General features: G+C 35.4%; 2 protein-coding genes across 2 annotated transcripts; one reads left to right on the forward strand and one right to left on the reverse strand.

Annotated features, from left to right (window-relative positions):
- The first annotated feature begins 10,974 nt into the window (after nt 1–10,974).
- On the forward strand, nt 10,975–17,462 carry LOC145778005 (insulin-like growth factor-binding protein 5). The gene is made up of 4 exons (XM_082589389.1): nt 10,975–11,464; nt 12,270–12,391; nt 12,920–13,027; nt 16,976–17,462. Exons 1-4 carry the CDS (start codon nt 11,023–11,025, stop codon nt 17,108–17,110), a joined length of 807 nt encoding a protein of 268 aa, XP_082445515.1. The 5' UTR covers nt 10,975–11,022; the 3' UTR covers nt 17,111–17,462.
- Nucleotides 17,463–26,020: 8,558 nt separating this feature from the next.
- Nucleotides 26,021–33,368, reverse strand: LOC145782036 (uncharacterized). The gene is made up of 9 exons (XM_082593770.1): nt 33,270–33,368; nt 32,367–32,441; nt 31,147–31,188; nt 30,306–30,447; nt 29,586–29,817; nt 28,874–28,970; nt 27,619–27,757; nt 26,994–27,148; nt 26,021–26,229 (listed from the first exon to the last, which is right to left on the reverse strand). The coding sequence occupies exons 1-9, from the start codon at nt 33,331–33,333 to the stop codon at nt 26,021–26,023; spliced, it is 1,155 nt and encodes a 384-aa protein (XP_082449896.1). The 5' UTR covers nt 33,334–33,368.
- Between the last annotated feature and the right edge of the window lie 24,188 nt (nt 33,369–57,556).

The raw sequence follows: 57,556 nt of genomic DNA on the forward strand, positions 1-57,556 counted from the left end.
AAAGTGCGATAATTAATTTTTGTTTAAAGTACCGTAATAAATTGCATTCAATGTTTAAACTTTCACAGAGAGGTTCGATTTTATATTTTAATCTTATCACATTGCCTGTTAATCTAACTATTACAGTTTTGACTTATCCTATATTAGATATGTGAATCACATATCTAATAATTCAATTCAAAAGTACGGTGACATACACAAAGCCCACGAGAGTTTATACTTCACCAACAAAAAGTCTCCGCTACCTTAAACCTTGGTCAGACTGTTGTATAAGGTATAGCATTAGGCTATTCTTGATAAAAAAATGTCAAATTATATCGAACACTCTACTCTCCTAGCAACAAAATCCTGCGTACGCCACTGAACGCACTTTTAATACGCGTGGTTCATTGGGTGGAGTAAGCTCACTACGTCGTCTACATAAAACATTATATGCGACGTCAAGAGTGTTATATCACTCTTTCTTGTTTTCAATACAAAATCTATCCAACTGAGTTAACTAGTTGCTGCAAATTAAAAAAGTCATCGTCAACGCAAGCTGAGTATGGTTGGCTAATCTTACACAATATGACTTATGTTTCTCGGCAGCCGATTTGTAGCAAGAATTGACAGCGATAGACACCGTGTTTCGCCCATGAGGCTGGGCTAGCCCTTTGCACGGTGTCTACGGTGTCTAACACGGTGTCTATCGCTGTCAATTCTTGCTACAAATCGGCTGCCGAGAAACATATTGTTGATTGGATGGTCTGAATGGCTAGCGTGGAAGCTACACCGTTATGGTTAGCGAATCGCAACTGCTCGCTGTACTAGTGAGTGCTCAGCCTTGTGCTGATAGCCGGGAAGAACGCCCCTTTCTTCACAATATGACTTACTGAGTATTATTGGCAAATAGGTGTTTTTTTTCAATTTTTTTCATTTCGATTGGAAAAAAAATTGAATTTCCTTGAGAAATCCTACGTACACCACTATACACATTGCTCATGCACAAAAAACCAACGTCAGAAATGCTACAACAGTTCAAGCAAAACAATTTTTAGTTACCATTTCCCAGTCAGTAAAACTGCCTTTCTACTGTATAATTATAACTTCAACGTCTAGCAACCCTGCAACAATTTTAATACAGTAGATTGCGTTTCTTTATAACATGAGATGCAATGGCGACACCACAAAAGCTTCACAGACTTTTATAATTTTATTCCTGAGATAAAACCTCCTTCTGATATAGGGTATACAGAAAAGCTTAATGTTGACTATGACGTAATGCTTCAGCTCCTTTTGCTTCTAATTTTATAAAACTATTTGGTGTGAAAAGAGATTTTCAAAATAGAATTTGAAAAAAAAAAATTTTCAAGAAGACACTTTTAGCTGGAAAGTCTAAAAATGATGAAGCATTTCAGGTATGCCATGAGGTGTATGAAGTAATGACATGACGTAATCGCAGAAGCAAAGTAGGTTACGGCGAAGTCAACGTCACGCCACTGAGCAGTGACAGAGCTCCCATTCCCGTTCCTGTGTAGAGTTGTTTCAAAGCGATTGCGACACAGTGAAAATGTAAAACAGGCACCCAGGTTTCTTGCTGTGCGTTTGCATTAAAAGTTTCATATTCTTTTACATTGAAGGCATATGCTGTTCAATCATCCAGACGACAAATCAGCTTTAAAAAACGACTTATTTGTCGTTTGGGCAAGAGCAAGCGAATTGTGGGAAATTACGTAACCAAAAAATAAACTAACTTGACATTGAGTGGTAACCCAGACAAGAAAATCCACACAAAAATATATGGATTTAACGTCTGCAGACGTTGAATCAATGTAAAACGTACAAATTGTGTTGTCTGGGAATCTAACCTGGAAATATTGGCTGGATATGGGAATTATCTCAAAGGGATTTTTAAAAAAAAATATATTAGCGATTGTAATGTGTTGATAACTTTCCACCATCGATCTGTTTGCTTAATAACTACATTTCCGCTTTTAATGCTTAGGTTGCATAAACTAAATATGGTCATTTACGTCACCGGTAAAAAAACAATATGTCAACTAACATTAATTCCTTTAAAAAAAGTCCGCATATTAAATTTCCAAACATTTGTACTTGTGTGAATACTTAAATAATCACAAATTCTGTGGAATACCTTTCTCCTTTGGGAAATACGGACTATTCAAAATGCTGTTGCTGTTAATCATCCTTTCATTGACGAGAAGGATTGCATATGACGATGTTAAATGCAAAGTAACCTTATTCCAGCTGAAAATGATTCAACGTTTTCAAACGTTGAATCAATCATAAAAGAAGACTGATTTGCCAGCTGTGACGAAACTTTTCTGAAATTCAACCGACTTTTTTACGTTTGAACTGAAAGCACCTTTAATAACAAGAGTAATACTTGACGTGAATAAGCGTTGTGTGGCACAAGAGGAAATATTAAGAATGTAACCTAAGACCGAAACTCCCTGGCAATGATGTATACTCATCAGCGACTCTTAAAGGAAAGTAAACAGTATTGAAAATATTCACAGTGATATTCTTTGAATGACAGATTACCATTAAAACCGATAAACAAGTCAAGTTGGTTTATGTTAGCAAGTTTTATATAAAACTGTTATGTCATTGAACTCTTCTTTACGGGTGATCACATCCTATGATGTGTTTAAAATACTGCGTGTCTTTGTAGCCACAAAATAAATTTATAATTTACTGGAGTGATAGTTCAAGCTCAAAAGTTACTTTTAAACGTGTAGACTGTAGATAAAGGGATTTCCTGAATTACTCATCATCTTTTTAATTAATCGTAAACTCATGCAATGATTAATCTTATATTTAAATTTTTATAAAGCAATGAAACAATACCATGCAGATTGCTTATATATGCAATAAATACTTAAAATCTTTTTGAAGACAGTGATAAAATATGTAGACAATTGCGGTTGAACAATTTGTACGTGGCAGAATTGTCAAGAAGTAGATGTTTTTATAACCAAATTTTGTAATTAAGGAATGCAAAGCTGAGATTTATCATCGTGTGATTTGGGAATTCATACCTTGTCCATAAAATGCTTTTGTCCGGGTATGAGTTGAGGGTCTTTGATTTTAACCAGCTCTTAACAATAGACCTTAACTAGACGATAAAGTAGGCCACATTGCTTTCAAGTAAAAATAGGTGCATAGGAAAAGTGACTTTTTCTTGAAGCCTTTATGAACCAGCAGCCCGTAGAAAAACAATGGTTGCATGGTCAACCGAGAGATAAACATTTAGCTGGGTGGGACACATGCTCTTTCTCAAAAATCGTTTACGAATTCGACTAGAAATGAAACAGTATTTTCCCCCGAATAACACTGAAATCCTCGATGCTTCTTCGGGTAAGGCGAAGACCGACGAGCGAGACGTCGTTAGTGAGCATAGCGAGTCAAATTAAACTTTCCAGATGACAAGCCAGCTCTCAAAACGAGTTATCTTTTACATCTGTTCAAGGTGTAGGCTACTGTTATTGAAGAATTGCGAAACAACTTATTCCGTAACTTGTGATATTCAAGCCAAGCCCCTTCCTGAGATCGTGTAACTGATTATGACCAGCCGTACTATATCTTGTTTTGGGTATTTTTCGTATGAAGAAATTTCTTCCAATCTGCTAATATGACAACATATAGCTGCATATATAACAACGATATCTTAAGACATTGTTTGTGTATTTGGGCTAAGGGGTGATGTTATAATGCGTCAGAGCCGAAAATGACAAGTTACATGGAGCCAACACCCAAGGCGTTCCTTTTTACCACACAAGTAATCTTTTTTTTTTTTAATTAAACAATTTTTAACAGCATTCTTTGCCTTTCAACGTTAAAATGCGCAAACTTACAGTAGAGGGCAGGAGTTTTTCATAATCCTTACCTGGTTGTAACATTTAAAATCGATAAGTAAATCCATCTAAATCGCATTTTAGCTTAGACCTAATTAGCAACATTTATCCAAATTATCTATCTCCAAACAGATGCAGGAGAAAATCAAAAGTAATTCGAATTGATGTCAAAACTACTTTAGCGTTGATTAAACGTCAAATTGTGCTGAATCATCGTCCAATAACAAATGCATATACGCGTCATGTTAGCAAGTTTGGATACGCAACGAAATCAATTATATCGCCATGCTTTGGGTGACTTAGTAGTCGGCACGTATCCTTGAAAATAACTATTGTTATAGTTAGACACACACTTAAATGATAATTTTTGAGCTGATAAATCGCTAAATAATAGCATAAACAAACAAGCAATTAGAAGGGAAAGTAATTTTACTAAAAGCGACGGGTGTCTGAAAACTACTAACAATAGACAAAGGATTGTTCAGAGCATGAGCGAAGGGGTGGTCTTATAGGAAGTGAATTTCCATCATTTGCGACTACGCTGTCACTCAAAAAATGAGAATTACCTATTTCGAAATTTTAAATTGTAAAGCAGCAAAACAGAACATAGGTCAACCTTAGGGACCAGTTAAATCTTAGTCTTACTGTCAACTTTACGATTGACTAATGCAATTACTTACAAGTTCTTTTGATAAAAAAATACACACCGAATTTTTCGGTCATATTGGAAGAGGTGTGGAGTTTGACAATATGATTCAGTCTTTTAATGTTCTGCAACCCTAACCCAGCTTGCAAATCTTTCATTTTTACATTGAGACTTGTTTGCAAAGAAAGACTTATTTGCTAGCTGGATAAAATCCGGTAACCTGGCGGTCTTAACGTGTAATCTTAGCATACTCATTTCTTCTTGCAATGTTGATGATGAGAAGAAAGCATTTAACAAGGTAAAAAGGTGACTCCCTGTGTTGCATCCTACTTCGTGTTTGGTAGTGCGAAAACGAAAATACGCTATGGCATATTTCAAAGTCAACAAAAGAGATAAAATCTCATCTACTAAAAGTGTTTCCATTTATAAATCTACAACATACCAATTTGAATATTTTCTACATTATTCTCCGGACGATGGCATGATAAGTCACTCAATTAGCTGACTAGTGATTGTTGAAAATAGACTGTTGAGAGCCAGTTGTCAGTATTTCGCCACAAGCAATGGAATAAAATATGATCAGTAAGAAATATTTTTTACTTATCCAGGTTTGTTTAATATTTGTTAAAACTGAGTGCGTCATGATTTTCGAAAGATGAAGGCATTCGGTCGATAAAATAGGTTGCTTTCGATGGGCTACTGAAACACGTTAGCGGTTGATTTGCTGACTGGAAATTAACAGAAATTACGCGAAGATTAACTCCGCAAAAATGGGTGTCGTTTTTTTTTCGTTTATGAAAACTGACAGTCTCGTTTTTGTTTAAGTTGAGTCAACCCAAGACGACATAAATCAACAAAAAACGGCCATAATGTTAAAATGAAATTGAATCATGTTTGCAAAAGTGACATCTTAGTCAATTGGCCTTCGTCGTTGCGTCATAGAGAGGAATTTGACTTGACTAGAATCATGTTCAGGAATTTGAATTGTCAAGCTGTGCTTCCAACTGTGAAAATTTCATCCCACTCGGAAACCCATCAAACTATTCACTGCTTTGTTTGAATAAACTCTTTGAAGAGCCTCTTCTTATGTAAACGGTTGTTTCCGAGATTACTAGCTTGCCATTGTGTTGGCTAGGCCTAAAACAACTCAGCTGACAGATGATGAAGTTGGAGAGAAACGATGGTTTTTATCTATGGAATGTAAACAATGTTTGTATACTTTTTGATAAACGCCCCATGGACTGATGGGTTTTACAATAAACAAGTCGAAATATAATAACAATCAAAGTTTACTTTGAAGTTAAAGTATTGAAAACTGCGACGTACAAAGCAAAGTATCTGATAAGAATTATTCATTTTTGAAGAAAGATCCACCTTGTCAAGCAACCAATACAAAATGCAGCAAATTGCTTAAAATTTAAATGATAAAATATGAAAACACCCACAAAATGCTTTGCTGGGAGGTCTTCTTTGCTGTACCATAAAACAACAGCCTCATAGACCTGGGACGTGGCCACGATGGGTTTGGGGAGCAATTGCCCCCTGAAAATTGTATTTTGCCCTCCTTTCCCAAAAAAGGTTTTTAACATTGTTACACGTTTCAATCTTCTCTCGTACAGGACATATTGTAATATATGTTGAATAACGTTTCATAATTGTTTGGCTGCATTCAGTAGCTATATTTGAAACAAACTCTTTATGTCAAATGTTAGAATATTTGCATCCATAACAGCTTCTTTTTTCTTACCAAGATTTTCTTACTGGCTACAGCACTGTCATAAACCTTGGCAAGATGAACCTGGATTTCGTGCCTTGAAGAGAGTTCATGTGAACTGAGCTTGCATTCGTTTGTTGCAGAAGATGCAAAGAAAAAAGATTTATTCTTCTTGCGGTTATCAAAGCTTGTAAGAGTGACGAAATAATCAAAAAGAAAGTTACTCACTTACCGAAAGGGTGAAATCGACAAACTGCAAACAATAAATTGCACAAAAGCATTGAGCTTATTGTATCAAGTTTCAAAGGCTGGCTTTCGCTTTTGTTTGTGGTTAGTTTACTTTGTGCCTTGCAGTTCGGCACGATCTGTATTGAAATTGCCTCGTTAGCATACGATAAAGCGGACATGTTAACAGAGGGCACTTCCCGGTACATTCTTTGTATTTCAAGCGTTTTATTGCAATCACGTTTTCACCAATTTAGAAAACCCTTGTGAACTCTTTGCGTGAGAGTTTTTGTAAAATTGCAATTTCAAACAGTCCTCGAGTCTTTAAGTTCTGTGAATTTCAAGAATTTGGTTTTATGGAACATGAAATGCATAAGAAAGAAAACAAACTCAAACTAGAAATTTAAGGGTGGCTAAACATGAATACCCTAAAGTTTTATTTTCTGGATTGCAATCCCAATTTACTTTGAATCTTCCATTCCTTACTCAGTCACTAGCCTAATATGTCGTTTTCACACGCATAAAAAGCTACTTTCACCAATACGCTTACTTCTTTCTAATATGAAACATTCTTGTTCAACCTATTTCCACAAAGGTGTTCTCTTTATTGAACACTTTAATAAAAGAGTGTGTTGTGAAACTGGATGCATTATTTGCTGCACGCTATATTGCAGAACATCCACTGGTTACTGGTGGAAGAGATGCTCGCCGTCCAACATTTCGCTCAATGAAGCCTGTGGATGTGATTCAACAGCGTGGGTGTGATTTGTTTAGTTGTACGCGGCAATTGACACGTACGTTCGTCACAAGCGAATGTGATGAAAAAATTTCTTTATTTTCTCATAAACTGCGAAAGTCAAACATACTTAATCTTTCAGATTTTTTTCAGCAGTAGGCCTGTTCCAAACGATTTTTTATTTTTGTATGAAACAAACCACAAATCTTCACGACAAAACAATCCGAAATTATACCAAAAGGCAAAATACGTTGAAAGAAAACAAAAAGTTCGATTTATTTAGATTTTTAACATATGCAAGTCTGAATTAATGCAGATTCTTATAAGAACAAATCGACCGGGCAATCGGTTATTTTAAGTGCATTTTGGGTTCAAAGAATCTCCTGTATCTCGTTTTGCGACGACCTGATGACAAAATAAGAAACTTAGCCATTTGCAACGAAACCAAGACAAAGATTTTTTTCGGCGGAATAAAATATTTTTGTATTAGTTTCATGTTGAACAAACCTTCGACAACCAGATTGCAAAAACCTAAAAACTTTTGGACCGGTCTTTTTGTAAAAAAATCCTGTGTTGACGTCACGGTTTATCATTCAAAAAAACACATGTTCAGAATGAACGGGACAATCTCTAAAACATGGTCGTTTACCTTCCGCTGACCAAAACTTTATTTTTATCACAATTGAATGAGTAATTGCTTTTCCCGCCAGCAAAATCAGTCCTTTTTACATTGACTTAACGTTTGCAGATTTTGAATCTATATAAAGAAGGTCTGTAAGTACACTGGGTTGAAAATCAACACAGCCGACAAGAGATGCCTTTTACCTTCTTTTCGACGTCGCAAGAACTGAGGTTAGTTAATGCGCCTTCAATAACTAGCTTGTTCACCCACAAAGTATGATTATTTTCTTGATGATTAAGAATGTACGTGTCAAAATAAACACAAATATATTAAATCTGATTACGTTACTCGGCTTCGTGAGCTTATGGTCGAACAAGACAAACTCTCTGCTCAAGCTCTACAACTAAGAATAATAGGACAAAGAGTTTCAACATAATCAGAAGACGATTCTGTATATTGCAAAGCTTTGCTTCATGTCTAACTCATAAGAAAGAAAAAAAGCAAATGCTACCTTGGAAAAATACTCATAAAACATTCCACTTATTTCACTAGAAAGTCTTGCAAACTGTAAACAAGCTACAATAAATACTTTGAAACAATTGATTATTTATAAAACAAGTTTTCGCTTGGAGAATTTTTATCAGGATTTAGTTCAAAAACATATATGAGGCTTGTGATTTAAGGCCGTGTGTGGAACAAGGTTCTTTTAAAAATTACAGTTTCACGCTAATAAAGCAGCTTTTCATTTTAAGAATTCTAGCACCAGTTCTTTTTAAAATTAAAAAAGGGTGATAAAGGAATAATTGCACAACAAAGAATCACAAAAATAGTTTCTATTTTTCAACTTTCAAAAAGCAAGAATGTTTTCATAGTGATAATTTCAATTGAATTCTTATTTTCAGACTAAGTTTTCACTCTTGAAAGTAATGCATACCCAGACAACAAAATCCGTCATTTTTTCATTGGTTTAACGTCTGCAAACGTTGCATCAATGTAAAAATGACGGACTTTGCTGTTTGAGTAAATGTTAACTCCTAGAAACACTGCACATCTTATGTGAGGAGTGCAATGGAATAAATTTGTTTTTAAGGTTGGTTAGTTTCAAAGAAAATAAAGAACTCCATCTTGTCTGAGTCATTGCAGTCCTATTAATTAAGATCTAAATCTAAAAATTCATCTTTAGTCAAAACATATTTAAACCACAACTTTTTAGATAAAGTGACTGGAATTGATATGAACAAGCCATGCTACAAACAATGTCGTAGATGGAAATCAGTACCCAACGTAAGACTAAAACAGATTTAACGCACTGGAATGCTTATTTTTGTTATATTTTGTTTTTAACAGTATTATTAATGCTGTCTATTTTATTTGAAGAGTGCAGGCTACCGTTTATTTGCCATTTACTGGTTGCTGTAGCTTACAAGGAAGGTAACTGACTTTTTTGGTGATTTCATCATTGTAGGACCAGAGTCGCAATGAGCAGCATATTACTTTTTGTTACATTAACATTGTGCTGTTGCACTGGAGGACACCTACCTCATTGCAAAATATTTATGCTGCTGAATTTGTTGTGATCAAACTAATTGTGGGTTTTACTGCTGATATCATAAAAGTCTTTCTGAAAATAAAAAGCGTCTTTTTGTATAAAGCTTAAAGCCTGGTCTACACTACAAAATATTTTGAGCTGAGCGTGGCGCATTCTTTGTTTATTTAACACAAAGCTTCTCTCGGCAACAGCGCCGCCTTCGGCCTGAAAATGTCTGGTCATCGCGAGCTTTTTTTACGCTCTGGAGAGATTCGCTTGACCAAGGTTCTGGCGCAGAATTTAGTTTGAGCTCAGGTCTTGGCATGTTGTGGGACTTTGGTGGAAAGACAGTTTCAGTTTTCTAGAAAGATGGTACTCTGTTTCAGTTAATAGGTAATTAGTTGGTGTGTGTAGATAAAAATTAAAAGGTTAGGTTTAAAAAAGTCTTACATAGGCCTACTTAGCTGTTAGTTTGGTTAAGGTGGCACTTCACTTGGCTTTTGGTATGATTAAAGTTGACCTTCCAGCTAGTATGGTGGTCCTACCTCTTAAACGGATTCAAACTATTTTTAGCTGTTGGTCAGGTTCAAGTAGCACTTCACCAGGATTTTGGTCAAACTTGGGTTGGCCTACCTGCTAGCCTTGCATTGATTGCAGTGTTCAACTCTACAAGTTATAGGATAGCTCTAGGTCTACAATACTATTCTAGATTATTTTCAGTTGTCCTATTACACTGTGTCAGTACAATGATGGATGCGTTTGATTGATAAGTTTGAATCAATTGAAGGTGAATTTCCAGCCAGTTGACGTAACCAAGCAGAAAGTGAAGTTGTTAGCGCTTGAATGCACACGGTCGCAAGATCAAATTTGCCAGTGTAGACAGTTTTTAGTCAGTCGAGGCTGGACAAGGCAGGCGTTTGCGCTTTTCGGGCTTGTAGTGTAGACCAGGCTTAAGACTGGGACAATAGTTTAGGTGAACTGTGAACTGATCAAACATTTTTTTCCACTTCTTCCGCAAAGAAGATAAGAGCTTTGAGAAAAAAAGAAACTTTAATTCACTGAAAAATTTCCCTTTTTTGTTTTTATCGGCGACGTTGATATAAAACGAAGAACACTAAGTGATCACCGCAATTCCAACAAGCGTCAAAGAAGATGAGTTGATTCACGAGAAGTCAAGTTCAACTCAGCAGTTAAGCTGCGAAGCTTGGGATTTCTGCAAAACGAACAGTCTTTTTAAAAAAAGACTGTTAAAATCGCTTATGAAGGATAATTAAGAAAAGTTCAGCATCAGCTGGGAGTTAAAATTTGCTTTGAATTTCGTTTTTTTCAACAGTCTTGTAACTCTTCTTTTATATGATTAGTTTATCGAAATTGTAAGCGGGTAAATTTTTAGACATTTCTGTTTAACAAAAAGATTTGTTGAACAAGATCTTATCTGGTACGTGATTCCTCTCTTCGGTACGTTGGAGACAACATTTTTTTTAATGTTCAAAATTGAGAGATCGGAAGCGTTTTTCAGAAATTAACATGTCTTCAAGTAATTGCTAAACAAAATGTAAAACAACTATACTAGTTGAAACTGAAAGTCTATTTTTGCTACATTGCAAGAAAATTTCAAATGCATTACGTTTAATTTTTTCAGAATATTTAACTATTTATAATCAAGCTTTTAAAAAGTAAAATCTTCAATAAAAATGAATACAGTTTATTTTATATCATTTATTTGTGCTCTATCTCTCGCTCCAACTTGTATACAAGCTCTTCCTATTTCCACTTCTACTGAAAATTCTCCAGAGTCTTCAGAGTCTCCAGAGTCTTCTGAAGTGGTTGAGATCAGCCTTTCTCTTTGCTCTTCAACCGACTACGACAATTGTCCACATATCGAAGAAAATGAAGATTGTGAATTAGTACAAGAGCCACGCGAAGGCTGCTGCCAGATGTGCGCCAAACAAGAAGGAGAAAGATGCTACGCCTTTGAATGCAAGACTGGATTGACGTGTGGTCCTACTCTCCAAGACTTCAATCTCTACGGAGATTCCATGGAGCTAATAGATGCAAAATTGTACTGCGTAGACCGCAGTCAGTACTCTGACGAAGCGTATATAGAATACTTAAAGGAATTGGCCAGTGAAGCAGGTACCTTTAGCAATTTTACATTCAATTACAGAATTGTAGCATGTATTTTTTTGAAACCTTGCATCGGAATGTATTTATATGTTTTATCAGCTGTTTTACTTTATAGCTACAGCATATAATTCCTTTAAAAAATAATTTCAACATCGACAACTTTGATAACATTAGCAAAGTAGATATTATTTAAGCAGCAGAAAAAAGAACACGCAACAATATATGTATTTTATGTTCTTTGCTAAATAGGGGCGTAACATAATTTAATACAAGGACAGTTTTGTATTAAAACTGAAACTTTGATATTGTTCAACTGTGATAAGATGACAATCCTTGTCAGGTGTTATAGTAACTTTTATATTTATACCACAACCACCGCTTGCAACATTCTAAAAAAACGAACAAGCTTTTCTGTCACTTCTTTCTGCAATGTTCACAAATGTCAGTCTCATTTTTCTCGATAAAACATTCCTACCAATAAAAAGTACAGTTGTTTTATGTTGTTTATATGCGCTTAGTTTTGTGTTTAAATAAGTAAATGACTAGTTAAATGTAATCGTCGTCAGATAATGCTTTTTTTTATTAAACAATTATCTGTTTTATTTTGTTTCGCAAAGCCACAAAATTTCACAATTTTTTTCACACAGAATGATTTTGAGCAAAGGGAGAAAGTCAATGCAGTTTTCTCTGTTACCAAAACGCCATACATAAATTATCACTACGGTATTGGAATGTAGCACAATACAGCCCTACTCGTTTCTGTATAGTGGGCACTTCTCTTTTAGTATGCTCCTAACTACTGTCATGTTTATAGAATCTTCAGATCCCACAAGCGAACCAATTGTACATCCTATAATAATTCCTCTTCGCGATGATGATCCATCCAGGATTCGACGAACTTATCCTCCTGCATCTCCTGTTGCTGACCTTCTCACGGTAATTTTTTATTTAATTTTTTTGAGAGCGTCGATTGCTTTTTTTTTTATCAGTGATGTGTGGAACCGGAAATAAATTGTCCCTTTCAAGTGACGTTGTTTAACACGAGCTTGCTAAGAAATCCAAGAGTCCAAAAGGTGCTGAATAGCATTTTGACGTTGCTCAAATGCTCATGTCATAAGTTTTTTTCATAAACCTTTTTTTGTCAGGCAGAAAATCCTCCATTGGATGATCTGAAATTGAATAATACTTTCAAAAAATATTATAAAAGAAGTAGATTTAAAATCACTGTACTTGACAAAGGCTGTATTATAATAAATAGAATTTCTACCGCGCAATGGTATTGCATTATTTGATAGAGGCCCATTTGTACGTTCATTTCAAGTAATTGGCAAAATTTCAATGCTTGAAAACGAGATAAATTCACGCGCTGAATTATTACTTTTTTGTAGAATAATAATTTCTTCACCATTGGGCAGAGATGAGTTTGAATTATTACAATTAATTATTTCTATTGTCTTCATACAGCAACCATGCCAAGCACATAAGGAATATGTCAAACTAGCATACAACGTAAGCCCTTCTCGCTTCGAGTGGTTCCCAAATTGCAACGATTCTGGTTACGATGTCCTGCAGGTAAATCTTGAGCCAAAATTATTTTTAATTGAAATTAAGATTTTAGTTTTTATGATATATTTATTTCAAGTTGGAAGTCCATTTAAAAGTGCTGGGCCACTTGCGTGACCAACGCAGATGGTAATATTGGCTTTCGACATCATCTTAAGTATAATAAAAATAAGGAATTATAAACGTAACGTCAGAGAAAGAAGATGCAACATTACAAATCGTGTTAAAATATTAAGGTTAGACCGTGTGAGTCCGGCATTCTAAAACAGCAAATTTATCTCATCTGTGGTTAAAATTCCACTCGCTTCCGACCCCCCCCCCCTCTTGTTTCCAGCGTTGCTATCCACCTCTCCTGTTGAAAACAGGTTGGTTAATACTTGTTAGTAAAGATTTAATTTAGAAACTATGCACAGTTGATTCACTACCTTAGTCATGTTGTTTCAATCGTTAAATTTCTGAAACACATAAATACTGAGCAATTAAAGGGCCCTAAAGTTCATATAATGTAAAAAAATTTGAAACAAGGTATCTTAAGTAATTTTTGCACGTCAATAGATGTACGTTGTGCGCAAACTTTAGGATCATATTTCATAATTTAAAATTATTTCTCTTGAAAAACAGATTGAGGAGCTAGATAAAAAAAAATGAGAAAAATCCCAAGTTTTTTGTTACTTTAAATTGTAGATTTATTTCTATATTTTCCACGAGTAACGTTTCCGTGACAATTGCCTATAAGTCAATTTACTATTTAAATTAGATCTTAATACGTGAAGGCGCTGGCTTTCAAATTATGCAAGCCTGGCTCGACTCCCTGCTTCAGCTAGTTGTGGAAAACACCGCTCACCTCTACCTAGGGCGTAATAAATTGGGTGGCATAATTGCTGCAGGAAAGGCGGCCGAGAGAAAGAAACTGGCCACCCTACTCCTCTTAGTGCCGAAAGCTTAGTACAATGAGAACATTATCTTCTTATACTCGACATTTGAATCAAGTTCGGGACCACCTTTACCTTTTAATACGTGAAAATAAGAATATTTAAGGACACCATTTTGTTACACCATGTCTGTTATTGAAGCCTCCAAACATTTAAAACTTCCTGTAAAAAGGCCATTTAGCTTTTCTTGTAATCTCACATAAGTAGATAAACAAAATCTTGTAATCTTAAATATACAAGAAGAGATAAAGCTAAACATGCAAGATTGGCGATATTTTTGTGTTGACTTTTCAGTGGTAGCGTTCAGTAGGCTATAATATTGATATTATTATGCAAAGAAACATTTTATAAAGTTTAATTATCACAATTTTAACCCAAACAATAAAATCTGTAGGCTATCAATTTATATAAGTTAGTACTTTCCCAATCGAACTTTTTGTGTGTTATGATCGATTCTATAAAACTTACTGTAGTTTTTTTGCTTTAAAGATTTAGAAATTGCAAGCACACAACTACAAGTGAATAAAAAATAACAGTAACTTCTCAAATACGTGTAGCTCCACACAAAGTGAAATTTGTATGACTTTTGATTCTTTTTTTATTTCTTTAAAAATAATATCTAAAAAGACATTTTTAAAAGTAACTACGGACAGTGGCCAGTGTTTCGATCTTGCGATCTCTTCAGCGTATCTTCTGGGGATTCTTCTCTTGTAGCCTATCATGGGCCAATCCTATAGAATATAGATGTTTGCTGGTACGCCCCTTTATTTTCTTTGAATCTTAACACAACTACAAGCTCAACATTTTTTTAAACCCAAAATAAAATAGCCTACACTGGCAACTTAAAATAGAGACATCCATTACATTGAACCAAATTTTGTGACAGTTTTGTCTCCCGGTCATGTTGCACAGCTGTGCTTTAGCACGTACGTAGCAGATGGTATCTTGGGTCTTTTTTGTAAAGATATTAACATAAACACTAGGCTTGGCTATGTCACAGTTGTCTTCAGATTAGTAAACACTTAATTTAGATATAAAGAAGCCATTGATACAATTATGTTTGAGGACACATGGAAAATTCTTTTACCGCGAAATATACCTTTAAAAACCTGTAATTTTCTGTACAAGAAAAATCATCTAAGTATGACCTCACGGTATTGAATCATTACATCAACAAAGTCAACGTCATACAAAGAAAAGTAGTTTTCTTCCAAAACGTGAGAACGTTTGCGATTTTCTGATAATTCCGTTCTGATGATAAGATCAAGGGATCTGCTACACCTAGACCATTGTTTCCTTTGTCTCTTTGTCTTAAAGATAATTCGATGCGCAAGTAGTTAGAGTTACATGTATTTATTCGCCTTCGTAAGCCTCGGAAAAAGTTCTCTTTAAAATGGATTTGGACTTTTCTGTAACAACAAACATAATAGGTCAACAATCTACATTACTTTTTACGTCGATCAAACCTTTACTTACAGACATGTAACCTGCATGTCAGACTTGACCTCGCAGTAGGGTAAAACCCACCGGAATCTTAAACCAATAAAAAGGCGGTTTGTGTGCTATACAAAAAATGACGTAACATGTCGAAGCCACAGTTTTGATCGTGACGAGATCGTCTGAGTTTTCAATGAACCGAAACGCTGCCTAGTTTCATGTGGCACGAAAGGTCATTCGCTCAGTGATAATAATCGCTAGTTAAACTTCAGTTCAACTTTGCTGAAGATTAAAACATAAACAACTCGTTTCTAGCACTAGTTGCTACGTTCATCTGATGAAATTGAAAGTAAAATTAACAACAAACAAGATGGCTTATTGCTTCACTGACGTTTCGCGCACCATGACAATGCGCATCCTCAGAGCTTTCGCGCACCATCCTCATGGTGCGCGAAACGTCAGTGAAGCAATAAGCCATCTTGTTTGTTGTTAATTTTACTTTCAATTTCATCAGATGAACGTAGCAACTAGTGCTAGAAACGATAATTGTCCTGATGAACACCCAAACTTTTCAGTATTCAGCATAAACAACTAGCGTCTTTTAAGGCAAAACAAAAACGAAGCCACTGCCTCACGTCGCCAAGATGGTCGTGCTAAATTTTATGCTTGTGATTCTAGTTTGCTTTAGATTGGTTAAGGTCTATAATTGGAATAGCGAAGTGATTCTAAAATACTAAAGTAATGTTTTCAAAATAAAGTTAAACAATTTAAAGTTAGTCTTGCGTACAATTTTTTTCACCCGCGTCATTGACTCATTAGCAATAATTTAATGATGATGTAAAATAAGTCATCTACGGGCGGCTTGTTTCCACATCGTTATTATCATTTCTTCCTCGGGGTGTTAATCCAGACAGCCAGTTTGTCTGAGGCAGATCTTGACCGTGTCGACTGATGTCGTGTCCTTCTCAAGGTAGCCATGGTTTATATCCCATTTAAGTTTTTAGCTTTAAGAAGTTCTTATCAAGAAACTTTTTCTGTGCCACTTTTGTTGCCGCCCTCTATTAACAAAGATATCAATTTTGTGATCACCTAATTACTAACCTGACAAAAACCTTGAAGAGAAAATGATTTCATTCAAGCTATGACGCGTAGTAGCATTTTTTGGCACTTACATCATTCACGTGGTGCTTTGTGGATTGATAATAATCAATGGTTTGTGTAACTTTTGTATTTGGCGAAAAACCCTGTGCAAAAGGTAATACAATACCAGTGGCTCTGAAAAACGCAATGTCACCTAAACCCGGGCATGTAAAAGGGGTTGTTTTGAAAAACGTGGAAAAATTTGACCAGCGTTTCAATACCTACAATAATGAATGTAACTCTTTTGTGTTTTCTGTCGGTAGTGTGCCTGTGGCCTATTCAGCAAAATTGAAGAGAAAGTCTCTTGACATTAGGCAAACTCACAATATATCACAAAAACATTGTCGTACATTTTTTCAATGTGTTGCGATTCCGTTTTGCTTTTAGAGCACTGATTAAACTCAAGAAATTTATCTTGTAAATAATTGAATTATTCTTTTGATTTCAGTGCGAAACAAGCTTTGGGCAAGAGCTTGGCCGATGTTGGTGTGTCAACAACCAAGGAGAAGATATTTCTGGATTTCTTGAAGAAGCTGAACCATCCTGGACTGCTTGCTCCAGATATATTGAAACCGAAAACTAACAAATTTTGATAGCCAGACTTTAGTCATGGCAATATTTGATCTCACTACAAAAACTCTTGAGTTGAACCTCTTAGAGGATAATTATTTGCATCTGTTTTGTTTGAAGTTTACCAGGCTTTTTATTTTTGTCAACTTTGTAGTCTTTATTTATTTTTTAAGTTTTGTTTGCTTTATTTATTCATTTCGTTATTTATTTATATAAATACTAGTCGTAGAATGTTTTTGTCGTAAACCCAAATAAAGTTTTAAACAACCATGTCTTTTTTCCTCCTTTAAGAACGTTATTCTTTATAATTATACAAGAGAGCTGCTTTGGAAGCAATAACAGCAGAGACGTAGCCACGGAGAAGGGTGATTTGGGGGGCAAGTCCCCAATTTATCTTGCCCACCCAAAGAAGATGTTTTAATAACTTACTAATATAACGTTTTAATACCAATTTAATTCATGTTGAATGACGTTTGTTCTCCGACAGTCGCTTTTCCATTTTAATATTTTCTTTCTAACGTCACTGAATAAAAGAAAAACAAACTAAGGAAAGTAAAATCTGTTGGCACTTTCAATCCAAAAGTTACAGCTATCGATTCCAGGGAGTAAAAAAGTTCTGTAGATCACATCAGAAAATTTCGCTCAACAAACGTTTTTAAAAATATGCCTCAAGAAATTTATGTCCATCTCACTCCGATGGATGACTGAAAAACTATCTCAATAAAAATGTCAAACACAAGAAGTTATGAATCAAAACGAATCCAATCATGTGTCTGTGATAACACACAAACGGCCGAATTTATTCCTAAACAACAGAAGAATTAGCCTACAGAAACTTTTTTCATCTCAAAAACTGTACACCAACGTTATAATTTTGCCACTTCGTTACAGTGAAAATGGCACAAAAGCAAAACAGTGCCGTTTGTATGGCTTCAGTGATACGTGGCTATAAGCATTACTCGAGGAAACCTAGTTGGGTTCATTTGTATGACATGTTTTGTCCAGCGGAGGTGGTGATGCAGTGTGGTTTTCAGGCCAGACATTCTAGAACGAACGAGGATTGATTCGTTGGTGAGACGATCCTTTTAACGAATGCCTAGTAGCCTATTTGAAACAGTTTCCTCTGCTGGAAGTTTTCAAGACGCTTGATGTCACGGCGGTACTATATAAATAAATTATGTCCAGGTTTCACAAGCAGTGACACAATTTCACAAGCAGGTTTCACAAGCAGGTGCAGAAAACGACTGCCCGGAGGACCATAAATTTTCAGCGGATAGATATAGCATGGTTGTTGAAGATTCTAGTTTAATTAAGTTAATTTTAAATGAAAACCTTAGTCGACACAGAAGCAGAAATTAGCATTTTACCGTCTTCATAGAAAGATTGATCCCACCCATTTCTGACAGCGGCAAACGATAGCACAATCAAAACGTACGGCGCTAGAACTTTCAAATTAGCACTCCTAGAAGGAATATTAAATCTACATTTGCTCTTGATGTAAAGATAAAGCAAGTCCTCGTTATTTTAGCACAAGAACGATAGGTCGTTAATTAATGCTAGTTCTATGCTGTACATCTACAACAGCAAGAAACTGTTTATATCAAATTAAAGCCCAACTTTTTCTTAAACCACCACGCCTTGATTTTACACAAACACAACCAAAAAATGGTGTTAACAACATATTTGTACCAGAGGCTCATCAGCACATCAACTGGCTAAAAATTTTTTTTTTTAACTTGTCATAGCTGGAGGTTTAACAGGATGCTATCATCAAATCCAAGAGCTAATACTTCATATGGTTTTTGAATCGTTGGGTAATTGGAAATGGTGTGTAAAAACGCAGGGCAAACGTTTCTACTGCCTATGGAATGGACATTGTCTGTCAACACATAGATTTTTATTTGTCTTCTCAGATGAACCCTTGTTTACGAGCCATTCAAACCAACAACATTTAAAACATGCACAAGTTTCACTTAAGAACTTGAATAACCACAAACTGATCGTAAATAAAAACTTTCCAACTTAACTTTAAAAGGAAATTTTCAAAACCTAGCTCGTGTAAACAACAACTTGAGCGTGTTCTTTACGCAGTAGGCTACACCCAGCATAGCTAGGTCCCATAACTAATCCTATTTTAGATTGATTGAAGGTTTGCAGATATGTCAAAATGATTTATTAACATTAGATTAAATTTTCTTGTTCACCGCCATCGTTACCATCACTATCATCATCACGGTCATCCCCATCATCAATGGCCGCAGCAACCAACTGATGAACCATTCACTTCTTGGTCTGGATCTAGAAAAAGTTGGCCGTCTTCCAACTAGCACCAAGGGCTTGAAGAAATGGTTCATGATAGCCATGTGATCCTGTTGCTTGACAAACACGATAATAAGCACACGGTGTTTCCATTTTTTTAGTGCTAATTTTGATTGCATTGTTATGATTTATGCTTTATTTTGTTTAATTCACAATAAGAAATAAACTTGTCAATAAGGTTGACTTATATGGTGTTCTAAAAATGGCTGGGCTCTGTGAAAAAGGTGCTTGATTCTGTGTGGGATACTGTAATACGTAAAGCTTTTTATACACAATTTACTGTAAATCAATAAAGATTTTGGCACTTTTACCTTTTCATCAGCCTTCTGACATATCGTTTATTGTAATTAGTAGTTTTTTTACGTCCTGGATACGTTTGGTGACGAAAATAAAACAATATTTTAAAACACCGCCTTGTTAGCTCAGTGATTACGCGCTTGGCTCAAGATCACGCGGCGCAGGTTCGACTCTCAGGGTGTGCGCTTGAGCAACGCATTTCAGGACTGCTCTCCATTCAGAGGCACCTAGTGAATGGAATAATTCCCCAACAACAACACTTCAACAATCGGAAAGCTTCACTCTGCCAATCTCGGTGACCGGCCCTGCTTCAAGAGCCCCCACAAGTATGCGAAACTACCAGGAATAACCAATCAAGGCTTTGTCAGTCCGAGGATAAAGATTTAAAACCAACCAAACTAATGAAACGACTTCGTTTACTTTTCCCAACCCGGTCTTGATTGTTCTTTAGCGCTCACTAGTGGTTTGTATTTCTGTGGTGTTGCATGTTGAAATACTTTGCTGCTAAATGAGGTGTTTTCCATTAGCCCTTGCTCTTTCTGAAATGATGTACTTCACAATGCAGCCGATGCACCCTGAAAAAAGGTTACGGTGATACTTACTTTTGTGTCCAACTTCAAAACTCATGGGTCTGGTTACCTGTTGAAACCTGTATTCTCTAATTGAGTATACTTCTGGAAGCCGTTAAGCATACGAATGAAGATGCTTTGACCTTTGATGTAGGCCTGGCCACAGAGGTTGACATAGTGAAGTTTTTGCTTATTGCTGAAGTGTTGTTCGTTGTCATCTGTAAACATTTCGTTCACTAGGTGCCGATAAATAGAAAGCTGTCCTCAAAGAGCATTGCTCTCCTGCCCACCTTTGAAGTTGGGCATTCACTCCTTCATTTTGCTGTGTTGTAGTTCAGATAGTTGATTGAATCTTTATCCTCGGACTGGGAAAGCTTCTTGCAGAGCTTAATCCTGGCAGTTTCGCATACTTGTAGAAGCTTTTAATCACTGACGCAGGCCCAGTCACCGAGATTGACAGAGTGAAGCTTCCGATTGTTGAAGTCTTGTTGCCGGGGAACTAGTCCATCCATTAGATGCCGCTGAATGGAGAGCAATCCTTCACGTGCGTTGCTCAAGTGCACACCCTGAGAGTCGAACCAGCGGCGCTTGATCTGTTTGTTTATAAGGTTGCTTAACCGACTAACAGAGTGGACAAATGTGTTTACAATCGTGTATAAGATGTTATCATCAGCATTGAATTTTTAATTTCTTTGTAGGCAGCACCAGGTGTTTTTGCAATGAAACACCGAGGCGGAAGTTGATGCCAAAATGAAAAGCGATTGTTAATATTCGTTTCTCTTACTTTTCTCTGGAAATTTTTTTTTCTTCTAACGATACAAGATGAGTTGAAACAGACGGTACTTTAATCATCTCACAATCTACAGTTTAGCAAAACGATTAATTTTTTTTTCATTTTTAGCCAAGAGCAGTTGAATGAAAACATATTTTACCGCGCGTGGGCGCACAAGGTTCGAATAGGTTGTATGAACCTTTTCATTTCCAGCTTGGAGGCTGCATGGCATGATTAGCCAAATGCAATGCTCGCTGTACCAGAGTACTCAGCCTTGTGCTGACGCCAGGCGGGTCGCTTTTTCTACACAGAACCTTTCTATGTTGAAAATAGATGTGACAAATAATTTTAGAAACTATCTCATTGAGTAAATGTGCAGAGATTACGACTGTGAGTTAATTCTTGTGTTGTCGACACTTACCCACAGCAACGAAACAATATTTTGTTGCTTTGATTTGTAGAGCAAAGGCAAAATTCGTAGGCAACCATGTCTTTCCTGCCTTGTCTCAAATAATGTAAGTAAACTGTTCTATTTTTTGATGTAGCCTACTGTAAACGAAAAAATATTTTTGAAAATATGCGAGATAAGCTTGGTACTAAAAAATAATCGTAACTTGCAAAAGAAAAACATACTGATTGTAGTCAGAGTTGGTACAATTAATGCAATTTCAATTCAATTACAATTACACCATCAAAATTATCATTGACATTACAATTGCGTTGCGCTGATGATTTTAAATTCGAATTACTTTCAAATATGTAACTGAATACAAGTTACAACCACAAAATTAAATGTTTCAATATTCATACTTACCAGTTAGTTAATTGTTGCTTTGCGTCCAAATTCGATCAAAAATAGTCGAATTTGATTTCCTAAATAACAGATGGCGAAAAATATCTCTAGTGTATCTCTCAGTAACAGCCTATTTGCTGCTCAATCGGTAAACCCTAACTCTCATACTTTTTTGACGCATGTTTTTTCGACTTTAGCTTGAGCAAGGCTTTGATTTTGAACTGCTGTATTGTGAGAACGGTAACTGCCAGATAAAAAATCAAAACATGAAAATTGTTGCATTTTTAACAGTCTTTTAAAATACGTTTACAAATTTTGTGTATTTTTTCTCAAAAATGGCTTAAATGACTAAAGTTTTTGACAAACTACAAAAATTTTGTGCTTTTTTGATTTTTTTCTTTCCGTTTGGACATCTGAAAAAATCTTCAAACTGTGGTAATCTTCACCACTAAGCGTCAGGCAAGTATCAGGCTTTTCACACAAACGTTGCCACAGTGATGTTTATGTATTATGGGAAGAAAGAAGCGAATAAACTGCACATTGCAAAAAATTTAAAAATTCTCTGTAAATTATTGAAAATTGCAGAAACAATTCAAATACAAACCTAGTATTTTTTTTTCAACTTTTAGAATATACTTCCCTTAGATTAGAATATACTTCCCTTTCCTTAGAATATAAGTTAAGAATATACTTCCCTTAGAATATACTTCCCCTTTCTAAAAAAGTGAAGATCCACGCAGTTTGGCAAACGAAGACCGGGTTTATGGTGATTGCAAACAGTGTGTATTTTTTAGGACTTATGGGCTCTTTAAAGATCTTTTTACCCCTTGGCGACTTCATATCTCTCACTCAAAAATTGAGAGTATCCTTACGTAATGAGAGAGTAGGCCTATAGGCCCTACGTAAAGTTGAGAGTATATAAGTAATGAAAAGAGTGAACAAAGCATATGTGATGTCACAGATACCGCGCACGATACATCATAATTACAGCTTTTTTAAAAAAGCAAAAAATCACAAGCAATGAATTTTAGCCTAGGTAACTAGTAGGGGGGAAATCAAGATTTGAACATCGACTAAAAAGATCCACAGGATAAAAAGGTTGGGAACCACTGATCTAGGCTATTATCGACACAAGCGATCTACAGGCTTGAATTGCGGATCTGTTTTTCACTGATGTCTCGTCAAATTTTAGCAGGCTACAGTTCTCTCCGTTTTTTGGGACCGCTCACTTTAAATTTAACCTGACCAACTTGGCTTATCTGCAATGTGATTTGATTTTGTTAAGTTATTTTTCTGCTGAAAATTTTTTAAAACGAAACTTTTCTTTCATTTCGACAGAATTATTTTTTGGTCTTTCATGTCGAAATCGAAACAGTTTGGTTCATTATGCTCGTGAAACTAATAGGAAATGCATGAGAACTTTATAACGTAGAAAGTGTCATGAAGTTCAAACTACGGGGGTTTGCACATACAGTGCCTGACAAGATATATAAACTAGTTTCGCTTTGCGGTGTTTCAAGCAAGTTAAAGTATATTTAAAACGTTTGTTTTGTAACTATTTCTTTGCCTTTGTTTCTTTTTGAGTTGAAACTTTTCAAGGAAACAAATCCTGGTTTGAATCAAGCACTTTTAGTTGATGGTGATTTGATCACGTTTCAGCAAAAGCAATCGAAGTTTGCTTTCAACAAAATAGGCCTATTGCAAAATGCTGCATCAGTGCAGTTAAACACAATTTTCTCTCTGGCTATTTGAAGATTTGGTGAGAGCCAGTGACGAGACCGGACCTAATTCACGATGCTAAAAACCACACTTATGTAAAACTTGTTTTTTACTGTTGGCTGATGTGAAATATATTGTCAAGGCGCCATATTGACAAAGGCGCAAGCCCCAAAGTATTCCTAAGATTTTTACATGTTTTTTTTTCTTCATTGATTTATCTTTTTCTACAGTGGATAAAAATAAACAGAAGAAAAAAGACCAACTTGTGCGATATTTATGGACAGTTGACTGCATTCATAACTTATTTTACGTTGCCCTTAAATCAACATAGGCTATTTACGCAATTTTTGACCCAAAAAAGATAATTCTCGTGAAGCTTTCTCGACAATTTTGTATTTCTGATGACTAATATAATTTCATCCCTACGTTTTTATGCCCTATCACAAAGCTACTTTCATTTATGTCGTGGATTAGAATTAAGGGATCGTATAATCACAGTTTAACTTAAGATCTACCAGTTTGTTTTTACAAATGCTCTTCCCCATGAAAATTTTCTGCGTACGCTATTGGTTCCATATGTAGAAATTCATCGGAATGTTAAGTAGCGGAGAATATACAAACCTCACATTTTGCAATCAATGTAAAACAGCCCGAATGGCTGGCTGGCCATAGTAGGTTATTTTGAAATTTCGTCTCACGAACCAAAAGTGTTCATTGGATTGTTTCAATAAGCATCACTATTATTGGAATTTTAAAATTACTTTTTGACAAAAAGCTTTCCGCCTTTTTCAGTCAAATTTAATTGCTTGCCGATCCAACTAATCCCTAAACAGTAATTGCATGTTTTTAAGAACCGAAATCACAATAGGAAGCAGTGACAGCCAATTAATGTCGTAGCTCAAATTCAAACATGCGGATGTTTCAGAATTAATTGCAATTTGGTCTCTTAATTAGTAGGTTTGAAACTGCTCTACATACGAAGTCGTCATGTCTTGCCGCCCGGGAAAGATGACAAACAAATTGGTTTGTTTTGGCATTTATTTTATAACACTTACAACACAATCACGATATAACACAATCCCGATAACTCAACAAAAAAAAATTTATAAAAACCAAAAACAGGTGCACAACAAGTCAACCAAAAAAATTGAAACATTTCCACAGAATTTGTTTATTTTCTGGCTAAGTTGTAACATCTCGGCCAACAACACAGCAGAAAATAAAAAACGTATCGCTGTTGTAGTCTAAAAATAAGCCATTTTACATAACAATTAAACTACAATCATAAAACATCGGGGAGAAAATCGTCACAAAAATATCATCACAACGCAATTACCGTACACTCACTGGCAGCAATCATTTATCCAAAAAGGGCGTTTCGTGTAACCTACAGCAATATCACATTAATTGTTTTTTTAACAGAAAAATAAACTTTAAAAACTGAGCGAGGTTGTTCGCTCAGGCCAGGCATCTTATATAATCAGGATATAGCCTACATCCTGCGATGTAGCCTAGGACTATCAGTTTGTTACAAGATATTCGAGCGTTGTTTTGTTTCGGTGATTTATTCAACGTGTCTGGTAGACACCAGTAGGAAGGCAAATACTACGAGATGGGTTAACTTTGAGTTGCATCGAGTGGAAATTAGGTTAAAAGTCGAAAGTTTTTGGCTTCAACAGAAGCTACAAAAACTGCATTGTTCTTGAATTTGCCTTGAAACTCTTTGGTGAATGTTTTTGTTTCAAGGCTAGTAGCAAAAAGGTGAAAAAGGCATAGGCTGGTAAAAATGTGCTTGAAAGGTTGTAGATTACTTGCAGCAAATATTGATAAAACTGATCTCGCCATTATGAGAGCAAAGCGTAGAATACATTAAATTAGATAACTATCTGATTCTATTTTAAATAGTAGTTAAACTGTTTTTAATGCACTATAATGAGAATTGGTCAGGTATAAAATAACTGAAGACTTTTTTAGTTTAAAAACTACTTAAGTCACAAAAAATAATTTTTGAAAAAAAATAAAGTTTAAAATTGTGCACAAGCTACAGCAACCACTTGCGGTATACTCAACGATATTGTATGAATTTGGGTGACATCGACAAGGCAAGTCGTTTACAAAACTAACTTGTACATGAAAGGATACTTTTAACACATGACTACACAATCTTCACATCATAAAAATTTCGAAATCATGATTTTTAAGCAGTTTTTGAACTCCAGTCTTCGATTTTTGAAAGAAAGTGTTTGGACGATCACCGAGATCAAAATACATCAACAAGGCACAGAAGTGAATAATATAGCACTGGGCTGGATATACTTTGTGTTTAAGCTTCAAACGGCAGTCAGTTGATAAAAACTTGCTCTCACCACATCTCTGCAATTTCTCTATTTCGGTGAGAAAAGTGTGGGGCTTTCCATAATTGAAACCTCGTTTTTAAAGGCAATGACCACTGATTTATTTAACAAGTTGCTGAGCTACAACTTCCGACTTGATATTTGCAATTGCTGGAAGGATCTTTTCGTTGATCATCTCTCCAGGCTCCCCTGGAGATGCACAGGTCGAGGGGGCCTCCCTTTGGGTTGTATGTGCCTTCACATGCTTACTTAAGTGATCGCTTCTTTGAAATCGCTTATTGCAAACAGGGCAGGCAAAGCGCTTTTCCCCTGAAAGTAAAAAAAATATAAAATTGAAACAAATGTACAAAAAACATTAAATTTTAGCTGTAAAAGTGTTTTCGAAATGACATGTTTCAGTAAAAACTAGCTTCATGCCAGTTAGGCTAACCACATTTGACGGTTGCAGTAGCCTAAGTTAATTGTTGAATAAATATCCCACGCTATGCAAGGAGATATCGCGTTTTTTGTTGAAGAAATTTATTTTTTCTCCGTCAAAATGTTAAGTTTTTGATTCACAAAATATGAAGCAAATAATATTGCTGTTTTAAATAATAGACATAAGCAAGTTTTGTGTTTGCGGTTTACATCCTTGTAGTGCTGACTGCAAATTGGCTGAGTGGTGAAGACTGATATTGGAAGGTAGCTTACGTAGGTTCAACACCCAGCAACAGCACGAGACTGCATCTTAGCAAAACTTTCATCGACATACTTGGGAGTGAATGCGAAGATAAGCTTCTTTTAGTCTATTCAATCTAACAACTAAGTTTAAGTGGTGAGAGACGGGATTCGATTAAATAACCAAAAATAAATTGTTGACTGAGACCGTGCAACTAACACAGCAATCAGTAAATGTGCCTCGGATAGGCTAAACATTTTCCAAGGATATTTAGCCTATCGTTGTCATACCAAAAAGTAGTTTCAGTTTTTGTATCAAAAAGGGTATTTTCTCATACTGCTTTTCTTGAGGGGTTCTTCTTACATTCAACTGAAACAGATACAGTATATTGTTTTTCCTTTTTTGCTTCACTTACCAGTATGCCATCTGAGGTGGGCTTTTAGATGAGAAGTTTTGTTGTAGACCTTACCACATCCGGGAATGTGGCAACTGTGGACTTTGAGCTTGAACGCCGCAGCAGCTGGACCTAGCCTTTCAGCTTCTTGGCAGTTTGGACAATTACAATTTGATCTGCAAGTTTACAAAAAGTTGCTGAAATTCGTGGTTTTGCAACGTTCTGAGTTGTTTTATTGTCATTTGACTTCCGCAATGTTTTTTTAAGGGCTTTTACAGTAGACATAAAAGTAAAATTTTCTGCGGAACTCATTCCTATACAACTGTAGGCTAAGCTCCAGTTCAAGCTTCATAAAAAAAAATTCCCGTCTGCTCGTAAAAGTACTCAAATTATCACGTAGCCTAACCGTAAATATATTCTATCAAAGTTTAATTTATCTGGCCTAGACATATGTAAGGTGCAATAAATTGTAAAGTAGGTCAGAATTAATTTTTTAACTATTGCTCCTTGCTGGAGCATTACAGCTTTTTGTAAATTTGCGAACCCGATTTTTTGGTACAACTTCAAAATAGCAACCTCTGAAAAGCGTTTTAGTCGTTAGAAGCAATAGCTTTTCATAAGTTTTTACTCGTTTTAAACATCCTACCTGCCAGAATATCTTCTAGAGTTCCGTGGGGCTGGAGCAATGACTGGAGCAGGAAGCATGGAAGACAGGCTATTGGAGGCATCTGGGTAAACAGGGCTGGGTAAAACGGGTTTGAAAGAATCGTAAGATGATGGTGGGGCTGAAAGAAACATAAATGATGATAAAAAAAGAGTTATTTTATTTCAAGTAATAAAGTTGGTAATCGATAAAAATCTATACGGAAAATATCACGACTGGAAAATACCTACTCGGAAAATATTCACTCAGGCCCGCATTTAGGGGGGGACAGAGGCTGCAGGTGCCCTGGGCCCCCTTTTGAAGGGCCCCCGAGGTGGAAAAACTGTGATTTTGTGTGTTTTCTTCTTTGAGCCTGTGAAGTTTTTTTGAAAATTGCTGTGTAGTGCAGTGCTGGATTAATGCTAATGTAGACGTAGAGATGGTTTTTCGCACCGACGGCGCGAAAAAAAATTTTTGCACGGGGCCCCCCGATCTAAAAGTGCGCCGGGCCCCCCATCAGCTAAATCCGGCCCTGCATTCACTCAGTCATCCAACTTAGCTTTACAAGAGAAACACTTATTCAAGGTTGCAACAACCAGCAGAACGCAATAAGGGTTGATGTCTGATAAGTTATGTAAAAGTGAAACAAGGCGTTTTTACTTCAAACTAAAATACTCGTCACGCTTTTTTGCAGCTGTTTTAAAGTCATTTTCAGATTAACAATTGCATATCGATTATCGCAGCCATCAAAGATTATGGCTTTTTTATCTTGATCCTAAAAAGATCCATGGTGACAACGGCTGCTAGAGTGCTACGGGGCATAACGTTTATCATGCGTATAAATGACGTTTTAATACGTTTTTCTTAAAAAATCTGTGTTTAAAGAAAATTGATGGTTTAGTCTTAAAATATAAAAGCAGAGCAGTGACAGCAACTTCGGATGCACCAACTTACTTTGTGAAAGAGAATAAATAATAAACAAAATGATACAACTGGCGAATCAAAAAAATTAACAAGTGTTGTAAAGCCACTTTGTCGGCTCCTGCGATCAATGCAAACCCTTAATAGTCTGAACACAGGGCTTTTAAACCGGGATAACTACAATTAAAACTTCCACTTGACTGTTTTCAGAAATAATCAATTTTCGTGGCACAAACTAGTTTTGAGCTTAAAAATTAGCGAGTTTACGCAACAATAAAACGTATTCAGCAGAACACATAGGTTAATATTGAACACGACATTTTAGTCGTATACTTACCAACAGATTGTAGTAGAGTCGAGTTAGTTCCTAAAGAATTTAGAGCTGGAGAAGTAAACGAAGAGTAGTCTGCAGGGTTACTGTAGGCAGCCGCCATCTAAAGAACACAGTAAAAAAGTTAACACTGAGATTGTATTTCACCATCAGGAGTAAAAATGGCGGATTCTCGCATGAAGCATATTTTAGTTTGCATGGTTGGCAATTGCTGTACAGAGAAATCAATATTTAGTTGAAATTTTGATTTTTCAAATGGACAATAACTTTACACAAATTTTACTGAAAGCAACAGTTGTGTTGTGAATGAAGACCAATTTGAGTTAAAGTCAAATTTAAAAAAAATACAGGTTGATATAAATAAGTACCAGTCTAAAACATGAAATAGCTGACTAAAACTAAATTATCATGATTGTAAAATACATGAAAAGCAACAAGGAGAAGCTTTCTTGGGCCTTTTTTCAGCTTGCTGACATTCAAAATGGATCAATCTTTGTACTAAAATCTCACCATGTAAACATTTTGTTAGCCAACAATTGACCATGACCGTACAATGCTAAATGAAACAGCGAAAATGCAAGTTTTCCCAACATCGTTTCAAAATCAGCGTAAGGTTTAGCGTCGATGATAAATTTCAGCCTTTAAACAAACAAATCAGTGATAAAACATGAACAAGAAAATAACTCAAATTAAAATTGATAAAGTCATTAAACCGTACCTGGTTATGATGATGTAAAGTTTGCATATCTAGCCAAGAATTCGTAGTGTGGAAGGCCGCTTCCCATGGACTGGGATGGAAAGCATTAGAGGCTACAAATCCTGGAGAAGAAGTGGAGACACTGGATGCAGATGTGAAACTATTCGAAGTGCTGGCAATCAGTAGGTCACTTGGTGTTGCGCTCTTTGTGTACCAAGGATCGAAGTTTCGACCATAAGAGATGCTTGCCGTGCTGCAGTTCAAAAAAGTAATGCACTTATTTACCACAAATTTTACAAACATGCAAATATTTCTACTAAAGTTTGACAGAAGCGCTGAATTTTTTATTTGTTTGAAGTGATACCTCTGAATTTCACTTTAAAAGGAAACACGTTGTACTTAAAAATTCAACAAAGATTGTACAGCTATTTCAAATTTAACTATGACATGCAAAATGACGTCATAAGTATTGCTAAAAAACGCTTCAAATGAATATATTTTTACCTACTAGGTTAATTGGACTTACAAGCAGCTTTTTATATTAAGGTATACTAGAAACATTTTCTCCAAAGCAGGATTTTTTAAACAGCGATAAAATTTTCCTATCACAAATTTACCTCCTTAAATTGTAAAATTTTTTTAAATTTTGTGATATCGTGATCCTTTGGAAAAACAGCACGGAAATGAGTAGACATTGTCAAACAGTTGAAAACTCTCGTATTGATGTCATCCTCGACTTACCTGTTCTCAGTAGGGGAGCGCAAAGAAGCTGTGCTTGGAGTTCTCAGATTGGAGTACATCATGATTGGTGATGATGAAGGAGGAGGACTGATCTGGTAAGGTGAGGAGGAAGTTGAGCACGTGCTCCCATCTGCTGGAGAACCTGGGATATAAAGACACGTGATTATGATTTGGCTTGAATTGAAATAAGATCGCCCGCCAGAAGCTTGAAGAAGCTCATCTAAACTCAATTCACAGCTTGCTGTCATCACAGATGTAACAAAATGGTTGCAACAATTCGACATTAATTGCAATTTGCAGAAAGTTCCAAATTGAATCCGTTCTTCATATCATTGCTCTGCCATATGGCCGATCATTTGTGAAATACCTTGACTAAGCAGTTGGCAATATCTCGTAATAATTAAAGTAACGTAATAATTACTAACAGCCATCTAACAACGCTTTGCAACTGAAACGCTTATTCAAGGTTAAAAGTGTAAAATGGATAAAAAGATCACGCTTTTATAATAACGTTAAAAAGATGGAAAAACACTTTGGAAAACTATCTTGTTTGCTTCGAATTATAAATGTAGCAAATGGCCCAAAGGATATATACAAATTCTTGATTTGAGTAAATAATTATTTTTAATTGGACGATTTCGTTAATTGAAAACATCAAAAATGTTTTAATGGAGCAATTTCATTGGAAGGTTGTAGTCCATGGCTCAACATTTACAAGCTAAAGGCTTGAAAGAAGAGCCCAAATTTTGTTTTTTCCAGACCCAAAATATGACTCGAAGTACCTGGCAACACTTGAATTCAACCAAAAAAATATAACTATGTTCATCTATAGGCCACGTACCTTGGTTAGTGTTACCTCCTGTCGGCGACATGGAGTCTGAAGCTAGAAATGATAAAAGTAACTTTTTAAAACTAGTAATTAAGTTCAAATATAATTTTAATTGTAAACACTTACACTGAGTTGGTTGAAACAATTTATGCCAATTACAGTATAACTTTCATCTGCGTTAAAACTATCCAAAGAAATATTTTGCTTTCAAAATTAAACATTTGTGCGCTTCTAGTAATCGCTTGCGTAATCGATGTAATTTTCTTAATATTTATAAATACAGGTGAAGCTTTCAAGAGCGAGACTGCGTTGTAACTACAAGGCCTACTTCTGGCTCTTACAGTAGCTGAAGAATAAATATTTTCTTGACCTTCTCAGGCAATATGTTTGAAAAAGTAAGATTAAAAAGATAAATTAACAGACAAACTTTTGTGACTTTTTAGTAAAAGCAACCGTATTTTTTTATGATATAACTTATTAAAAGACAAGTCTACTGTACCTTTGAAACATTACAATTAAAAAATTAAATGTCATCCAAGATAAGTAAGCTACATTTGTGATTCCAACAGTATGGGAGTTTGAGCACTTGACTATCAGGCTGAGGACTTTGGTCTGCGGTAAGACTTCTCTAGGTAAAGCAAATGTACCGAAAGAATCGCAGCAAAAACGTGTCATACTTATTGACAAGTTTCACCATCAAAGACAGCAATTGAAGACCCGTGTTGTAGAAGTACATTTTATGGAAATTGAATTATCACTAACAATATGTTGTATGATGGTCAATGCCAGTCCCGGGGAAAAATTTGATTGAAAAAAAACCGGCTTACTTTTACTAAAACACACGCTTGTGTTTGCAAAGAAACAAAAGATTAACCAACGTTCAAAGAACTTTAACTTGCTTTCTCATTTTGGAGGTTTTTTTCTCACATTTTGGAGTTTTTCATTTTTCACAAGTCGCATTTTGAAATTTTTCAACTCAGGTCTTCATTACATCAACAAAACTGAATTCAAAGTATATCACAAAGCAGCAAGCATGACACAGCTAGCAACTACGTTCTTTTTGACGTGATTCAACGTCTTCAGACGATGACGTCAGGAAGGACAGATTTTGCTAACTTGAGAAATGTCAGAGCTTGTTTCTAAAGTTGCATTCCGCATCAGAATACGATGATTTAAGTGCAAAGCTTTCTTCTCAGGCAATAAGCTAGTCAAAAAAATGTCAAGACACTCACATGTAGAGTGACCGTGCTGCAGTTTACCAACGAAAGCACTGGCATGATGATGAGGCAGCAGCGATGAGCCAACACCTGAAAAAACATTGAATAATTCAAATATTTTGTGATAAGAATCGCTTCCATTTAACACTTTCAAAGTGCGGTATTAGTGGGAAAAAGCTGCGCTTTTGCGTGACTGTTAAAATACATCTGCAATATTTGTAAAAGTTTTAACTTCACTGTTTAATTTTTTTAGATATGTGTTAGATTTAACAAAAAGTTGGCGGTCTTCTCTGATCTTGTATGAAATCTAAGTAATTATTTCGTATGATCAAATGACTTTGCCTAAGGTAGAATGTACATACCACACCTAAAATACAAACCCTACAGCAAAATTGGCCCAAAGTAGGCTACAGTACATACAAAGAACAATGCATTCATTTCTTACAGCAACTTTTGTCATCAACACCAATTATAAGTTGATTAACTACCTTTCGGTATTTATAGCCATAGCTTGTCTATCAATAACTTGTATGTCAGTTGGATATTTATGGAACTTGATTTAATGCATAAACTTTGAAACTATAACTCAACTCAGAAGTAATTAGCCTATGTTATTCTTTTCTATGCAATGCTAATGATGTAGTAAAAACAATGAAATCGTTTTAAATCGAAAACTAACAGCCCTGAACAAAATTGAACACACTAATTTTGAATTTACAGCTTTTTTGAAACCATTTAGGCTACAGCTTTACAGCATTTGGAACAATCACCGTTTAAGAGATTACTCTGCATAGCACCGCAATTCCAATAAAAACTTTCGAAATTTTGTTTATGTACAAGTCCTCTCAAAATTTCAGTCCGAAACATCCTCATTTTGTAACCACAGTACCTTTCCAAAACGAAATTTTTGTTACTCACCTATAGCTGCTCCTGCCATTCCTGCGGATACAGATTGTAATAGCGACGCGGTGGGGACACTCATTGTCAATAAAGAGTTTCTAAACCTACACCCAGAGTTAAAACTGCCAAGAAGAAAACATAAATTTTTTGATAACAATATGTTTAGGAGATTCATAATCGTTTTATATCCCTGACCATAGTCTAACACTTTTGTATTCAAGGTCAAACTAAACAATCTTTGAAATGATGGTGCTTAAGCTTTCCATCAAAAGCATTCACAAAAAAAGATAACAGAAAGCTTGGTACTTTTTCGTCATTAATAGGTGTGCTGACTGCATCTCATTGCTGAGAGCTGCTTACAAAATGTAGTTGTCATGCCACAAAAAGCAGATGACTGTGCAAGCCCGCTGTAGTGTAACAAGCAACAGAACAAGCTGACTGAAGGCAAAGCTTGTGGATTGCAAGAGACTTCCACACGGTTACTTTTGTTTTCATTTTTGTTGATCACAGGCAAAACAGTATGTCACGTGCCATAACATGGAAGAGGTTTGAAGAAAGTTAAAACAACAAACGCGAGCGTCGAAACGCACTCAAATCCGAAACAATCCATTGCACTAAATAAAAAAAGTTTAACGTGGTTGAAACAATGTCAAAACGCACATTAAACATGAAAAAATAGAAAAATGTTTATATCAGAAAATAAGTAATGAAAAAAATAGACAATTATTGTGCTTGTCAGATGAGCCGTACCACGCTTATCAAAAAAGCTGGTGGGACTGGCGAAGAAAATTTCACAGGAACAATCTTACCACGGGTAGTTTATAGCTTGCAACTTTATGTTGTGATTTGCACAAGGTAGCTATCACGTACTTAATCTCAATTTTTAAATGTTCTAAATTGAGACGGTGTTGCTGTTGCAAAACTGAATCTAAATGCAATTTTAAGATGTGACTATTGCGTGGATTGTTATGTAAAGCACCAGGGTTTAAAAAATGTTAATTACGCAAATCACTAGAAAAAATGTGAATTTCGAAGTATAAATATAATATTGTTTTATAATTCACTCGCCTTTGAAATTTAATTTAGTATAACGTTATTTTGCTGTTGATATGGGTTGGCGCAACGGATAAGGCGTTGGCTTTCCAAAAATACGAAACTGGTTCGACTCCCGCTTAAACTGGTTGTTGATAAAGACCGCTCACCTCTACCCAGGGTGTAATAAATTGGGTGAGCGCAGTTGCTGAGGGATAAGGCCGAATATAATGACAACATTATCTTCTCATTCCCTGAGGTTCAGTAAGTGAGTGTGGGACTTTAATTCCTGTAAAACGTAGTCTAGTCTGACCCAAGCTGTTGAACCAACAAGATGGCTACGAAAAAGCTACGATATTTCAATAGATTGTGACAAAACTATTGCTAGAAGTCTCAAAAATAGACTTTGGGGTGATTTCTAGTTCCCAATACAGATGCTGAATTTACAAAGCCACATTTGGGATTTTTCACTCATTGGAAAAATTTCAATCATCTATTGAGATTGATATCTGAAAAATAAAAATGGCGGCAATCCATATGAGAACAAGATGGCCGAGAATTGATGTTTCGAAAACTTTTTCTTTCAAGTCGGTTTTGAAATTCAAATCAGTCAGGAATTAAAAGTTTTTACAAACAAAAAACTGAAAAGATATCTATTTTTGAAAGGTATTGAAAGAGCTTTCAAATAGCTTATTTTAAACTTTAGATATGGTTTAGATTTTTCTTATTATGATGTGTTGAATCTTTTAGCAATTTAGAGGAAAACGTAATTCCTCGATTATATAATCCTGACCGTGACAATATCTTTAAAAAGTTCAAAAATTTTAGAAAAAATTTAAGCTATGACAAGCTAGTGCAATTTCCAGTAATTGAAAACTAATTGCTTGCTGTATCTCGAGGAGTGTTTTCTTTTAAAACAGCTTTATGTTTTTTCCAGAAACAAACAAAACTTTTATCTGTCGTTCAAAAACGTCGGTAAAAGATTTAAAAGTTTTTTAAACACCTAGAATAGAAAGTTATTACTCAAGTAGGCTAAGAGTCCTGGAACTTCTCAGCCAGCAAAGTTAATTTTGTTACAGCATGTAAAAATATGTAAAAATGAAACTTTTTGCAGTTCGGTGTACTCCAAGCAGACTCCAAGTTATTTGCATTCAGATTAAATGAAAGTCTAAACTTATCTAGCCAGCAGACTTGTTCTTTAAGGCAATTTTGAAACGATATCAACAAGACAACTTTTGTTAGCCATACAAAGCACTGTTTTTGGTTTATCGGATTTTACAATACGATATAAAATTGGGCGAATAAACTTTCAGTAACATGTTTTATGCTTTTCATCTAACACAGTGGTTCTCAACCTTTTTTCTTTCGTGGCCCAGTTTCGTTGCACAAAAATTCTTATGGCCCATTAATTGTTTATGCAAGAAAACAAACTGCAAAATAGATTTAAAAACAAAAAAGCAGTAGAGAATCTTCCAAAACAGATTATACCATGCATCACTGAGATGCGTGCTCCTGAACGTTATTGACCAACTTGTAGTTACAGTGGTTCTCAACATTTATGCCGTATTCCTTCTTTGAAAGCCTCAAGTATTGTCAATTTCTTCCCACAATAATTCACAAAAAATACTAAAAACAGTTCTGCAGAAGTTTCAGTAGGCTACCGCTTTCAGTTAGGCTATGACTTGATGGTAATCACAAAGTGGTTTATTACATCATAAAGTGTTGTAAAAACTCAATGTTGATCTAAAACTATGTACTCAGTCATAAATAAATTTACCATTTCAATAGATTATTTAGATAAATTTACTTTTGATTTACATTTTTTCTCAATTCCTTTCAACACGATTATTCCTCCCTTTAAGTTAAAAATTTCTTTCTACGGAGCCAAGTGGCTCCCTATAAGAACCACACTCTTGTAGTTGCTTAAAATCAGCGTTCGTATATTATGCAACAGACGGCATTGATTACATCACGCCACCAAAATTATTATTTCATTAATTAGAATGGAAATTAATTACCATTCTGCAGCAAATTACAGCAGCACTCTTGATTGTTGCTACAATCAAAACAACTAAACAAAACACACAAGTATAAATTTAACTATAGTAACACAAATGAAACTAAATTTTTCACTAACTCTGGCAAATTTTTAAATAGGTCTGCGGTCCACCTTAAAATCTTTCCATGGCCCACTAGTGAGCCATGGCCCACTGGTTGAGAACCAATGATCTAACACAAATCTTCTTTGTTCTTTCCTTTCTCACTGTTGCTCCCAACACTCTTATCATACGTTCTTAAAAGCTTTTTCTAATCTCTCCTCTCATGTTAAGCCATCACCGATATTCGAAATGATGAAGTAAAAGTGTATATAACGACATACAGGATGCGAACACTATAACTTCATCACCGCTTAGTGTTTTGACTATTTCACTTTTGAAGCTGAATTTGCTTCCTTTTCTATAAAACGAAGCTGTGAAATGCAGTATTATTAATGTTTCTCTTTTCAAAGACCTAAAAGGATTTTCCCCTTGGTTAATTGTTCTTTTGTAGACTAAAAAAAACTGTTTTAGGTATGATATTGCAATATCCAAAAATTATAACAAAAATCTTAGCTTCAGCATAAAAGTTTAAAATTAACTGTTGACTGTTTTTCTTTGTTTAACTTCTCAATCTTTTTGCTTACAGACCCAATTCTAAACAAACTTCTTCATGCTTAGAGACAAAATTAACATCAGGTACCAAGCTTTGCATGACAGAAGAACAGACAAATGCAATTCAAGGACATCGAGCGATTACTTTTCACTTTGAGATTTATCTCGTTGCGGTTTCTTTTTTTGCTTTTGTGATTCTCTTCTCGTTTCTAAGTCGAGTTTTAGAAGCTTCATTCAACATTGCCAGACGTTTTATCAACGCTACAGATCTCCAGTATTTGAAATCTCCAGTCTGACGGTATATGAATTTGTTAGTATTAACAATGCGAATTGAAATGGTCATACCCAGACAGCAAAGTCCGTCATTTTTACATTGATTGCAACGTCTGCAGACATTGAATCAATGTAAAAATGATGGGTTTTGTTGTCTGGGTATTCTCGCATTGCATCAACGTTTCCAGATTGCATTTGTTTTCTACAGAGATTTGACATCTAGTAGGCTAATCTAGTTACAACCAGAATTTCATAAACCCAAAGTCTTCAAACAAAATCAAAACAATGGTACACAAAAAGCAACTGCAATTCGCTGCCAATTATATGTCTTGCTCCACAAAATCAACTCGTTAGCTACAATAGCGCAATTAGTTTTCCAGTTGGGATATCTTCCAGGTCGTTTTCTGGTATTGTACTTTAGTTTTTAGCATGACCATTTTGCCCTAGAATTTTCGTAAAACTAAAAATCAAGCTGTGTCATGCCTGCAGAAACACCACTTTATAAAACTCTTTTTTGATTAAGTTGCAGAGAATGAATGTAAAAACTAGGCTGCATCTTTTCAAAGTATGAAAACTGCTACAAGAACAAGCATTGACGTTTTCTTACAAAAACAAAAGCCGGACCAAGCAGACGTGGAGCAATTAAGTCATCATGTTTTTAAGTGGTTTTTGCTTTGATATCTCTCGCAGACAACTAAATGATCGGATTAAAATCAAGTCAAAAATCGAGCTTAAGTCAATGGGACCGCATTGTTCCACTGGGAACAAAAACCTTATTAGTCTTCACCAAAAAAGGTAAATGCAATACTTGATATAGTAGCATGCTTCTTGCAATTAATGTTCACCTTAGTTTTCGAGTTCCTTCACGTCTGAGGGTGTAGCAATACAGAGGCATCACAAACATGTTTAACATCAAATGTTAAGTATTTGTTAACGCATTCATGATGCACACTATTTGAAACAAAAAAGTGGAAACTATGAATTGAAGAAACACATGCTTCGTTATTCGGGACTTGTTAGCCCGTACCTGTTAACCCGATTTTGGTATCGCCTGCTTGTGTGCATTGAATAATAAAGTCGTGTTAATATGTGCAATGTGCATATTATTTATTTATTTTGTCATGTGGAGAAATTTAGATTTTGCTCAGTGGAATGATCAGGAAGCAGGCTAAGGTGGAGATAACCTGGTTGGTATTGTTATTTTTTATTCGCGTCATTTTAACGTGATTTTGATATGACTTTGTAAATTGGGCATCTGATTTCTAATACCAAGTTAATGGCGTACCGGTTTGTGTCTTTTACTGATTCAAATTAGACTTAGTTACTCCAGATAGAAGACAGTTTTCCTACCGTTTAAAAACTGGTACCGATAGTAGCATTTTAGTATCGTCACCTAAGATCTCACTCGTACCGTTAAGATAATTTAAAGTTTGAAAGCCTACGCAGGCCCACAGTTGCCAATTTACAAGTAATGCAGCAGCAAAAGTGAAACCCTAACGTTGTTATAATGTCTCATGTACACGATGACAAAAATAAATGATGACTCAGAACAAGAAAAGGACTTAGCCTATTTTGTTTTGTAGCCTACTTTTCCTAAAATTGAAATCCGGGTCTCACGTATTTTCCTACTCCTCACACCGAATAATGCTATATCAACGACAGACCAGTGAGAAGTACAAAGAAATGTTAGAAAAGTAGGCTCATCCTAATTTCATTTTTTGAACGAATCTTTTTTGGTTGAACAGAAAAACTGTCTGTTGTGTTGCGCTTGTTTCTTTTTGTTTAAAACATTAGAGATTTACAGCTGAATTCAACGTCCTCACCTTGACTGGTCTGCAAGCTCCAATAAGAACAGGCCTGCTCAAGTTTTTCTTTCCAACTCAAACTTAACTTACAAATAAATAAACTAAACATTAAAAAAATTGATCGAGTAAATTCAACGTAATTTTACTGCAGCAGAAATACAGTAATAACAGGAAAAAGAATAAAGACGGAACCACTGCAGCTGAAATACAGTAATAACAGGAAAAAGAATAAAGACGGAAACATTGGAAAGTTTATAGTTTTCAAAATTCATATTTTGTTCTGCAAAGTTTTTAGTAGCCTTTCTGAGAATAAAAATGTAATTGTTAAAATAAAATTTGCAAAAAAAAAGAAATTACATACCTTGCATAAACTGGCATTTAAATTAGAAACTATTGAATTTATCACCTTGCCTACGCTTTTGCGTCGGATCCAATACGTTGAGAGTCTTGCAATTTTAAATGGTATCCATTGAGTCAATAACAGATTAAAAACATAAAATGCCAATTAATTACAATTTCTCTGCACAAACAGCATCATTTGTACACGTAATATTATGTGATGTATGTAGCAGAAATTTGTAAGGTTAGAAAAAAAGTATGATTTTTGTAATTACTCTTTGCATTTTTGGAAAATCTAGTCAATACGCACAATTGATTCTAAGTGGAGTTTTAGTCTAGGTCACAGAAAATCTACTAAACATTAAAATTATTATTCGTCAGTAGCTTATCTTTTAAACAGCTAGAAAATTTGGATAATCCTCCCTTGCAAGATTGTCCACAAATTAGATAAAACCATGGAATAAAACGTAAAAGTTGTTCGCTTTTTTGCTACTTCTTTTCCGCTTTTAATATTTTACTTTTTCCTCTTTTGAGCTCGTTTCCGGATTGCTAAACCATCTTTTGATTGGCTTCTAAATTGTCAAGTTAAATGTAGGCTATGAGTATTAACTCAGCAAGCTGTAAACTAAAAAAAGCATTCAAAAGTCTACATCATCTTTTCTTACTTTGTCGAACACGTCTTTCGAGATGGACTTACGTGTGTTATCCGTAATCCGGATGCGGAAACATGATAAGCCGCAAGTCTCGAGTTATCAGCAAACATTTTGCGTCTTCACCGATCCAGCGTTCATGCTGCAAACGTGCCTTCACTAAACAGTTGGTTTAAATCAGTTTTCTTTAAAGTGGCAAAAGATTGAAGTCCATTCAAAGGCCATTTTCAAAAAGCCAAATATTATAGTTTTTTTTGCAATTTTTAATAACCTGTTTCAGATTTTATCAGTTTTAAGTTGATTTACATTACAAATGAACTTAGCGTTAAAAGTAGTGGTTTCAATACACTTTACCAAGTTTTCACACACAAAATCAACCGCAGATGCGGAAATGCTTTCCTGTTGCGCTTCAGTAGATTTATTTTGTTTCATGATTAACCAAGTTTTAGGGATGGCAACATGTGCTTGCTGGTTGTTTTAAGCTATGAAAAAAAACTTTTTGAAGTTAAAAAATATTCACTTTTTAAAACACAGTGAAAAGGTACAATTTGACACAAGCACATGCACTTGTTTTTGTCTGAAGAGCGACATATTCTCATGGGAGAAACTGCTCAATAATTGAGATCATTTAATTGTTACTTTTAATTGCAGGCTTTCGTTTGTTTTTTCTATTTTTCAGAGGCTTTTTGACTATTGACGTTAAGTCGATCTTCAGAAGGAAAAGAAGTTAATGTCACTGATCTGTTTAGTTTTTTCCTAACTCGTTCGCCTTAAGGTCGAATCTAATTGCTAAATTGCTTAATTGCACAGAGCAGCACTTGTACTTTGGCATATATAAAAAAATGAGTTATTTTGACGTGATTGACATTTTTTGAAAATAAGCTCGGAAACATCTACCTCTGTTCTTCAAAATACCGACTATTTTTAAGTTTGTTACTGATGCCCACCTTGTTGGCTATAGTTGTTTCAAGTTATGTTTATTTCCCAAGTTCAAAGCAGACTGCCATTAAACAAACTGTTGCAAACTCGTTTGTTCGCATATGCATTGACAAAAAGCACTTGCGTATGTTCATTTTTATATATAATCACACAATGTTTCGTCCAATACATGCGAATATAATCGCCTGTTTCTCATTGACCAGTTACATCTGGATCTAAACTGTTAAGTTAGGCCTACAAATGTTGGAAAACATGAAACGTCAAATCAATGAGCTCAGTTTTATTAAAGCTTTTCCCACAACATTTGTTTAACCGGATACTTTCTTTTTACGATATCACACTGCATATCTAGTAAAACATCACTGGATTTAAGGGTTGGTCTAATTGATCTTTGCAAAGTTTTAAGACAATTTTTTTACTTTGAAATTGCAAATATTGGATGTGCATTAGTTGCCCATTCGATACGGAAAGCCTAGTTTCTCCTTTCGTGGTAATAGCATCAAGAAGCATTTTTGTTTATTTTAAAAAATTTCTCTTTAAACTTCTCAAAAACGCCTTTCGAGTTTCAAATGTTCTGACGTAAAACGAAATCCCAGAAACTTCTTCATGCAAACTGTTATCAACCATTTCTTTGAAGCTTAAAATAAAATGTGTGTGACAATTATAAAAGCAATGGTCTAAGACAAAAGAAGAATGTCGGAGCTTTGTTTGCTTTTTGTTCTCTTTTTCTTTTGCGCAACGAAAGCTTCGGGGCTTTGGTAGAGAGTTTGTCTTGTTATACGACAAAAATAAAGCTTGTTGGCCTACTTCAAATGTTTCCAAAATTGCATGATGGGATTGTCGAGATACACATTCGTTTTTGCCAAGAAAAAATCCCATATCTATCTGTCTACTTCTGATTTTAGAGTAGTGATTGACCAACTGAAGAATCGAACCCAGATCTCCAGCAGACACGATAGTCATATCACTGAATGACTCAAGTATACACGAGACAAAAAAAACTAGAGACCCAAGCCTTGTCAGTCTACTTTCAACGTCGAGTCTGAACCGGCTCATTGGTCCAATCCTTTGCTTCGATAAAATGTAAATTGTAGTTATTAGTTTTGTGCGGTTATAAATTTTGAATCTTAAGTGCAGATAATCTCTTAATTAACTTCTTTTTTGTGAGATGAAAAAATTCTTCAATCTCGTGAAGAGATCTAAAAAAAATTTGTGCTTATATTTTATGATGCGATGTAAAATATTTTCTAAGTTTCTTTCTAGAAATATTTTCTTGTCTACATCTTTTCAAGTCGAAACTGATCGAAACATTATTAGATCTTTTAACCATAAAGGCCACTTATTTGTTCAAACCGTATTTTCCATGTAGGTTTTTTATTCATCTCACAAAGAACAGATGAAAGGCCTCAACTACAAATCGACCCCACAATTGCGCATTATGCAAGACAGGCATGTTCACCATTCAAATGGTCAGATTTTACACCACAAAAATTGACTGAAAGTTTGCACTGTAAAAACAATAGAGCACTTTATCTGATTGACAAAGATTAGAACTTAAATCTAGTCAAGTTCAGAGCGTGAACTCAACAGCTAAACAAGTTCCCATCATCAAACATCACCAATATAAGTTCAAATTTTTTGGTTGTCAATTTCAAATGACGTCAACGCAATCAGACAAGATGACGTCTTAAATCTTCTTTAGATCAAAGAAAACAACGGATTATGGCTTAAATCCAACAAACTCACTTGCCTGTTAATTGAAATCGTCATCTCGAACTTCAAATGGCGATTTTGAAAAATGTCTAATTGCGTTTTATTGAACGATTGTTACTTGTTTTTGGAACTCCGTAGCTTTGGTGGTATGAAGAATTTCGTGTTAGTTTTTCGTACTTTGCCGATCGGGATGTACCACCTCAGGTGATCTGTTGAACGCCGTTTAGCGCAATTACTTTCTTTGAATTCTTGTGTATGATGTTGTGTGTTGAGCTAGTCCGAAGAAATTATCACTGGGCTGTTTTTTTACCCCTTTTATGATAGACTTAATCTTTAGCTACTGCATTTTGTTCAGTGGATGTAAATAACATTACTGTATAAATGCGATTCCCGATGAGAACACTGTGTGGTGTCAAAAACGTTTGATATAAAATTTGTTTTAATGTATTTTTTTTCTGTGAGTGTTAAAAATAAACGTAAATATGTTAAACCTAGTTCTTCCTGGGCTTTTTGTGCTTAAACGATTTCCATAGAATGAACCTTGATTTTACACCTCATATTAATTTATGTCAATGAATTTTTTAATGTATTTTTATATGTTGAGATTAAAATGTTTATATATCTGTTTTCAAATAAAGTGGGCCTACCTTACTTAACGCAAAAAAGTTTTTTTTTAAAAACTGTACAGAAATGTTTCTGTACTTGACCGGCCAGTATAGCCTATATTAATTACTGCAGGCACAAAAATGATACCTCTCTTATGAAGCATACAGTAGCCTACTATAATTGTCTTCACCTAATTTAAGTTTAGTTCGTTGGCATGATTAGATGAAACAACGTAATAGAATAAAATCTGTTGCTTCTGACTACACATTTCCTGTGTCCACCTCGATAATTCAAATGGTTAAACGCCCGACTTTGTGCAGAAAGAAATTATGGGTCCATTAGATTCATTAATGCTTTTCAGCATCTTTTAGACGCTTTTATCACTCGGCCACCAAGTTAAGCTATCAGAGTAAGTTAAAAGCGTCAAGCGGAAATACTCTCAACAAATGCTTTTAATGAGATGGGTTGGAAGCCTTTGACTCTTGATTAAGGTTTTTAATTGGTGAAATATCCCTATTTATCGGGATTGGCAAATAAGCAAAAGTCCATTCTTAACCTCGTAGCGCCCAACATGATAAATCAAATTTTTAGATCTTTTGAAAAGTGTAGTACGACCAACACAGAATATTTAAAAGTACAACTTATTGCAAAATTGGACTATAAAGAGTCAATTGAAAGTATTTCTTTGTTTTATTTTCTTCACAAATATTAATTCTACTCTCCCAAAGTCACTTCCCAAAAATCGTTGTGCACATAGGTAACTTTAGTAACAAGTTTGCCATACCTTACATTACAGTGAAAATAAACATTTTGTTCAAGCAGCCGGCATGTACTTATTTTGATGCTCATACTGACAACAACACATTCATTAAATTTTAGCTTTCAACTTAGCGCATAGTTTGGCTTGAAATGTGGAAGGAAGCTCGTTTTGCAAATAGTATTATTTTAATTTCATTTCCATGGGAACTTTTTTGTGATCCTTTTCACATTTAATTTTCTCTTTGTTGTGACCATTTGCAGGTTACAGCTGACTTGTAATTGGATGAAACTATTTACCACAAGTTTTAATTAAACAATGATTGGATTAATTGCTGAAATTGCCTTGACCTCCAATAATTGTCACTTGTCAGATCTTTGTGAATAGGCTGCTGACGACAAGCAAGGCAGTATGATAATTGGCCAAGAACTCGTGAAAGAGCTTACCGGTAAAATCCTTTCATTTTCCTGTTTATTGCAAATTCTTGATAGGCCTATTATGTTCATTACATGATAATGGTGCTAAAAAATATTTCTTGCACATTGTCACTTTTACTTGACATATTTTTAGTTCACTGACAATCATGTCCGGTTATTAATGAAGATTATGAATGCTCTTGAAGTAGACGGCCGTTGACACTTTTGTATCTCATGTGGGTGTCTGGCTCTTGAAACGCATTTATTAAGCCTAATTTAATGAACAAGCTATTATACAATTATCACAAGCAGGCAAAAGCAATTAATGAACCATTCACTGACATTTTGCGTGTGATGAGCTAGTTTTAATTTTTACGAAAAAAACTATGAGTTGGTAATTTATAAAATTTATTGAAAAAGTCAAATATGGTCGATCTAAATTCTAAACAGTTCAACCTTGAGTCATTAAATTTTTATGTTGTAAAATTTTAAGAGTTTTGTTATGTAGGCCACAAATAGGTCGATATATTTCCCTAAGCCATTTCACTTACGCTTTTATTTGAAATAATGTTTCAATCGCTAGTTTTGAATCGTGTTGGATTTATTGTCAATATTGATCGCATGTTTCATGCAGTGAACACTTAGGCAACACAACTATTTTTGTGGCGTCTAAGTTAACGCCTATGCCTATGAGTGGTTCTTTAAAATTTAGATTAAGCAAATGAGGGAGGCAATAACGCTAACCTTCGTGTTGACTTTCAGACAAGTCATAAATGTCTTCAGGGTACAACTTCATTGGGAAGATATTCTCATCTCTCGGGCACAGTAGCCTACCAATGTTAACAACTAGTTGTTTGCATTGTCAAACAAAAATAATAACTCGGCACGCACATGCATTAGATTAAAACAGAATGTTTTGGTATTCTAAACGTAAAGATAACAACTGTGAAAATTAAAAATTTGACTGATTTTATGCAAAATATACTCAACATAACACAATAAAATACTTTATGGTCTATTCATGGTTTTCATCTCACATGTTTGCAACACATCATAAGATGCTTAGGTTTAAGCCGCAAGTGATTCCACTTTACATGACAGTCATGATTTTATCACTTTTAAAGATCTCTACGCGCAATATGGCAGACGCTGTGATGTGATTAAAATTTCAAGGCTTACAATCGGCTTTGCATAGGAAAACTCTATTAAACTGTCAGGTAGTGAAATCAACTTAATTTTTAACACTTTTCTATGAGTAGCAAGTTGTTACACAGATTAGTACCCAAACATTACTCACTGTTAAGTTTTCAAGATAGACATAGCCTATTAGTTTTGCTACGAAATTTTTAATTCTGCTACAGTTGTCAGATTAATGTTAAGTACAGTAGAATTAAAATGACCAAAAGCCTTACTCAAATTAAAAATGTTGTCCAAACTGATTAATAATGTTTGTTTAAGGACAAATTTTCATATCATGACACAGTAGCCCAGTGATTTTTAAGCGGTGTTCTGGAAAAAATTAGTGTTCCGTGACAGATCGTCAGGTGTTCCGCAAGAAATTTATTAGTTTGACAAGTGTTCCATGAAACACAGATCGAAAATCAAAATCACTAGAACTTTGCGTTTGTCTTTCGGCAATTCCTGCCCGAATATCAACTTTGTGCTCGTTCACTGATATCGCATTGCGAAAAAATGAACGTACATGATATGATGTTGTGTTGTTTATTTTATTGCATTATTATAAAATTTCGTTAGGTGTTCTGCAAAATTATTTTAATGCTTAAAGTGTTTCGCTTCTGTGGTTCAAAAAAGGTTGTAAAACACTGCTTGGTGTAGCCTACCAAGCTAAAAAAAAATACAAGCTCATTTTTGACAAAGTCTTTTATTTTCAATTTTTAGGTGGGTTCTGTGGGATTGAACATTTGCAAGTTTACTGCTTTTGGCAGCTTTTTGTTGATATTTTGTTTTAGTTTGCCAAATAGATACTTTTGCGTACAAATTGTATTTTTCTGAACTCATGAAAGCAGAAAAGTAAATCAGCGAAGATAAGTGCAGATGAAAACGTGTTTTGAAGAGATTAAAAACATCATAAATAAAATAGTTCTGGACATTTTACTTCTTTTTCAGACGTTATAGGTCTAAATTTAAATAGAACGAAGCCGGAGTTGAATTTGGAAATACTGTTTGCTGTAACCAGAACTTTTTGAAATTGTTACCGGGACTTCTCCTGTCATTTATGTCATAACAGAAACTTTTTGCCTCAGCAACTTTTTATTTTTTGTAACATATACTAATTTGTAGTTTTGGATGTACTGTAGTGCTAATATAATAGTCTTAAACCTGAACATAGTGTAAATGCCAAAAAACATATATGCTACAGTAGGCTACTGTATGGCTAAACAATAAATAGTATTTGTTAAATACTATATTTACTACTGTACAAAAAATGCTCAATGCCAAGAAAAAATGTTAAGCAGAGTGAATCACACCAAATACAGTTGCTAGTCTCTAAAACCCTTTATAGACTGTTTCACCCTTAGTCGGGATAATCAGAAAGTTCTTATTCAAATAGAATAGAGTATGGTTATATATAAAAAGATCTTGCTTCAAACAAGCAATTAGAAAACAATTTGCAATACTTTTAAATTACTATAATTAGACCTCTAAGATTGTATGTAAGTATATGTGCGCATCTTATGCCTAGCGTATATAAGTATACGTATGTCGGTAAACAAAGAATAATTAAAAGAACTACTCTGCTTGCCTGCATTGTTGTTACGCCACAAACGTCAAATGACTTAATGATTTTTCGCAAACTACAAATTTTCTTTGGTTTCTCTCGTAAAGTAGTTATTATAAATTGTAGTTAGGTTTTGTATTTATAACTTCCAGGCTGGAACGAGTGTTAAAAGCAATTAAAATATAGACAAAATTGACAAAGACAGATCTTGTAAACAGTGAGTCTTCTTCCAAACAGGAGAATTGCTTCGCTATATGGAAAAAAAAGCATTATCTCAAACACCAGAATTCCTGCAATTAAAATCTTTTATAGATCAGTTTTTCTTAACCTTTTTCTCTTCAGGGCGCATTCGTAAACCTATGAAAATGTGAGGGTGCACCGGGAGAGCGAGGCAAGCACAAACTTTTTTTGAGAATACCGGTATCAGAAAAGTAGCTACGAGGGTTTGTAGAGGCAAGCGCTTCCCCAAAATTTAATTTTGCTCCTACAAAAAATATCTTTTAATATTATTACAACGTTTTAATATTCATTGTAATTCATAATTCATATCGAAGCAAATTCCAGTTACGCCCTAAAGATATTGAATTATGATGCTGTGATTAATACTAATTGTAATTCATGTTGAATGACTTTTGCCACCCAATAGCTGATTTTGCTTTCCTAAAAGTTTCTTCCTATAACTACGTCACTGACCTTTTCTAGCTACGTTTTGAATTGCTTGCAAGTTTTTAATACGTCAAAGTTGCAACGTTTAAAACAGTGTATGCTCGATGAAATAAACTGAAAAAAAAACTTTTAATATTGTAATAATTTTAAATTATGAAAACACAAGCACAAACTTTGGTTGAAAACATTTGGCTCTGACTTGAACAAAATATCACACCATTGTTAAACTGAACTAACCATTTCATGGCTTCAGATTCAGAGAACACACACTTTCTGTATCTAATTCTAAAAATAATAGCCTATGTTTTTTCAATTTTGCTACGCGGCACCGGAGTAAGAACCACTATAGGCTATCGGCCCGCATGGTCAGCCATGTTGTATCCAAATACAATGAAAAATTACTAACTTAAAAACTGGGCTTAGCTTACACAAAATATAATTTTAAAAAAAAGGACAGAGCAGGCTTTATTTAGTGTTTACGGAAAAGAGTTGGGATAAAGTCGCCTAAATTTGTGAAGTTTTTACGGGCTTTGTGAGCCCGCGGGCCGCAGGATCCCCACTGTTACTGTGACGTATGATAATATTGCACCAATTTAAGAAAGGGACAAAGTAATATCCTTAGATAATGGAAAATTTGACCATCTGCTGAGAAGTAAAACATTTGATAAGTAATTTTCAAGGGTTTTGGTGTATCTTACCGTGTGTATTTGAGACGAAATAGATTACTTATCGTTTTAAAGTATAAAGACTTGAACGTTTTAATATAATCTGGCGAAAAACCGCAAAACCAGCACTTTGCTGTGAACAGGTGTTCGATTTCTTTATCAGTGACACAACTACATTTAATTGGATTCTTCGCCAATCTAAGGAAATACGCTGTAGCCTACTGTGTTGTGAATCATATGAAAAAAATTCTTCTGTAATAGCGTAAAATTATTGTCAAAATAGAGAGTATTGGAGATAGAATCATATCAATACAACGCTGTCAACTGCGGTATGTTATCTTAATTTGCCCAAACAAGAACATTTGCTTCAATGCTGGTATCCAGTTTTCTAACAACTTACACAGAAGTAACAAATAAAAAATATTTGTAAGGACAATACATAGTTCTTTTTTCTAAAACCTCAGAATAACAAGACTCAGAATAACAAGAATAACAAGGGTCTACCACCATACGATTGAAAAAAAAAATTTTTCTCGTCTATGATCAGCTAACCTCATTAAACTATGAAATTTAATTTAAACGGATAAGTATCTTAGCTTATGTGTGTTATTTTATTATTTAGTGGAGGTCTCTGTTATTTTATCTAGAATTTAGATAAATACCAAAAGCTTTCATGGAGGAGCCTAACAAGATGATGAAAGCTGAAAATCAAAATGATGATGACCACTCTTCAGGAAAAGCCCTTAAGATTACTAAGTTATACAAGTCATTCGTTATGTTAATGCAAGTAAATATCAAGATTTCGCAAATGTTACAACCTTTGAAGCTCTCTTCTGAAAATCTCTTTATGCCTTTGTTCAACGTTGTTATAAATCTCGCAAGCCTTTATGTCTCTGAAACTTTGTACAAATCGAAATTTTTTGAACACTACGATGACATGCTCCACGTGTCATCTTTTTGATTTTTTGGTCTTTGAGATCTAATTATTGCTCTCATTCTTTAACGAGAAGAATCCGTCAAATTTTGCTGAGCTGACCGCAGTCTATTGTATTTGCCAATGTTTGTGATGAATTCTCTTCTGGTTACTTTTATGCCGCAGCAGATGTTTGTATTAAACCCTACGCCATTTATTTTTTGTGTAACCTTTTCTTTTGGTTTGTTAATTCAAACATGGACATTCTTGTCTGATGCAAATAAGTAATAATAATAACCATCGACCCCATAATTCATGCAACCATTTTTAAATGCCCAACCCTTTCTGAACTAGCCGCTACTAAACTCTTGCCGTTTTGCACAACATACTTCCGTGAAGCAGCATCTTTAAAAGTAACTGACAATCAACAAGTCTCCAAGCCGATCATCTTATGCCAAATGTTGAAGAAGCACTTCATCCTGCGTTGTCTTCTTCCTGCGTTGGCTTGCTATTTTTCATGATATCAATTTTTTGTGATTTTTTTTTGCTTTACTATTTCTAGCACTAGTTGCAACGTTTATCTGGTGAAAATAAAAGCAATGACAAACAGGCTGATTGATTGCTTCACAGTCGTTTCGCGCACCATGACAATGCGCATTTTCAGAGCGAATAATATACAAAATAAAATTGGGAGAAGATGGGGCAAAGCGGAACGCTAACAAAGAAAACGTGATTATAACGTTGCGTTTGGCCTGAATTTCATAATTTTGATGTCAGGCGAAAGCGTTTTCTGATGGTTTTATGTTGCCCAAACATGATATTGCTGGTATTTTAAAGTTAAACATAAGCTAAATCAAAACATTAATTTAAAAAAAAATGTCCCAGTTTGACCTCAGTGTAACAGCTTTCCTTTTTTTGGAATGTTAATGGACATTGTATGATAATACGTGGATATAGATTATTCTCAGGCCTATATCTTGTAAAAAGTTATTTTTATTGGCATTTTTTTAGTTGTGATCTAGTTTCACTATATTGTAACTGTTAGCTGTATGGAAGATGATACGATATGCAGCAATGATGATTGTAACCTATTGTCGAAAATCAACGGAACATGAGAATTACAAAACAAGAACAGCCAACATGAAAAACATGTAGTGACAAACCCATTTGGATGGGCCCAACAAACTTTCTGGATAAATCAAAAAAGTATTGTTCTAAAATCCTAGCTAATTGGCGTGAATTGGCACGAACGCTTTGGCATTTAGCTGTAAATAAAAGTTTGAAAGGAGCTGAGGTTAGTCATAGGCCCTCGTTTTGTCCTTCAACCCTTTATAGCTTTAATTTATAGTCTCTCTTTCCTTCAACCTAAGCCCATTTTTCATTGAAATCCTACAATCTACTCTCCTCTCCCTTTCTCCAATTATTTATCGATCTGATTTAGGCTAGACTACAGCAATATCAGCACAGTGTATAGTAACTTTGATCTAAATAGACTAAATACGAAAACTACTACATGGATATGCAAATTTCGTTACGAGGCTAAGCAGGACAACTATCCCACCTTGCCTAAAGGTCTGTTCCTAGAAAGTTTTATTTTTCACATATTTCTGAAGCCGACTATGAAAGCACTTTTCGAATTTAAATACTTGACTTTCTTAGGTTCTGTACAACATTAAGCAGATAAAAAAAGCGTTCACAACGCAAAAACAATAATTGTGTGATTGTTTTCTATAAGCTACTACAGGTAGGTCAAAATATTTACCTACGGCTATCTCAAAACGCGATTTTTTCTGCTGTTGATTTTTTGTCGGTAGTTGCTAAAGATGGATTTCATGTATTACAGTATATCGCCTAGGTGGCGTAAGAGTTCAACAATATTTAAAAAACTTATATGTCCCACTTGCCCGTCTTTCCCTTACGCGGTTCTTGCACTACCGTACTATAAGTTCCTTTTCTGGTTGTAAGTATGCGCGCGATGTTACCACAGACAAAACACCACAAAAAGTTTCTAATGTTAAGACGTTTATTATTTTTATACCACCACCGATTAAAGACGATTAAAGACGTTTATTATTTTTATACACTCAAGAGGTCCCAGCAAAATGTAAGTTTAAAATTGAGTTCGAGAACAAAAAAGCCTTGTTCTAACAGAGCTATCGAGGCGGACAAAGATACATCATCGTTGAACCGTGTGAAACATGCTTGAATGATTCCATCATTAAACGATTACGCCTCAGCTTTAAGTAACTTCCCAGGCAACAAAATTTCATTTTTGCATTGATTTAATGTCTACAGATGTTAAGTCAATGTAAAAATGACGGATTTTACTGTCCAGGACCACGTTTTGTTCAAAATATTTCGCTCTGACAATATCTCGGAGTTTATTAGTTCAAACAAACAATAAACAGCAATAACGTATCAAATAAAGCCACGTAGTTATCAAAACAAAGTTGATAAAGTGCTGACGACATCAATCGGGAAGAGTAAACGTGTCCTTCAATTATGTTGTAATATTAGAAAATGAATTCTTGTGTGGCTTAACAGTGAAAACACCATATACCTAGTGACCAGGGCAGCTGAGAGAATAATTTAGGCCCGGTACTAATAAGATCCTCGGGCCCCAAATGAAGACACTTCTAAGAAAAACGCACTATATCCTAAAAGTATGCAACGGTTTCTTTAAGTTTTGGGCCATTAGAATGTTTTCGGCCCCCTACAGTCACCCCGGACCGAATCTAAAAGTTCCATTGTCAACGCTACACCTGCTCACTTTACTACTATTCACACTAGGAACACAACACCAAGCAAAAGACACAATACAATACGCCAAAGCAAGAAAGTAGCAGAAATGATAACAGACATAATCATAAACAAGCAATATCTTTATAATAGTAAGAAATTGTGACATACAAAACATTAAAAATAGCAAGTCAACAAAACACTAATTTAATTGTGATCGCTCTTATGAAAGCAAATACTTCATCATCGGTGTATGAGCAGAAATTTCCAGGCTAGATTGGAGGGCAGGGAATCATCAGCCACTCAGCAGTCTCGTCGTCCAGGACCCTGAGACCATGCGCACCGTTTGGAGGCCGGTGGGTTAAGCAGTGGTGAATGACATGGTCTGCGGTCTGTTCAGTATAGCACCACACTCGCATTCTGATGAAGGAGCCAGCAGGCCCCACTTGTGCATGTCCGAACGAAAGCGGCCGACGCCAGTTTGCAGGCGGTTAAGCTTGGCCCAAGCAAGCTTTGCGAAAGCATCCCCGGTGGACGAAGATCGGCATCGGGTATGAAGTCACGGATCGTGGATGTGTGGTTTTGCCACTCCGTGTTCCACATGTGGTTTTTTCAGTGTTCCGCACTTAAACCAAGTTCTTCGGCGTTCTTAAGTAGTTGTTGTGCGGCAGGCACAAAGGGGTGTCTTGATTTCAGCCGCTGCTTTATAGGTGGTGGTCGTTTGAATGCTGCATGGAGGAGATGGTCGGGTTCCAGAGCGCGGCGAGTGAGAGAAATCCACCCAGGTGGCCGCACTAATGGATTGGTCTTCAGCGGTTTTTATCAAGAGTTGTGTGGCCTGTACAAACGGTGTCTCGAATTCAGTCGCCGGGTTTGCTTGCTTGCAGACTTGTAGCAAGTATCCAGGGTTCATAGCGCGGTGAGAAAGAGATAGGTGCTTCTTCGCGCAGTGGCAATGTGCAGGCAAAAGACCGTCCCTAAACTTGCAATTGCATCAATCTTGAAATATAAAAAACAAAACTAAAACAGGTAAAAGAATAATACCTCAGTATTGTTCTTAAAAAAACAATTAAGACCGTGGGTTGAATGCAAAATAGGCTATTTCGACATAAAAAAATAACTAAAAAAATTTTGGGTTGTGGAGTTTCCTTCCAAATCCAAGACCCCTTAAAACATTTTTGAGTTAATAAAATCATCTCGGATGCAAAAGCAGGCTGTACTCTGGAATTTGGTTAATCCCTGTCAACGCTTTTGGCTGCCAATATCGAACATCTTCACGGCTTTACGAGCATTTAGCGTTGGACAAGTCTTATGCTATCAACTGTTGAAAGACATTTTCAAGAAAACGAGAGGGTATATAGTAGCCTATTATGTCTTCTATACACTCTTACAAAGTAGCATAGATTTGCTGGTTTTGCTAATTTTGAATAGTCATTCTAAATGGTGATCAACAATACAAAACCCGATGAATGCAGCCTAAGCTATGAAATGTCGAGTTTTGTAGCAGAATTGTCACATTTTTTATTTCAAATAACCGAAAAACGCTGTACAAACTAGATATAAATATATTATTTGAGATCCTAAACAGAGGTGAGCTCCCCAACAGGGGTTAAAAGCGATAAATACGTCCTTACGTGACGTAAGAAATTGAGTTTTAAGCTTCTGTAGCAGCGATTACATCATTTCTTAATAGCCAAAAGACATTAAACAAAGTAGAATGAGTGGGCTTTTAAAAAGCCGTAGGCCCGGTTGAAGGGTACGGGGAGCGGTTAATATGGTTCTGTTACCCTCGACCCCTCTCAAACAATAACATGTTTGCATACACAATTATACCTAGGCTACGCTGAATTTTTTTTTTGTTTTTTAAGTGGGTTACAAGTATTGTTAAAATCGTTACAAGTAATGAAACAAGCACGAACACAACTCAAACTAAAAAATTGCGCAAGATAAAGTCATCGAAACTGAAGATTTCCATACAGGCCACTTTATCTGGCCTAGATCTGGTCAGCTCTGTACCCAATCTGGTAAAAATCCGGACCAGATAAAGTGACTGTCTGAGTTGTCAAGTAAACATGATATTTATTCTATAAAAGTTGATTCAAAATGAAACGAAACTAACGAAAGAACCACACCACCATCCACAACAGCTAAAATTTTCCCTTGACCAGAAAACAAAACTACTTCAATTCTGAGGGAAAACAGCGGAACAAGAAATCTTGGTTTTGAGTCACGCATTCAAATGAAGTCGCTGTATAGCTGAGTGGTGAGAGCCTTGGAACGGCAATTGAAAGGGCGCCGGTTCGACACCACTCAAGAGCATGCGGCTGTGTCTTTGGCAGGACACTTAAAGGCATGCTTGAAGGTGGACACGAAAATTGGCTTCCTTGCCTTCCCGTCCACTTAATCTAAATCTTCAACCCCCGGGTGTAAGCCTGGATACGACAAACAAGCTATATAACGACCTCGACTTTCTCCTGAGCTCTCAAGCAATGAAGTAATTTTTTTTAGACCAAAATTTGCAAATATCTTAAAATTGTCCTGCTTTAGGCTTGTAAACACTTCATTTTTGGATTCTACGTCCAAAAACATCCCAAAAAAAGTTATCTTTGTATTATGTGATCAAAATGAGGGATTTCTGATAAAAATGTAACTAGTGTCATGCAACTCCTGCTCTAAGTAATAATACAGTGCAACAAATAATCTGAAAGCTTTAAAAGCATCGTTAAAGCGAGAATTCATTGGCTGAATGAAAAGAATCTTCTCAAGCACTTTTTTGCGATCATTATTCCCACAATGTTAGCAGCATCACTCCAACGCAGTATCTGGACAATTTGAAACCTCATGGGAACACGAATGAGGTGTCGTGGAGCAAGTATATAGATCGGTAAGCTGTACATTCTCAAACGACTTGAAGAAGAATGGCTGCAAGACCTTCTGGCAATACGCAAAAATCTTCTTTGATGTTGTAAATGAATGTCTAGCTTCGAACTTGAAAAAGATTTAGAGCACGCTTTACAACTCCAATGCGTTGATCTGCTAATCCATTCACTTTTGGCTTCTAAAAAACAATCAATACAAATGTATCGAAAGCGAGTTTTTAATATCAAAACGAGTATAATATATTCATATTTACCTCAACGTGGCATAAAGTACGTTTTAATCCTAAGGAGTACTGCTTACACAAATACTTTAAGTGTTATTTGTGTTCAAGAAGACATGAATTTCTCTAGAAATATCTTCATCTTCATAACCATATTGAACTGAACCATTTTGTATTTGTGAAGTTGTAGCATAGAATGATTCCAGAATGCCCGATAGCTCAGTTAGTTAAGTGCTTGACTTTACGAACGAAAAAATTGCAAGATCAATAACTAATCAGTTAGCTAGTTACCTTCAAGAAATTGAAATTTATTGCATTTTATAAATATTTTCAGATTCCTGATGAGGGCTTAGGTTAAGCCGAAAACGTTCGATTGTCAAAACTATTTGTAAATACGTAAAATATATTGTTGTAATGCTCAACCCTGTGGTATTGTTGTGTCTTGCCTGTCTTTGGTACAAGAAAGAAAACCCTTCCTATAACCTGTTGAATACCCTAACTATACAGCTAACACTTCTACATTCATGGATCATTGCTACCCTGCGAAATAAAAACTAACTTTAAAAAGTCTGTAAAATTATTGGGTTAGGTTGGGCTGTTTTTCATGCAGCCCCAACAGATTCAACAATTGCTGTAAAATACCAAAAGAGGTGGAGCTTCAAGGATAATTTTTAGCCAATCAGAGCGTTTAAAATCTAAAATCTCGGGCTGCAGAAAAGTTTTCCCAAAATCGGTGTTGCCAAACGAAACTTTTAATAAGTTATTTTAATTTTCGATCTGCAATTCTTAAGTAAAAAAAGTAACCTAGTCGGACAAACACAGAGGTCAGAGGAAAACATATTTTCCCTCTTCTCTTTCTTACTGGTAGGGCTGCAGCCCTGCAGCCCTATGGCACGAGCCGCCACTGCTACTCAGTACTTACCGGTTGTGGAAGTGATTCTATTTTATCTTTAATCATGGTTTGAGCAAAGTTGCTAAGACCGCAACGCAACAGATCTAACCACTTCACGTTTGGAAGAGCATCAGCCAAATGGTAAGCCGCGTCATCTTCGACGGTATTGTAACGAAGAATAAACTCATCCATCTAATAGGGCAAAGTGGGGCGTGTTGTCACAGGGGCGTGTTGTCACAGCACGATTTCCATGTGATAACCCAAGCGTATAACCACGAGTTTTCAATGGAACGCATAGTTTTCAGTTCTCTTTCGTACAAGCAGTGAAGGTTAATAAATTTGTCACCACAGCAGAAATTATGAGGAGTGCCATTGAATTTTGGGCAAAATAAGGTTTTATAACTAAACTAAAAAATGGTTTGGCAAACTAAGGTATGATCATAACTGATCAGGAAAGGTACCATTCGTTAGCTTTAAGCCTGTTCTTTTCATCATACCAAACAGATAAGACATGCAAGTAGAGATGTACACATGGTTGTTGAAACCACGTGATTTCATACCATGGGGCGTGTTGTCACAGCTGTGACTACACGCCCCGTGGTGTGCATTTTTAATATTAAGAAACATAAAAATTATTTATGCTTATACAACGAGGTAATATGCGTATTTGTTAAAATGCAACGCTTTTTTAGGTAATAAAAATTAATATTAGATAATGATACACACATATATTCGATAGTGACACATAATTCTCAAGATGACATTTCTATTGTTTTTGACAATGGGCATAAAATTTTGACCAATATGTTGAAATTAATTTTTTTTGCATTTCGCATATTTTTTTATTCGTTCAGTATATTCTTAAAAATGTTAAAAGAACGTCAAGCAAAAATAATCTATAAATAATGGAAGTATTGTCTGTCTAGATTGGCGTATTATTGTTTAAATCATCATGCAATTCTGTCACTGTAAATACGCAGGTATTGCTGATTAAACGTAATTTTGTACTGGCACTCGGAACATGGTTTTAAAATTAGTAAAGGTGCTCGGTACGTATTTTACAAAGTATCAATTTAGTATCTCAACGTTACAAACGTAATTTTTTCTTTTGCAATAGCAACCGTTTTTAATCACAAAAGTGACAAATTGACCTTGTTAATTGTAATGCGTGCTCTCTCACTGGCTTTACATAAACTCAAAATGTGTGCTTACATCAGGATTTCCAAAACTGTGTGCCGCGGCACACAGATGGTATGTCGCAGGAGGGTCGCAAGTGTGCTGCTAAAGTCTGGTGATTTAAATGTTGCAGCCTTAGCGCAAAGTTGCGAAATGCTGCATTATCTTTGAATGGAGGATTTGCTTTCGTGTTACGTAAGACCGAAATTAACTGTGTCAATCGCTTGATCAAC

This window comes from Aplidium turbinatum, chromosome 1 (assembly GCF_918807975.1).
Source record: "Aplidium turbinatum chromosome 1, kaAplTurb1.1, whole genome shotgun sequence".
NCBI classification, from domain to species: domain Eukaryota; kingdom Metazoa; phylum Chordata; class Ascidiacea; order Aplousobranchia; family Polyclinidae; genus Aplidium; species Aplidium turbinatum.

What these genes read in the sequence shown, in the direction of transcription:
- LOC145782036 (XM_082593770.1), bottom strand. Translation starts at nt 33,333, where the DNA reads ATGAGTGTCCCCACCGCGTCGCTATTACAATCTGTATCCGCAGGAATG. An exon ending in GCAGCACGGTCACTCTACAT is followed by an intron (nt 31,189 to 32,366) that starts GTGAGTGTCTTG and finishes TATCATTTCTAG; the next exon opens with CTTCAGACTCCATGTCGCCG. An exon ending in CCACCTCAGATGGCATACTG is followed by an intron (nt 26,230 to 26,993) that starts GTAAGTGAAGCA and finishes TTTTACTTTCAG; the next exon opens with GGGAAAAGCGCTTTGCCTGC.
- LOC145778005 (XM_082589389.1), top strand. Translation starts at nt 11,023, where the DNA reads ATGAATACAGTTTATTTTATATCATTTATTTGTGCTCTATCTCTCGCT. An exon ending in GGAATTGGCCAGTGAAGCAG is followed by an intron (nt 11,465 to 12,269) that starts GTACCTTTAGCA and finishes TCATGTTTATAG; the next exon opens with AATCTTCAGATCCCACAAGC. An exon ending in CTGTTGCTGACCTTCTCACG is followed by an intron (nt 12,392 to 12,919) that starts GTAATTTTTTAT and finishes GTCTTCATACAG; the next exon opens with CAACCATGCCAAGCACATAA.